The following is a 72,089-nucleotide window of genomic DNA, read 5'->3' on the forward strand; positions in this document are numbered from 1 at the left end:
CAACTATAAAATGTAATACAATATTAAGTATCTGGCTATGTCCCAAAAGAACTTTAAAGTATTTTTGAACGGTTTGGGAATTCACTAACCCATAATGGGTTACTAAGGAAATTTACAATTTTTTTTTTTTTTTTTTTTTGGTGGGGACATAAAAATAGTTGAACTTAAAACGCACACTAAAAACAAAACAAAAACAACAACAAAAGCTTGCAGCATTTACAGATAACTTGGGGTTGTGGGGTTTCTCTTTGGAACACCAAGACTGAGTGTTTGGCAATATTGAGTGATCATTTTAGGATTCTCAGTTTACCGGTGCTTGACTGGAATTGTATTGCCTGTAACACAAAGAATAGAGTTAGAAGTAGTTGTGGCAGAGAGACCTCACAGCTGGATGGAAAGGCCACAGGCTAGTCAACGACCTCTCAGGTTACCTCCAAGGAGCTGATCATCACCTCCCCCGGTACCCAGCTCCTATGGGGGCACAGTAGGAAACACCAATGTGGCTGAGCTCAAGTCCTCCAGCTTGCCAACCCTCTCCAGTAGAATAAGCCAGTGGAGACACTGACACATAAGATGGTGTCCATACAAGGATCCTTGCTGTGTCTGGAGGCACTGTCAGGGGGCTGAGGTTGGAAGGGGACAATTTTGTGCAATGCCTAGAATAAATGGACCAGATGCCCAGGCCAAATGATTAAAGAAGTTTATGCCATTATCCAGACAATTTAGTCTGGATCATCTTGTGCCCTGATGCTTTGGTCATATCTTAACTTGGGTTCCCCCTAGAAAGCAGAACTTGAGGCCCAGGTTTCTGTGCTATCATCCTGTTAGGGGGCACAACGCCAGGGAGCAGGAGGGAGGTGACAGGAGAGTGAGGTAGGGAGAGGCGGGATGAGGATGATTTATCCTACTGGCTGCTACTACATCCTACTGATTGCTTGATCTTGCAGGACTGTCCCTCTGAAAACCATCTAAAGTGCATAATTGTACAGTCCCATCAGAGAGGAGAAAGGAGAGAGACTTTATCTGCCAGCTCCCATCTTTTATGGGTCAAATGTTTTCCCCACTGATCACTCCCAGTTGCATTTGGGTGGGTGCATGGTGGGCTTTTGAGACATCCTGCATCTCTGTGGCAACAGGGAATCCCCAGGGCTCGAGGTGGGGCAGGTCAGGTGGAGCCTGTGTGATGTCAGTCAGAGCTCACGCAGAGCTGGATGCTATGGTGGCATCGGGAACAAGGAGACTCTGAGGGGATCTTAAGTGGCACATAAGAGGGTCTCGATTCAGGTCAGATAGGGGTACTCTGTAGGCAGTCAGATTCACCAGAACATTTCCATGTGCCCCTGCTGAGAGGACCTCAATTGAATTTCGAAGTGTTTTCCTGGCTTGTGTCTGAAGCATAAGCTCTCCTCTCCCCAGGGAGATTCTGGGCTGGGGACCATGGATAAGTACACTCTGCTCCCCTAAAAATTATAAAGTAGACAGTAAGTCTTGGTGATGCTTAGCAAGTGGTGATGCTTAGCAAGTGGCTATGCCTAGAATTGTGCCTTAAGAGGCACATGCCCCTTAAGAGCCTCCCAGTGTCCCGGAGGGAAAAAGGTGGATTCTGACTTTTAAAGACAATCTTCAAGAGAAAGATGGAAGGCCCTGCTAGATATCGCTTCGGGTCCCCCAGTGACAGAGACAAATGGCCATGACACATTTATGTAGGCTCACTCCCTCTTTCTCGGTGAGAAAGAAGCTTCATTTGGAAGATTTGCTCATCTGTCTAATAAATCAGCGAGGAAAGTTTCCCCGATATTTACTTGGGACTTTCTTTCCTGTCTTCATTTCATTCCATCCCTCCAGTTGTTCACCCTCGTACCAGGCTACATAAATCTCTTCTCTCCCTCCTGCCCCTTTGTCACCCATTAGCCTGCTCCCCCTCTGTCATTGTTTCCCCAGACCGTAGATGTAACTCTTCTAATCTTCCCTGATAAATCAGGCTCTCGGAATCACTCCTTGTTGCTCCCGCAATCTCCGTGGAGCTGGGATAGAGGGTTCGGAGTGCCTGGTGCGGACATTTCTTTTATAATGGGCCCTGAAAGGTTGTCAGCTGCAGATAATTAGGATCTCACTTCCCGCCATCGAGCTGCATATATCTTCCGTGCAAAGAGCCCCCATCACCTTCAAAAGAATGAACACATGCAGAGCAGATATATGAGGGGTCTGGGTGACCGGAGGATGGGGCCAGCTCTTCTGAAGGCCAAAACGACTTCATGTTTCCTGTGAGAGAGAAGCACTTTCTCTCAGGAGCAGAACCTGACCTTCGTCACACGATTTTATGGTCAAGATCTCATGCCGTGAGTCTGGGTTGTGCAACAGAGAGTAGTGAGAAGAATATCTTTTAAAGTAAATTATTTTATAATAACACTCTGCCTTTAGACTCTGCCCTATTCTCTCTCCCTGTTGAGCTAAAACTTACTCTTGCGATGGAAACTCAGGCATATTTTGTCTGTGGTCTTTATGCTCTAACTCTGATAACTGGCCCAAATCACTGTTAGACATACATACCCTTCAGTGTTCTTTAACGGTTGCTGAGAAATATCAGGGATGTAGCTTCAGGAGAACTGAGTGGGCTGTCAAATGGATGTGACATCAGAACACAGTACTGGCCCCAAATGCAGCCCGGCACTGAGGAAATTCTTCTCGAGCAAAGGATCCTTGCGACCTCAGGGCCTACCACGTTTGGGGGTGGGGGTAATGTTCAGGGGGAAGGGAGAAATCAAGTGGGATGGGTCTGAGACTCTCCCCACACTTCTATCAGAGCAGATTTATTTTTAATCACGCTCTGTATTCATATTCCATGTAAGATGTTATATTTTAAAAGAGGGGATAATAAGTTTGAAAACTTTGGATTCCATCACCTTGTACATGACTGAAGAAGCTCAGAGGTATGAAAGTCACATGGCTTGTTGGTGCTGAGCCAAAGTTAGGATACAGGACCCCAAATCCCTGTTTATTTCATCTTTTTTCTACCACTGTGTTGCATCACAATCTTCATAATAATGTTCTTGAGTCTTGTATTGGGATCATTAGGAAGTAGGCCTGTATACTCCCAGGGACTAATGTTGATGATAAAGTGCCGTCTGTGGGCTGAGATGCTCCCACTGACCTGTGCACTTAGAATGATTTTTCTGGTGGTGGGGACAGATGTGCCCTGAGTCACCGTCACAGTCATCATCATCTGAGAGATGATTAGTGAGTCTCAGGGGTGTGATCTTTGACCATGGACCTCAGCAAAGGGAACTGATGTCTTGAGGGAGAGAGCATAGCATGAAAGCATGGCTTGGCCTTGGCCCCATCAGAGTCACTGCTGGGGCTAAGCATGGATTTCAGAGCTAGATTGGATCCCGGCCATGTCCCCCCCCCCTCAGCCCACCCCCCAGCCCAACCCACTCCTTTTAGAGCTGAGGATATCGAGGCCTGGAAAGGTCAAGTGGTTTTCTCACACAGAAGAAGAAGGATTTCTGGGCTGGTGGGCAGCAGGCATTGATTTTTGTTTCTTGGCTGGATAGAGCTCAGTTTGTCCACTTTCCTTCTTCCCTTTCCATCAGGACCAGTCCAAGACAGTGCTGTGGGTAGAAGTGTCTGCTCTACAGACTAGAACTCCCCATGGGCCAGCTGTTACAAGATCTAGATAGGAGAGAAAAGGGGGCATGCAGGAAGTTATCAGGTCTGCTTGCTTCTCGCCCCAATCAGTGTCCTTCCCCTGGGTCTTATCTCAAATAAAGATGGTGGTTTGGACTCATTATGCGAACTCATTTTTCTTATTTCATTTAATTCAAGAACTTGGGTGAAGAAGACGGGTGTTACTTAATTTGTGCCCTTGCACCCCAAGGCTCAACATTCTACTTAAGCTTATATTACCAGCCATCCGTTGACTGGCACCTTTGTGGATCTAAACTAACTTCCCTGTGGAGTATGGAGCCAGCTGGAATTGTTCTTAATAAGAAGACCAGTGGTTGGCATCCTTCGTTGAAATGGGTGAAGACCAAAGTCATAGTGGGTTTTGACTGAGATTCCTTCTCTGAGCAGGGTTTTTAAAAAAACACCTCTTAAGAATAAAATGAAACAAATGGGAGACCTTGTTCCCACCAGGACTTAAAATACCAACATATGTATCAAAGAATCTATTCAATTTGATAAGTCAGTTCAAAGTGACCAGGAAATAACAACAAGAAGCCAGGCCTGGAAACCAGCACTTGGTGTTTGGAGAATGTTAAATACCGTCTGTACATGGGTTGTACTCCAAAATCCTCAAGTTCTGCAATATTTCTCCTCCCCTTCTGTTTTTTCTTTCTTGTCAGACGTTTATTTGTTTTTAGAGGTTCAGAGTGCTTTCTCTGATTAGGTCAAGGTGTCACATGAAAAAACAAAAACGGAGTCCACCTACCAAGAAAGCATCTTGGCCACAGAGAGGATGGACAAGGCAGGGCAGCTCTGGAGGGCAGGAGGAGAGGGGTCAATTTATTAGGTCAAAGGTATCTCTGTGAAAGCCACGCTGCTGCGGAAAGAAAGCCACTTCTTATTCTTGAGAAAGGCAATGATTTAAAAGAAGTTTCCTCTTCTGGAAGGATACTAATATTACCTAACTCACTGGGTTGATGTCAGGGTAACATGAGGTAATTATGGTTAACACTTCATGAATAGGAAAATGTGGTAAAAATATAACATAGGATGAAGAGAGGCTGTTCAAAGCCCTGAAAACACCACAGCATCCTGAAAAAGTGGATAATGGATATTGGCATGTTGTATGATATTCTGTGAACTGATTTGCCAGAGGTCTCTGGATCTGCTTTCCTCTTTATAACTCCATAGAAAATACAGAGCAGGGATACAGCTCCCTCTGAGGGTGGACCCCAAATCTGAGTGGCTCTGGGATCTAAAAAAATAAACTCACTAAGATCCAACAATGTATCTGTGATTCACTGCATAGCACCCAGCCTTCCACCATCCTCAGAGGAGCACCTCCCAAGGCCCCTTGAAGATGGGAAGGGCTCCCCATAAGTGTGAATGGCTGGAAGGGGGCCAGCACCCTCAGCTCTGAGGTTTCTGCCCAGCCACAGAAAAAACTTAGAGAAGCAGCTGAGTGATGGTGGAATGGATGAAGAGGATCTCACTTGACTTGGTACCCACATCAGATCAGAGCAGGGGAGACTTTAGTTTTCTGCCTAGAGACTAGCTTGGTGTTGCTTAAAATTGAATTAAAATATTATTAACATTTAATAAAGATAGGCCATCTCCCAGAATTCAGATGTTCGCTCAACAAATATTTATTGAGCACCTAGTATGTATTGATCTCTAGATGGGAGTTGGGAAAACACAGCTGTGAAGGAGGACAGGAGCCCCCATGGGCAGCATTTCCTAGCAGGATGACAAGAAGGCAGGCACCGTCTCAAACCAGGGTATAATTTGCCTCTCCCACAATCCCTGCAGGGTGCTGTTCTGTGCTTCTCCTTAAGTAGCAGAGTCTGGATGGCTTGATTCTAACATCTAAGGCAGGTAAGATATTTTACTTTTTTCCCCGTCGTCCCATGTGTTCTTTATGCTCTTTTTTTTTTTTAAATCAAAGAAAATCGTTTACTTTCCGGTGCCATTTTAACTTGTTACTGGCGAGCCTCTGGCCTGGGTGTTTTCCATTAGCATGAAAATTCAGGAGGCTACAGAAGGAAATACCTACAACTGAGCAGTGAGAGAGCCACTTCATTCCCTCGCCAGACAATGTGTCTTGCATTTCTCTAGTGTAAATAAAATGATGATTCAAAGAATGTTCCCCATTAATGAGTATCTGATTTGGAATAAAATAAAATCCATGCTGGGAAGTTGATGAGCTTGATTTTGCTGAATTGCTTCTATCAGGCAACTCATATTTATGGGTCCTTTCCCTTTGACAATTGTCACCAATCATCTACAGTTCTTTCCTCTGAGTGGAAAGGGAGAGGGCTTGCAGGTTGATTTTAGTTCCCTGTAACTGGAGGTGACATCTGAAAGCTCAAAGCTATTGAAAAGGTAGGTGATTATTAAAATGTAATGCGTTTCTGTTTTCCTGATTATGACCTCCTGGTCTTGCAGTTTGCTGCCAAGCACGTGCCAAAAGCTGGAACACAGGTGGTGATGCATCTTCCCAGCTCAGGGAGGGTTTTAGACCATTTTAACCACCTATTTGTTCACATTTCCTTGTTGTTTTCCACAGTAGACACGCTGAAATATTAAGATACAGGGAGAGAGAGGTGGAAGGTTATCTATGGTCCCTTTAATGAAGAAGGAGGAAGGAATGAGGAAGAGAAAGAAAGAGAGAAAGGGAGGGAGGAACGGAGGGAGAGAGAAAATAGCACATAATTAATCAGAAATAACACTTAAAAACAATTGCTGTGGAAAGGCATTTCCCAGAAAAGCAAGAGAGTCCATTCTGAGCACATACTCCACTTGCATTAAGCACACATTAAAATTAGTGGCAATTTGCTTCTGCACATTCTCTGTTGGTTCCTAGTTAGGCTGCAGCTTGCCACCCCAGTGTGCTTGTTCAGATGGAAATGACCGCATGTATTATGGAGAGTAGGAATCACGGTCAAGTGAGAAAACAGTTTCACTAGAGATCAGTGATGGGTGCCCTACACAGAGGACTGGGACCCACCATCACCAGGACACCGAACACGGTGCCTTCTCAAAGAGCTGATGGAAACGACAGTTCATTTTCCTGTCTAGGCTGATGGAATTAGGCAAGTGGGGGCAGTTTAAAGAGCAGAAGCTCTGTAGCTTTTTCGCTGTGTGCAGTTTCTTTGTCTGTGGAAGCTTCTGTTTTCCCATCTATAAGGTGAGACTCATACCTATGTCAAAGGAATAAATAAGATAGGTAAGTTAGACAAGTTCCTAAGCATGTCCAGTAATTCCTGGCACACTGTGCATGCCAGGTGTAGAAAAGTGGTACTATTAGTTATGCGGTTCACTGCAAGGGATAGTTTTAAAACTCTGCCCTTTGGTATTTCATCAACAGACAATTCAGAAATTTAAATTAGGGCAGACTCCAAGAGGGAACATATTCTGCTACGCGTAGGCTGTGCCTAGAGGGGCAAAACAAAAGAATTCATATCCCAAGCCTCCTGCCTTTACGGCTGTTTTTTATTCTTATTCTTACGGGCCATTCATTTGATGATTGATTTATGTTCATAAATCCCAGACCCAACACCCCTTCCTAAACGCCCTGCAAAGCAGTATCGAATTAAAAGCTACCAAGTCGTTCTCCCTTCTTCTGAATTGGGCAAGGTGTACACAGAGCTGGACCTTTCATTTAAATCCAGATGGAGACTAGGACTAGATGACTACAGACTTAAAGAACCCACATTGATTCCCTCTGGTTTCAGATCAGATGTCCTCAGATACCAAGGACATGATCTGGTCCCTTAGGAGGCTCTTCTGCAGATCTGGGCGGGGATGGTAGGGTCCTCTCTAGTCTCACGTGCGTCCCTCTGGATGGCTCAGCCCTCCCCTGCTATACACTGACTGCCACAGGCTGGGTGGGAAATCCCAGGCAAAGAGCATCAGCACAGGCTCCAGGAGGAAACTAGCATGCAACAAAAGCCACCCCCTCCATGAAACTGGATCCATCTCTGCCCCCATGGGGCTAAGTGGCAGTTGAATGTGCTTATAAATGACATAAATCACTTGCAGGACCTCAAGAAACAATTAACTCAGATTGAAAGTAGCTGCTAAGGTTTCACCTCCTTGTGTGTTTATGTCCCTTCACTTCAGCTTTTAGTTTTGAAAAAGGGAGGGTTAAAATTGTTTTGAGGGCCAAATTGCAAGGAAGGGCTAGTCTTTAGCTGTGGCATCTGTTTCACATTCCATGCAATTTGAAGACTCACAGGTTTGCCTTCTTAAAATAATTATATAATTATTAAAAAACAAAACAAAACAGAAGCTAACTGATTCTTCTCAGACATCAACCTGGCAGTGTAGAGTGGGTCAAATGGTTTCAATGCAGAGAAGGGAACAGATAGATGATGGACAATAGATAGAAGATGGATAGATAGATAGGTAAATAGATGGATGAAAGCCTCAAAAGAATCTTCTGGAAGGAAACCAGGCTAGCAACAAAGAAGACTTCCCATGTCTCTTTAGATCCACCCACAGTCCTGCGTCCCCTTCCCTTTACATTGGATGAGGCATTAATCACTCAGCCATTGTGAAGCACAGGAGGAGCTTGGGAAAATGTTGAGAGCTAGAGAGCGTCTCATTTCATAAAGAACTATGCCAAAAGCCATTAACTTCCTTTTTTTTTTTGAAAGAGTAATTTGTTTTTTATTATAAAAACAATATAAATTCAAGAAAATTTGGAAGATACAAGAAATATTTTAAAACATTAAAATCATCTCTAGCTCTACTCCCTGATATTTTGATGCATTTCTTTCCAACCAGAAGGGCATACACAACTGTGGCAGGAAGTGGGTCAGAACTTTCGGAGGACTCGGTGAGGCTCAGGATCTGGAGGCCTTGCTTCCTGGTCCGCCGGCTGAGACTTCTCCAGGCTGGAGCCCCAGGGCCTCTCTGCTTTGTCCATTTCTTCATCCAGAGGAGGACACTTAGACCACGTTCCTCCCAGAGTCCCACTCCTTACATTCTGAAAGTCTTTATAAGCAGATGCAATTGCTCCAGAGGTAGGGGAAGGTAAATCTAATATCTAATCTGTTTTGTTTCTTTGTTTTCCTCTTTTGGAACCCTGCAGGATCCTCTCTTTTTACACACTTTACTCTCTATTTGGCATCCCTTAAAAGGTCCTCTCTTACAATGAGAGGAATGCTTTGGTAGAAAAAGCACAGAACTGGAGAATGGGGGTCTTGGTTTCCCCTTGCCCTGTACTTAGCTGTGTGATCTTGGGTAACTTTCTTCATCTCTCCATGGGGTTGGGGGTAGAAGCTAGGTCAATGGTTCTTATATGGGGACAGGAGGACAGAAGCATGTCATAGTCACCTAGGGAGCTTTTTCAAATTACCAAGAAAACAAGATCTGTAAATGTTCACTTGAGTCAAGCCCTTTGTGATTCACTGGGAGTGGGGACGGGACGGAGTGGAGGTGGGGGGAGGCAGCAGCAAGTAGGGACGTGGCCACGGGGGCTGGGAGACCACAAACTTCAGGGGAGGATGCTCTTACTTCTGTTTCTGTTGAACAACCATGTCACCCAGACAACCCCCAGCACCAGCCATCTGAGAGATTCCTGGGGGGAGAAGACTGCTGCTGTGAATTGAGGAGATGGGAAGAAGCCAGCTCAGATCCCACTTTCTGTTGCTGTGCAATGTCTTGCCTAGAGACACTGACCACAAGGGAAGGAACGAGTCTTTTCCTCTGTCCTCTGGCTTTTGTATCCATCAAGACAAACTATTTTTTGACTCCAGTTTTGAACTTTCTAGACAGAAAGGAAAGGGTATCTCTGGAATTATCTTAATATTGTGCTTTTTACCCTGTGCTCTTTAAGTTTTTTAAGTTATCTATCTCCTTTCCCTATTCGATGGGGTTGTCAGGAGCTAATTTGTAGGGATCCTCCATACCAAGCCAGATGAAAGCCTGTGTGATGTTACTGAATGGATAGCATTTGTGATGCACGAAAGCCAGGAACCACATGCACCTTTGCCCACATTATTTTGAGTCCCTTATAAAAGTCTCCCACCAACACAAGTTTAACAATTAGTTTTCATTTAAATGGAAATGTCTTCTACACTCATGCGACTTAACCTTGTTACTTCCACTAAAATAAGTCTGCATTGAATAACTTTACCGTTTAGGAGGTCGGTGACCAGAGGGGGAAAAACTTTCAGAACCAATCACAATTCATTGGGTCAGATATAGGAAAGAATGACTGGAGAAATAGTGCTTAGGGGAGCTCGTCGTTCATAGGCCATTTATGCTTTTACTTCTCTGAGCAAGAAGAATTCTTGTTCTTTGCTTGGCCTCAGCAGTAAGGAATTGGGTACCTAGTGGCTGCTTAGTGGTGTTTATATCCTGAAGCTTTGTATTTAAATAAGAGATCTTTGATGCACTTACTCACTGACACAACATGTGATTGGAAACCCCCAAACCAGCAATTGGCAGCAACAATGCTACAGGTGTGGACATCAAATTGTGATGGGAGCCTCTGAGTGACTTCAGGCTCACCCTGAGCCAGGGTACTAAGGCAACATGAAAGGCCCAGTGAGCGAATGAATGAAACGAATGCTCTGATTTTGGATTTAATGGTGAAAAGACTTAAAAAACAGTATTAGCAAAACCTTCATCATGTTATAGCACCAGTAGTCCAAAAAAAGGGATGGGGGGTATGTCTCAGTCTGCTCAAGCTGCTGTAACAAAGTACCATAGACTGGGTAGCTTAAACAACAGAAATTTATTTCTCACAATTCTGGAGGTTGGGAAGTCCAAGATCAAGGTGCTGGATATTCAGTGTCTAGTGAAGGTCCACTTCCTGGCTTATAGACAGACACCATCTCACCATGTAGTCACATGGCCTTTCCTCAGTGCTTGCTTATGGGGAGAGAGATCTCTCTCTTTCTCTTCCTATAGGACACTAATACCATCATGAGGGTCCCACCCTCATGACATAACCTAAATCTAATTACCTACCAAGGGCACCACCTCCAAATACCATCACACTGGGGGCTAGGACTTCATAATGAATTTTGAGTAGACATAAACATTCAGCCCATAACAGGGTGTAATGAATCAAAGGAGTGTTAACAGAGCATTGGGGTTCAAATCCCACATTTCCCACTCCCACATCATCTAACTTCCTTGAGACTTTTCTGTGCATCTGTAATACCGACCTTAAGTATTGTCCTGAAGGTGAAGTGACATGACCAGTGTTCCACACTTGGCATCAGGGTTAGTCAATAAATGCTCCATCAAATGACTAACATTACCTCTGTTCCTATTCCTAATCCCATGCTCCTGTCATTTCTCATTCCCAGAGAAAGGTAAGTACTAATCGTGATAGATTTATTTCAAAGAACATCAAGAGCTTCAAGGTTTTCCTAGAGTGAGAGTTTCCATCTTGTGTTTTCATGTACAAAATGCAACCACTCCACAGACTACTAAAAGCCAAATGATAGTAAGTTCCAGATGCTGTCCTTGCCAGTAGGAGAACACTACCTGGAATGTCAAGTGAGTATTGACTTTTGAGTCTGTGCTAGTGCATTATAGGAAGCCCGAATCCCTCGTTCTTACCACTTTAGGGGTGAGAGTTCAGTGTAGGCCCCAAGTGGAAGATAGCATCGGAGCCTGGTTGCTTACTACTCAGAATGTCATTTACAAAGGAGAGCTGTGTGAAAAAGGAATAAAGAAGCCCTTTTTGTTCTTGCAGGAATCAGTGTCTCACAAATGTCTCTGTAATGATGTTTTTATGAGTTAACCTCTATGGTAGGTTTTTGCTTTTGTTTTGTTTTGTTTCATTTTGTTTTGGTGGTTTTGTCCTGAAAGAAATCTTGCCTTTTTAATTATCATCACCATATACTGGATGGTTGAGGGTCTCTTGATCATAAGTAAACTTTACCTTAGTTCCATCTGTCTTTAACTGGAATTGACACAATGTTTGATCTTATAGACTTAGGAGAAATGACTAAGAAATCTACTTCAGTATCCACAAAAAATTTTCAAGCTGTACTAGGGAAAACCTTTTTTACTGTGGTAGAGTTCCTTCACAAAATGGCTTAAGGAACTCCTAGTTCTATCACATTGAAACTAGAAAAGACTTTCACTAACAATACATTTGCATTTTTGTCATTGTGCTGAGGGAATTTGTAGATAGGAACCTCACCTGAGTTGTCATCACCATACTTCATCACCTCAAGAAGATGGCCAATTTGAGGGGAAAAAAGAAAACGTGTTTCGACAGTTAATTCTCGAAGTAGAGAAAAACTGACCAAAATTTTTGCCTAGTTTCCTGTCACCCAGCGTGCACTTTCAGGGTCCATGAAAGGAAAGAGTTTTGTTGAATTAACACTGAGGGCGTATATTATGTCTTCCCTTGACTAGCTCTCACCAGATAAGACGAGGAGTTACACAACCAGGAAAAACATTTCCAGGATATTGTTTTGACTTTGTGTGTGTGTGTGTGTATGTGTGTGTGTGTGCATTTTTAAAAAACCACTGATTTGTCAGAGCAAATTGGGCTCTGCCACTTGGAACAAGTGACTGGGTCTGAGCCATTCCAGGTTAGGAGAGCAGGTTGGGTGGTGAGGTGTGTTCCCATTGATCACTGATAAATATATTTCTCCCAAAGTGATGGGGTACCACACAGCCATTAGCCCACTCCTCTAGGGCCAACTGGCATGCAGCTATATCTCCTGCTGAGTCTCTGGGGTCACAAAGAAGGGGAAAAAGGAATTCTGATCTGACCTCCACAAATGCTGAAATGCCATCACTTGCTATTTTGACACCAATTTGCCAAGTTGTTCTTGACCTTTAAGTGCATCAAAGTCACCTGGGTGACATGTTAAAAAGGCGACTCCTTTGCTTCCCCACAAGAGCTTTTGATTTAGCAAGCCTGGGGGTAAGGCCTAGAAATTAGCAATTTTAATAGGAGTGTTTTGATGTGTGAGGTACATGGACCATACTGCTGGAAACATCAGCCTAGCACAGAGGTTCTGAAACTTGAGTGTGCGTCAGAAGCACGCGGCGGATTTGTTACAACACTGATTACTAGGCCCAGCCCCCAGAGTTTCTAATTCAGTAAGTTTGCCTTGAAGCCCAAGAATTTGCATTTTTAACAAGTTTTCAGATGCTGCTGCTGTTGCTGCTACTGGGGACCAAATTTTGAAAATCAGTGGCCTATGAAAACACAGAAAGAATACCTTTTTAAAAAACTATTGGCTAACAAGATAGGTTTACTCTTTAAGGAAAGAAAAAAAATCAATGGACAATTATTGAGTATCTATAGGACAAGGTGCCTGGCAGAGTGAAATGATATTTATTTTATCTTGGTAATTTTTTCTTTTCTTTTATTTATTTATTTATTTATTTATTCTTATTTTTGGCTGTGTTGCGTCTTCGTTTCTGTGCGAAGGCTTTCTCTAGTTGCGGCGAGCGGGGGCCACTCCTCATCACGGTGCGTGGGCCTCTCACTATCGCGGCCTCTCTTGTTGCGAAGCACAAGCTCCAGACACGCAGGCTTAGTAGTTGTGGCTCACGGGCCCAGTTGCTCCGCGGCATGTGGGATCTTCCCAGACCAGGGGTCGAACCCGTGTCCCCTGCATTGACAGGCGGATTCTCAACCACTGCACCACCAGGGAAGCCCCGGTAATTTTTTCTTTTATTTATGTTTTTTACAGATGAGAAATCCAAAGGTTGGGGCAGTTATTACCTTGTTAAAGGTCACATAGCTAGCTAAAATATTAAAAAAAATTTTTTTCCCTTAGAGTTTCTGTAGTTATACATGCAGCAATTCAGAGTAGCCTTTGCCCAGTGAGAAGGCTGCTTTTTGCTACTACCCAACTCAGCCCAGACTTACCCAGCCCTGTCCTGTGGAAGGAAGTGGCACTCATGCTACCTATTTCCTGTAAACACGGAACATCACTTCTGGAAAGATGGCTGGATTTCATTGCTTACGTTTACCATTTCAGGGGCCAAGAAGCTCCCTGAGGATAGAGCCACCATACAGTTAGCAAATCAATCATAAAGCATTGATTTCATAGTTTATTCATTTATGAATTCATTAGTTTGCTTAAATATTTACTGAGAATGCCTGTATGTGCTCAGTATTGTGCAAAGCACTGATATAGTAGGAAGTTCTAGAGTGCAGCCAGTGAATCAGAATTTGTGTGCTTCCCTCTCTGCTTGATAAGCATCGTCCTCCTAGATAAGTCCCTTCAGTTCTCTGGTCTCAGGTTCTCCCTGTTGGCAAATTTAGGGAGGGAGACTAGGTGATCTCCGAGGTTCCTTTACTTCGGAACACTCCTGAATGTAAAATTTAACCCTCACGGTGTGCCTGACCCTCGAGCTGTGGGATGTATGTGTTTAGGGGAACATGGTGGGTGTGGAAGGAAGTAGACATAGAAGGAAGAGTCCCAATCAAAGTGTGCGCACATGATATCACTGGAGAAAAATTACAATCTGGTATCTTACCCCAGGGGAAGTTAGGTAGTATGTCTTCCTGTGGGAGAGGTAGTCAAGGATGGTGGGATATGAACTAAGGAGTGAGGAATGGAGAGGGTTGGATTAGTAGAAAGAAAATGGGAGCAGATTCAGCAAGTGTATAACCTCAGAAGCATGAACTTTCCCGATTTCACCCCCTCCCCCATAGCCCAGAGTCCTGTTTTCTGTGCTGGTCACATCATCAGACACCTCTGCGGCTGGGTGAAGAATCTGTTTGTGGGTAGTTGCCAGGTCTAGCAAAGAAAAGTATGGAGTGCCCAGTGAACTTTGAATTTTAGATCAACAATACAATTGTTTAAAGAATAAGTATGTCCCAAATACTGCATGGAACATATTCATACTTAAAAATTATGCATTGTTCATCTGAAATTCACATTTTAACTGGATATCCTGTATTTTATCTGGCAGCTCTCTGCTATGGGGAATCTCTCAGAATCTGGCATGCCCATGAACAGTGAGGGGAAAGGAGCCTCTCAGCACTCTAGCTGTTCCTCACTCCTTGCCCAGTGGCTCCCTCAGAACACCTGAATAAAGTTATCTCTGGCCAGAGAGCAGAAAGAACCCAGCTTCCCTTCCTTCCGCTGCCCACACTCTCAGCAGGTGAGAGTTGAAAGCAGAGCAGCCTTTGGAATCCTCTTCTCTCACGCGCCTGCTTCTCACCAGGATTAGCATTTAGTGTTCTGGAAGCATTAGATTCCTTTTCTGCTTCCTTCCCCACAGCCTTGGAGGCTCCTGGACACCTATGAAAATTGTTCTGCTTGCTTTCTCTTGTCTCACTCTCATTCCCATCATTCTGTAGCTCGACAGAAAGAGGGAGAGCCACTGGAGGAGTAACTTGCTGACACCAGTGGTAGGAGCTGTTATTGTTCTGGTTAATTGCTTTCTTTTCTTTAAGAAAAAGAGTCCCTGGCTTTCCTGTCTCTCTAACCCTGCTCATCAGGTCATCAGGTTAGGGTGAGTTTTGTCTTTATTTCTCCATCTCCCTACTTATTTTGTCCTCATCTCCGGGTCCTTGAGTCCCCTGCCTGTTAGGTGGGCTGTCCCCAAGGACACCTGCAGTCTGAGGCTGATTGAGCAGCCTGATTCCTGTCCTTATCCCAGTACCCTCTTCTGCATGAGGCAGGTTAAAGGATTCCTTCCTTCGGGACACAAGGTAATATCTGAGCTTTCTTCCTTGAGTGATCACGAACCTCTCATGGGCAGACAAGCTCCACTTATTCATCTGTTCCTCCAACATCTCTTCAGCGCCTGCTTTGTGCCTTAGCAAATGTCTTCAGAATGCATCTCTGTCTGTGATTGCTCAGGAGGTATACTATGCAAGCCTATAATCTCCTGTCCTAGTTTAGGGTATGATGGGGTATTTTGTTTGTTTGTTTGTTTGTTACTGCAATCAGATAGGGCAGCCTGGAAGAGGCCAGGACTGAACTTTGATCTGCCTACTGGAATAGATCAAGTGCTAGGAACTCCAGGCTTGTGGGTAATATATGGCATCAGAAGAAGAAGGCAACAGCAGGTCATGATTGATACGGCAAGGTGTCAAGTGGAGAAGGCCCCATAATCCAGGGAAGTCTTTTAGCAACTAGGGCCCCAGCTATAGACTCAGGTCAAGAGCAAGACTTCACTGAAAGGAAGAAGAGAGCCCAGCAGGAGTGGGCAGGGCCTAAGGGCCTGGGGAACAACTTCAGGCAGAGGCCCAGTCACGTGATGTAGGGCACAGAGGGGCCTGGGTCTCAGAAATAAGAAAAATATCCTGCCTTGGCAACACAGGGACACAAGTTGGGAACCACAGTGGAAGCAAGTGATTTGAGGTCATCAGAGTCCTGAGTTAGAACTGCTTAAATTCAACTTTTCCAGGATCAGAGTTGTTCCTTTGGGTCCCATGAAGCTGAGGCTGCAGTCATGGGTTCAGTGGCCTAAGGAGGGGCCAGATAGGATAGGCGGGAGCTGGGCAGGGTCTGTCATTACTATCAGCCCCTCATGGGTTTCCATGAGCACAGAAATTTAATGAGTGTTTCAGGTATTAAAAATGATTTCCATTGGGTAAAAGTCTAATCAGACTGGATTCCTGAATAATCTACAAGGCAGCAAATTTAAAACTTCATTCAGATTGGAGAAACAGGCAGATGGTTCCTGTTTACAGAGGCTCTGGCTTCCTCTGTAAACAGGGACTTTAGCCTGGTCCCCGGGTCAAGGAAGGAAACTAGGAAATGACCCTAGAGGAGGTCACTGAAGCCTGGTGCAAGCTGAGTTACGATACCGACAGGTGCTTGCCAACCTGTAGTGGGACCTGTTCTCCCCAGAACGCGATGGTCTTTGCACAGTCGAGGGCTGGTTGGAGAAACCGACTGCGGGCACAGGCCATGCAGTGGAGGATGGGGAGATGTTCCAGTCGCAGGCCTGTGGGCCACACAGGCGAGGCCAAGAAGCATCGAAGCAAACCGCCAGCAGGTGCTTCTCCTGCCCGAGCTCCCGGAGACAGCATGTGGAGAAACCAGCTGTGTCTCTAGTGACAAGTTCTCAAGCTCTCTGGAGCATGGAGTCATCCACGCAGAAAGATCAGACCATGGTTGAGTGCAGGTAAAGCGAAATGCCGGGTACCCAGCAATAGCTCGAAGGGCCAGATGAAGGACTTGAAGGAAGGATCTGCGGTTTCGCCAGAGAGAGGAGGAGGCCAGTGTGCCGGAGGAAGCGTCACAGCTCCAGAGGCTGTCGATAGCAAGGGTGCTTGTCATCGTCTTTATGGAGAGAGCAAATGTTTGTGGCAGCAACTAGCCTCCCTGGGCTTTGCTCTGCCTGCTCTGTCCCAGAAAAGTCACACAGCCAGCCTTGGGTCGGAAGAGGATCTCAGCTCTGACACAGTCTCAGGACCTGGATCGATATTTTTTTAACGTCCCCAAATAGATATTTACAAGTGAGGCTTCCCTTTGGGGCTGTTATTACAACTTATCTGGCTTATAAAGGTTCTAAGAAATGTATCTTAAGCGTTTCATATGTTTATCTATATCCTAGGCCAAACAGCTGCACCAGGTAAACACCCCGGCCTGGCCCAGCCCAGGCTGATGGCTGGGTTCTGCAGCTTTGGGATTGGGAGCTAACAGACTTCCTAGTGTGAAATTTGGAATTCCCGGTCACTGTTCTTCATCTTCTCACGCTGGACTCTCTCAGTGGAAAGAGACCAGAAAGAGCCAGTGCAGTGTCCAGAGAGCTTAGCCTAGGAGACGACACTGTGCTGGTAATCCTGAACACTTGTCTAAGACCCTTGCCTCTTCAAATATATAACAACATCTAATAGCTCTGCTCTATTCTCAACAATTCCATGGAGAACGTCAAGTCGTTGTTATTAGCTCAGTTGTTTGCGTGAGGAAACTGCAGCCCAGAGTGGGCCGACACAGGTCTGTGCTCTTCTCAGCACACCATGAAGGCTCCTACAAGTGAGGGCCTGTTCCAGACTCCAGGTGGGTTGCTTGTTCAAGTTGTTCTTCACATTCTCCCCCAACCCCCGCAGTCATTTAGAATATGCGAGCAGGGTCATTGGCCTCGTGTTCTAGATAGAAGCCCCCAGTGCTGCTTCTCCCCAAGGATTTCATTTCCTGAGCTGCTTCTCCACTCTTTTTCATTCCATTCATAGCTTTATTCCTGGGCAAGAACCTTAAATTTTATTTAAGCTCTTACTCTGTGTAAGACACTATTGTTAACTAATTCTAGCAAACTTATTCCTCATAATAACCCTATGAAGAGAAAACTAGCTTCATCTCCATTTTACAAATGTAAACCAAGGCCAGGGACAGTAGGCAGATGCCTAAGATCCCACAACCAGGAAGCGGCAGAGACGGGATTCAGTTTAAATTGGCAGGCTTGAGAGTCTGTTGTCTTCATTGCTATGTCACCTGTTTTAATCTAGACCAGTGATTCTGAAACCATAGTGTGCATCTGGGTCTCTGGATTCCTCTCAGATTTGAATTCAGTAGATTTGGGGTAGGGGGCCTGAGAATTTCCATTTCTGACAAATAATGCTGCTGCTGCTGCTGCTGCTGCTGGGGAACCCACACTTTGAGAACCCCTGATCTAGGGGTGCCCAGTACAGCTGCCTGAGAATCAACTGGGCGAGTTTTTGAAAAATGATGACTCGAGGGCTCCATTCTTAGATATTTTGACTTAATAGGTTTTGGAGGAGGGACTAGGAACCTATAACTTTACAAAGCTCCACTGGAGATTCCCTTTTTTTTAAAAAAATTTTTATTGTTTTATTCTTTTTTATTGAATGAAAGAGTCTTCAAATTCTATAGTGCTTTACAATTTTCAAAAGATTTGCACACCTGATTTCATATAATCCCATAATAACCCTTTTTTCCCCCTCTACCCCTATATTGCCCCTCCTGCCTTTCCTTTCCCCTCTGGTAACCACTAGTTTGTTCTCTATATCTGTGACTCTGCTTCTTTTTTTATTTTATTCACTAGTTTGTTGTATTTTTTAGATTCCACATATAAGTGATATCATACAGTATTTGTCTTTCTTTGTGTGACTTACTTCATTTAGCATAATGCCCTCCAAGTCCATCTGTGTTGCTGCAAATGGCAAAATTTTCATTCTTTTTTATGGCTGAGTAGTATTCCATTGTATGTATTTACCATATCGTCTTTTTTTTTTTTTAATAAATTTATTTATTTATTTTTGGCTGTGTTGGGTCTTCGTTTCTGTGCGCAGGCTTTCTCTAGTTGCGGCAAGCGGGGGCTACTCTTCATCGTGGTGCGCGGGCTTCTCATCGTCGTGGCTTCTCTTGTTGTAGAGCACAGGCTCTAGACGCACAGGCTCAGTAGTTCTGGCTCACGGGCTTAGTTGCTCCATGTCATGTGGGATCTTCCCCGACCAGGGCTCGAATCCGTGTCCTCTGCATTGGCAGGCAGATTCTTAACCACTGCACCACCAGGGAAGCCCACGATATCTTCTTTATCCATTTATCTGTTGATGGTCTCTTGGATTGCTTCCATACCTTGGCAATTGTAAATAATGCTGCTATGAACATTGGGGTGCATGTATTTTTTCAAATTAGTGGTTTGGGGTGTTTTTTTTTGATATTTACCCAGGAGTGGAATTACTGGGTCATATGGTAGTTCTATTTTTAGGTTTTTGAGAAACCTCCATATTGTTTTCCACAGTGGCTACACCAATTTATATTCCCACCAACAGTGTACCAGGGTTCCCTTTTCTCCATATCCTCACCAACATTTGTTATTTGTGTTCTTTTTGATGATAGCCACTCTGACAGTGTGAGGTGATATCTCATTGTGGTTTTGATTTGCATTTGCCTGATGATTAGACATGTTAAGCATCTTTTCATGTGCCTGTTGGCCATCTGCATTTCCTCTTTGGAAAAATGTCTATTCAGTAGTCTGCCCATTTTTTAATTGGGTTGTTTGTTCTTTTGATGTTGAGTTGTATGAGCTGTTTATATATTTTGGATATTAACCCCTTATTGGTCATATCATTTGCAAATATCTTTGAAGAAAGAAAAAAAAATACCTACAAGAACAAATTCAAAACAATTAACAGAATGGCAATAAGAACATACATATTGATCATTACCTTAAGTGTAAATAGACTAAATGCTCCAACCAACAGACATAGAGTGGTTGAATGGGTATAGAAACAAGACGCGTATATATGCTGACTGAAAGAGACTCACTTCAGATCTAGAGACACACACAGAGTAAAAGTAAGGGGATGGAAAAAGGTATTCCATGCAAATGGAAATCAAAAGAAAGCCAGAGTAGCAATAATTATAGCAGACAAAATAGACTTTAAAAAAAAGACTGTTATAAGAGACAAAGAAGGACACTACATAATGATCAAGGGATCAATCCAAGAAGAAAATATAACAATTATAAATATATATGCACCCAACGTAGGAGCACCTCAATACATAAGGCAACTGCTAACAGCTATAAAACAGGAAATCGACAGTAACACAATACTCAGGATTGTTGACTAGCTCAAATGAGGAAACCAATATGAAAGTGTTTTGCAAAGATAATAGTTATAATTAGAAGCAGTTTATTGTGGTTGTTAAGCAGTTTGTTGAGGTCTTTGTGGTTGGACCAGCCTGATTTTCGTTCATTTCATTCTAGAAGGTAAAACTAATACTTTACAGGAGATCAGAGTTTAAATGAGGAAATTGAGGCCCAGAGAGCTGAAATAGCTTGTGGAAGTTCACATATGCAGCAGTGGTAGGAGAGAACTAGAAGCCAGGTTTCCTGACTCTCTATATTCACCCATATTCAGACAATTTCTAAAACAGGCCTTGTAGGTCATTACCATGTTGTTGATTCAATATATGATTAATTACATTAATGGTCCATAACAGTCCTTGCTTGCTGAATCCTCATAACCTCAAGCAACCAGTACTTCATAGATCCTTGTATTTTGAAAGTACCTTTAAAGTTTCCAGAGTCACTTCTCTAGGAGAAACCTCATCCCAGGCCCTTCCAGATCATGCAGTCTGCATCTACTCCTCTGGAGAGTGAAGATACAGGAAGGACTGTCTCATTGGTCTATACAGGGCAAGAATGATGTTAGAGGAGGAACCTCCTCTCCTCCCCAAGTCACAGGTGTGGTGCCAACCATTAGGTTAGTTCCACTTGCCTATGCCTATGTAACACAATAGTGTTACAAGTATAATTATTAATTATCTTTGGAAACTCCTAATTAATCTCGGAAAAACAAATCAAAGATCTTCCGCCTCTACCTTATTTGATCAAAAGTAGCTACCAGCCCTATCTTTTATTTAAAAATCCTTATAGCAGACATTTTAGGTTGGCTCACTCCAACTTTCTTTTAGCTTTCCTTAGTTTTTCTTAGTTTTTTCTCTACTGTGCAGGTTGGAAAGCTAATGACTACATTTGCCAGACTCCCTTGCAGCTAGGATAGAGACAAATAGCCTTGATTCCACCAATTAGAGGCATCCTATTTGTGACTTGGAGAAATAAGAGGTTGTTTCTATGCAAAGAGAAATTGGATCTTCTGGGTATGCAGATAGCAGATAGCAAAGTGCAGATAGCAGTAGCAAAGCTCTTGGATTCAAATCTCAAGGTTAGTCAATGCCTGGAGATATAGGCAGTGGTGTTTCACTATAACAGTTTTGGGATATAGTTGGATCTTATTACTGTTTGGTTCTGACTATATAGTAAACAAGCTTGGGCTCCTGACTATCCAGGAGATTCTCTATGACCTTCTTAATATCCTCTAATATCCTTTTCTACTTAAATCGGCTAGGATCGATTCTCTCGATTGAGACTGAGAATCATAATTTATATAATCCTAACTATAATAATAACAATAATAATAATGATAACTAACATAATGTAAAGTGTATCTATGTAACACTATTATATATGCAAAAATAGTAATATTATTGTAATGCATCTAGCCTATTATGTACCAGAAACTCTTCTAGGTACTTTATGTGTATTAATTTATCCAATGCTCACCCCCATCCCTAGGAGTTTAGTACATTATCCCCATTCTGTGGATGAGGAAACACAAATATAGAGGGGATAAGATGCCTAAGGTCACAGAGCAAACAAGGGAGAGAAGTTCAGATTTAAACCATGGCAGTCTGGCTCTGCAGCCCATGACCTGACTTCTTGGGGCTCCATTGCCTGCCAGTCTTATGAAATAGGTATTATTATTATTATTTTGCAGGTGCAAAGGTGAGGTACATTCTGAGTTCACTGACAGCAGTCAAACAGCTGGTAAGTGACTGGCCATACGTGGACCTAGGATCTCCAGACTCCACATCCTGGGGTCTTCTGCCTACACCCCACTGCTGGTCAGAGTTTCCCTCTATTGCTTCTTTCTCCATTCATTTATTCAGGCTGTCCATTATTCATGCATCTCTCCATTCATCCAGCTGTATCATTCCTGTGCAAGTACTTTGGTCTTTTCTATTTCTGAAAGAATATGGAGCTTGTGGTCCCAGGGCCTCTTCCTATAATGTGCTGAAACCCACACCTCATTTCCTTTGGGGTCCTATAGTGGTGTAGCATGGCCCATAAAAAACACCATCTCTGCTCATATCTCATGATTTTTGCAAATTAATGATCTAAGTAAAATGGACCATTGCCTTTAAAAGTGTGCAATAAAAAATGATAATAAATGCTAGGCTGAAGATCATAATGGAAAAACAATTGTTTGGGGTATTTTGCTATGGTACAGTTCCCCAGCCTGAGTGCTTTAAGTGGAACTGGCTGGGTTTTTTTGGGTTCCATGTTCAATGCCTCAAGTCTTCACACATGGCTGGGTGCAGAATAAGAACTGCCTGTGAAGTCAGAAGAAACTTAAATCTGAGGCTTGCCAATAGGCGTATCAATTAGACAGTGACCCAGAAATTCTTGGAAGAGTGATTTTGAGCTCCCTTCTATCTCCTCGAGGGCTCCTTCCCTGCCTTCCTGCCTTCCATAACTTCTTGGTTGAAAACTGGAAGAGCTGGGATTTTTGCCCAGGAAGGCTTAGGAAAACAAAAGTTAACTGCTGTAGCTTTGAGAAATAAATTGCTCTGTGAGGCAAAGGAAAAATCAAAGATCTGGGGAGAAAAATGAAGCCACAGTTTCAATTATAACTGTTACCAGGTTTAGGTCCAACTTTGGGCCAAAGTGTCATCCAGACAGATGTTCTTGCAATTTGGTTTCCATAATAAATGTTGTACTTGTGAAAATATTTTAATGACATCTCGGCACTTTACTAGGCCTCAAATTCTCAAAGATTTTCCAGGTCAGGCAAGGACCATTTGCACCATCTCACCCAGTGACCTCTTTCATTTTGCTGGGGCTTATGGAGAACATTAAACTTGCAGATGCAATTATTACATAATAAAGTATTGATTTCCTAAGAAACCCTATAACATTTTCTTCTTAATAATTAGCATTTACAAGGAATACATCCAAGAACTTTTGTAGAGGATTAACCACCTATTGCCACTTGAATGAGATACTTAGTACTTCAGTTAAAAAATACAGAGCATTAGAAAATAGCTTCAGTTCTCAGAACTGCAGATCAGCTGCACATCACTTATACAGGTTCCCACCGTGTCCTAGTTAAGATTTTAAAGTAATTTTGATATGTGATATAAGCCATTCTGAAAATGACATTTTTAGGCAAATTGAATTATCTTCTCACAGCTGATACAGACTTTAGTTTTGCTTGGCAGTAGGATAACTAACTTGCTGAATTATCTCCTATGGACAGTTTTCATCTGTTAAAGCATCAGAAATAAGAACAATGCACAATTATAAAATGAAGTTCCCCCTAAAGTCAAAGAAATTTTCAAGTACAATTTAAAGTTAGTTTCTAACGACTGAGGTTATTTAATACTCCAAATGATCAAAGGCCATGATGACTGGATATATTCATGGGAGGAAAGAGAAGATTTATAAATAAGTCATCTGAACATAATGTTTTTCCACGTGTTTCTGGTTTGCTCCTGTTGAAATTAGGGAAGTGCATTCACGTCCTTCATAGGTTCTGTTGAAATTGTCTCCTGAATGTGTTGAAGTTAGCTTTGAGGGTACTTTAGACACCAGGGCTGCTGGACCTTGAGAAATAGTGTGCTAACGTCAATACAACACCAGGCAACCTGGACTCCATTTCCAGTTACACCAATGATGAGCTCTGCCACTTAAAAATATTACCTGTCTTTAGCTATATGCTTCAACTCTGATGTCTGGAAGCAACTTGGCGTTGGCCTTGAAATCAGGGAGACAGTGGTACCACTTATTCCTTCTGTATCTCCCAGAGGAGAGTAAGGCATTCATCCATTCAAACAAAAGATTTTGTCGAGTTCCTCCTATGCCTTCAGCCTTGAGTTGAATGGGGTGTTAGGACAAGGTTGGAAGGGAGGCATAGCTCTTATCCTCAGGTCACTGACAATAACAACATGTCAAATACATGTGCACAGATGACTGAGCATATTTAACTGTACAGGTAGAGCTTTTGCTCATGCTTTTCCCTTTACCTGAATGTATTGTCCTTATTTCTTCAACGAGCTAACTTGAATCATCTTTTAAGATATAGCTCAAATCCTCTTTCTTCCAGGAAGCTTTCTCCAAACCCAATCATAGTTTCACTATTTTCAAGATTATGTTAAAGTTATCTTTCCACGGGTCTGGCTCAGTTATTAGAATCTAATGCCCTCCAAACAAGGATTGGTTGTGTTTCTTTCCACATCCCAGGGCTTAGCCTCTATCTTTTAATGGTATTGGATAAACACCTGGCAGGGAGTTAATGCCCATCTTCTCTGTCCATCTCTAGCACACAATTTTCCTAATGATAAGGTGCATATAACTATCTCGAATTATAGTTACTTGGTTATATGTCATCTCGTCTAATAGACTGAAGAGTTCTTAGTGCTTTGCAGCAAAAAGACACATATTTGAACCCTTCCCTACCACTTACTGCCCAGGAGACTTGGACATTTTATTGGACTAACAGTATTTACTTCATAGAATTGTTATGAAGTTTAAAGGGCATGGAAAGTGCCTAACAGTGTTTGACACACCATGTATACTCAATAAATGTTTTTCTCTATGCCCATGTTCTCATTGTTGGAAGGAAACATATCTTGAATTATGTACTTTGCACATAGTAGATATTAAAAAAAACAGTGGGTGAAAATATATGAAGCCAAATTAATTATATAGACAATTAATAGGATAGAAATTTAGAGAAAGGCAGTCATTGTGGGAACTACAGTGCTCAGCAGATGCTTCATGCATGAAGGGAGAGCTGAGTGAACACTGAAGGCTACATGGGATTTCCAATGATCACAAGTTAAGAAAGATAACTACCACTCATTGAGCACTTATTTTGTGCCAGGCGCTATGCAAACCATTCTATATGTCTCGTTTAATCTTCACAATAACCCTATCAAATAAGTATTATGATCATTACTACCATTTTACAGAGGTGACATGGCAAATATTTGTTTTGAATTTCAAAGTGCTATTTGCACCTATGGTCTCTGCTAGCCTATACGGTCCATCTGTGCAGATTAGAAAAAGGTCCTCTCTATCAGTCAGTGTTCCAACCAGAAAGAGAAGATGGAGGCAAAAGGATTTAATTGAACAGAATTGAATAAAAGGACCATTTACAGAGGAGTGGCCAGGGAGAAGGGAACCCACAAGGGTTGATGAGGCACCCAGAGACTAGCACCAGTGAAGGCCTTTATTACCCACAGGCCTAAAAGAACAAGGGAGGGAATAGCATGGCTAGACCCCAGTGAGAGCTAGAGCTGTATGGGAGAGGCCGCCCAGCAGGACCACAAACACTGTCCACGGGGGGACGGGGAGGGAGCATGTGCAAGGGAGGGTGTCTCATCTCCTACTGGTGATTCCAGCTGGCCAAACCCCACTGGCAGCCAGAAGGTGAGAAAGTCTCAGATGCATTGTGTAGGGGCCACCATCTGGGACACAGAACAGGGCAGAGAAGATCAATGAATGGGTCTGGTGGGGGAGGAGGAAGTGGAGATTAATCAGCACATAACTCCCTGACCTGACAAATTAGGAAACATTTCCTCTGGGCAGATGCAGCTCCAAGGATAAGTGGCTTAGCCACGGTATCCCACTGAGGAACACATACCCAGTACTGCGTCCTATGATGTAGTGAGTGGAGACCAGCCTGGATTTCAGTCCCCACTCACCTCCTAGGCCAGGTGCCTTGGTATCAGAGTAATCTGTATGCAGCAGGCCTGTCTACAGCAATCTTGACTTGGCATGTCTGACTATTAATACAGGAAGCACATAACCCCAAATATAGTTGTGGTAGGAAGCTGATAAAATGGGTCCCCAAGGAAGCCTCAAAATAACTGAGCTGTCACTAATAGGTTGAAATACACCTTGATGTCTTGCCTCCGTCAGCTGAAGCTCATTTCCCCTGACAGGACCCTACTGCCTTAGACTTCTCTGGACCCTGTGTAGCTTCTCAGTTGATGGTCAAGCCTCCTGAGTGCTCCCTGGAACAGGATCCCCTCCTCTTTCCACAGATCAGCTCATAGCTCCAAGGACCTGCACTGCATCTGAGCATCAGGGAGGAGTCTCCATCTATCCTTGCTGGTCTTGTACCCAAATCACACAGAATTGCCCATAATCTTGGAATGAATTAATGTATCTTTCTTCTGATGTTATAGGACCATTGGTTCAAGGGGTTTGAAGAGGGAGGAGCCAAGTTCATACCTACAAAATGATCATTTCTGATAGCCTTAAGTCTTCACTAATCTGCACAAACAAGACAGCCTGGCTTTTCTGGGAGTAACTGCATACTTGCATGTGTTCCCAGGCTCGCAAGCTCTGTGAAAGGTAGGAGTGTCCCCATCTGTTCTCTTTTTCCTCATTGCTTCTGAAAACTCTGCCCTTGGCTGGGCCCCTTGGTATGCAGAACCGTCTGGCTGAATCTCATTCTTTGCCAAAACATATGTTAAATTGGGTAGTTTCACTGTGGGTTAATTGCAAGAATATAGTTTTCTTGAACATTATAATTATACTTATTTAATTATTTATTCAATCCATCATGAACGAGTTCTTGCCATGTCCCAAGTACTGAGGATAATGAAATAAAATCAAGGTCTCCACCCTCAGAAACATACCAAAAATATACCTGGATCCCAGATTTTGAGCTGAGAAGAACTTAGAGTTCTACTAAGTTAGGCCCTTACATTTTGGCAGCTAAGCTATCTCCACTTTACAAAGCACCCGTGGGAGGGTCGGAGAGTTAACAGTTTACCTTGTCCGAGGCCCCATAGCTGGTTAATGGTAGCAAGGAGGCTAAAATACCACTCTTTCTCTCTCGTCAAGACATCTTGGTTAGCAGGGATGTGCTGAGAAATTCCCATTACCTGGCCAGGAGTTATTAGAGCCTGTCTCACCTTATTCACAAGTGGAACCACAAACTGGCCATTCTTGTTAGATGTTGCATTCACCTGTAATGCTACTAGACTTAACAGGAAAATCAGAAAATCTCAGCTTGGTAGTGACTTCATTTTCAAAGCCAGCCCTAAGACCTACAGGAAAGGTTTCTGGCTTAAGACACAATCCACAAACATCACTCTTTGGGTTAGAGAGGAAATGGTTTTGGCTTACCTGGTAGACCAGGTGCCCCTGGGCTGTTCCTGACTTGGTTTGCTTCTTGGCCAAGGGGATGAACTTCAACACCTCTGGCCTAGAATAAGGTCCTAGGGCTAAAAGATACAGCCCTTGCTGAGAGACGACCAAGAGGGCCTGGCCTCCCCACCCAATAGCCACACGCTTAGACCCCAGCGCCCCTTAAACAAGAACAGTATTTTGATCCACGACTCTGTAGTTATACTGAGTTGCATAGCAGTGCAATTAATGCTGCTTAATGTAAACTGAAAACAGAATTTCTGCAGCTGCCAACTTCCTCGAGCTCAGCCAGTGCTATATGCTGACTTCATTTATAAGCATTATTTTCTTTTTCATTATGTTGATTGCAGAAAGAAAATCAGTCCAAGAAAGAGAAACAGACATCTAACTTCAACTGGCAACACACAGAATGCAAAATTTAGATTGCAGGTATTGATTTCCATCTAGCATAACACCAATTGCTCCATAAAGTTGAAGCCCTTCTGACATCTCAGTCAATGGTCAATTTGAATGCATCAGGCCCATGAGCTCTGCTGGACCCCAGCTAGGAATCTTGTCTGGGTATCACATTGCCTATTTTTTCAGTTCATTCCCTTCTCTCACCCCAGATTCTCTGCTAAATGTTTGAGAAAAGCTTCATGAAAATAAATGAACTTTTGGTTTTCTAGTCATGCAGTCACTGCCATGGTTTCATTAGCAAGGGTCTGGCTGCCGCTGTAGGCATTTTCCTACATTCCATCTACTAATCTTGGATGTGTGAGATCCGTGAGTCAGCAACATCTGAATGGAGCATGGTCTGTTGGGCCACATGACAGGCATTGCTGTCTGCAAAAATCTTCAGAGTCCAAAAAAAAGACATTCAATGCTTGAGAAATAAGGGTTTCCCCAAACCTCGCTTTATAATAATAGAGAAGATAGAAGTTTTTACATAAGGTTATGGTAAGGGTGAATTTGATTTTTGCTCTGAGCCAAACTGCTAACTAGTATGTGTGGTTTAGTGTTGGGAAGGGAATTGCAAAGCTGCAGTAGAACACGTGGTAACTGAATTCAGTACTGTCTCAGAAAATAGATGAGAGCTGACTGGACACCATGTTAAGCTATGAAACACCCCTTCCAGTCAAAATTCCAGATCCAGCTCCTAGGTCTTTTGAACAGTTCTTAGTATATCAGTTTCACAGAAGCAGCTCACTTTCTGCAGTGATGACACAGACCTAGGGAAGATGATAAAAACTCATCATCAATCTGACTTCATCCTTCGTATATTGGCATTACTCTCTGTACCATTTGAAGCCAGTGGGAGCTTCCCCAGCCAAGCAGATCCACTGGGGTGGGAGAGTGCATTGGAAATCAGGCCATCCCTGATTTAAACACCACCAATGACTAAACTCTTGGTTGATGCACATTTTCCAAAAGTGCTGGAAATCTCTGAAGAGTGCAGCTAGAGAATACTGCTCTTCAACAATTGAATCTTCCACATCTTGCTTCAACTTTCAGGACATATGAAAATGATAATGTCTATTGTTCAATAGAGAGAAATATGGGAAAATTCCAAAGCAGGCTCCAGAAAATAACAAAAAAAAAATGGCCTCCGCCTTATCCCCCAGCCCCCTGTACCCCAATGGTGTGTCATTAGAGTTGTACAACTTATAGTCTCAGTAATCAATCACATTCCAACCCTCATCGCCTGGGTCCTCACACCCATGCAGGGCAGAGCCAAAACAGGCTTGCAGAGCAGCTATGACATCAGGAGATTTGTGCAGGGGAGTCATGGATTTTCTCAGTAGTTGTTTCCACATCAAAGGAGGAACTCCCCTGTCCTCATGAATGTGTGTTCTACCAAAGGATTTTACTATACTTATGCAACACCTAAACTGAGGTCCTGCCCCAGGCAGAATAGATACACTTCCTTTTCTGTGCTCTCCCATCTTCTTGTATATAGTTTTGCTTTTCTTTCCCCACCTGCCCCCCACAGTACATTCTTGTTGAATTTTGTCTGATCTATACCCTCGCACCTCCAAAAACCTTCCCCTCTGTGCTTTCTCCCTAGCCTTCTTCCCTCGGAGAAAATGCACTTTTTCTTAGTTCTGTTTTCTTGTTTCTTGCTCTTTTCAATTCATCTTATTAACTGATTTAAACTAAAGTATTAATGGCTGAAAATGAAAACTAAAGGTGTAATCCAGCCAGACAACGTAAGTGTAAGAGAGTGACAATTTTTATTATTTTAGCTACTGGCATAATCACTCAGAGAGGAAACTCATTGTTTGGGGAAAATAATTTATCAAGCTATTTGGGGTAGAAGGTGAGACGCTGAGGGCAACAGTTTCAAAGGGAGCCCAAATTTTAAAAAAAGGTCCTTGAAGTGCTCTGCATGAGAGACTTGTGTTTTATTCCTGAGAGAAAAGGGAGAGATGAGAATAGATGGGTAGAGAAGTGTGGTGGAGGGAAGAGGATGCTACAAGAACCTGAGTTCTTTGTGAGATAAAGAGCTGGTGAGATTTCTACATGGGAAGGGGGCAAAGCACATTTGAAGAATGAGAGTGTCTAATATTTCATTTAAAATCATGATCATGCTCATTATGGCAGTGAAAACTCTTTTTCTCCAAACCTTCATTTACATCCACTAGACACACAAATATATTTTGTGAGTATATTTGTGTATCTGTGTGTAAAGAAAAAAAAAAGAGTTTCACAGTTTCGTCCATGAGGTACATGCAAAAGCAAGAACTCACAGACTGAAGTGACCCTGAGAATAAAAATCTGGTTTCCCTATTCCTAGGAATTCACAGAAATCTTTAGGAGGATTTGCCCTTCCAAAGTATGCAGTTGTGGGTTTTACCTAATATGATCTAGATCTAAAGGAGTAGGCAGAGCAGCTGCTGTAATATTTGTAGCCCAGTGAAGTGAAAGGACAGGTAGTAGAATTTGTTGATGGGGAAAGGAGGAAGGGAAATGAAGCTTCCCCAGAGGGTGAAACAAGCCTGGGAGGCTTGTTAGGACCACTCCCCTTGGGATAGGAAGGAGGGAAGAGATTTTGGACTCCTGTGGCCTTAAGTGGAAGCTGGGAAGATTCCATGTGATATGACATGGGACAATCCCTCTTCATTGTGCCCGGATCTGTGAAGATAACTGACTTTATGCAGTGTAGATTGGAGAGGAGCCTTCTGCCTTGATGGGTGGAATTTTTGAGCAACAAGTACTAGAGCCAGTGTGGGGCTAATAGTATGGGACACGTGACATTTTTTTGGCAAGAGCAGCAACATGGTGGACCAGGTCAGTTAGATATGGCTGCAGTCATCAGGCGAAGGCACAAAAACAAGGAGTGACAGCATGTGTGACGTTTTTCCAGGTCTCCCCTCCACGCCCATGTCAGCAGTGGATAGGATCTGGAAGGAGCTGGATTTTTCTGCCATTGACAAGCAGGGTAAGCAGATAACTAATGTGTTCCAGAAAAACATGTCTCCAGGTATAACCTGGGTGGGGGTGGGGGTGGGGGGGAATCTGTTATTATCAGCATATTCTAATGCAAAAGGAAATTTTAGAAACAAGGTAGTCTTTCCCACTATACTCATTAATGAGATAATTTCCTCATGCCGGGTATATGGATAGATACTGAATATTCTTTATTTCTAGGCTTTACAACAACCCAAAGAGGTAGATGTTATATATTTTACAGATGAGAAAACAGAGGTTTCAAAAGATTAAAGACTATTTATTTCCAAGTTCAAATGCTAGGATGCTCAAGGGAGGAGAGATGCAGTTTTAATTGGTCTCACTGCAGAGTTGATTGTCTTCTGTGGCAGGAGTCAACCAACTACAGTGGTGGCCCACAGTCTATTTATGCCCCATTAGCTAAGAGTGGATTTTATTGTACATTTTGAAAGGGGTATTTTAAAGAAAGAAGTAATATACACGACAGAGAGCATATGTGTCCCACAAGCCTAAAATAATTACTATCTGGACCTTTGCAGAAAAGATTTGCCAATCCCTGTTCTGTGGCATAAACCCACTACTCTTCCTCTGTACCAGGGCAGCCCTGACTATGACTGTCGATAAGCATAGGTACCACCTCTGCCTCATGACGTGGAAATGCAGGTATTTCAGGTACTTGGTGTTGCTTAAAAATCCTTGTTGGACCATCAAGATGGCTCTCAGCTAGAGCCTTAAAACATCAAAACACAGTTTGTATAAAACACTGAGGAAATGATAGGATTACAAAAGCAGAGGCTTCCTCTAGAGTATGAACTTATGACCTGGAGACTGTGGATTACTAAGGGGTCTAGGGATAAGCTTAGAGGTGTAGGACCCCCTGAAATTGTGCACAATTCTCAAACAGGTGATGACTTCTAAAAAGTTATGAAATCTGCTTTTAGAGCTCATGGAGGTGTGGAAATAGAGACTATTGAAACTGGAAAGGACATTGAGATTAATCCCATAGGCCTAGAGCTATGTTCTTTTCTCTTTGTAGTATATCCTCTTTCCCTAAATGGTTCCCTCTATCCACATTCATGGCTGGCTTTATGATCTAGACACATATTCCAGTGATCTAGAGTCTATAGTCAATGCCCTTCTTCCAAACTCTACTGGAATGTCTCAGCTCCACAAGTGCCAAGAGGAAACTTGTACTCTTTCACTCACACCAGATTTTTTTTAGTGTTCCCAGCTATACACACTAGAGAGCAAGGCATCACCCTTGCTTTCTCACTCTCCACCATCACTCTTCCCCACCTCCACTTCATCACCAAATCCTTCCTAAATGTCTCCTAGATCTGCCCACTTTCCCTCTGACTCTCTCCATCAGCCTATACCCAGCTACCACCATCTTTAGTTATCTACTTGGGCTGCCACTTCCACCACCAACCCCTCTCCGGATCATTCTCCTGTTACTTCCAGACTGTCACAGGTTGGGTTTCCTAAAAAGCTGACATGGGATGGAGCCTAGGATGCAAGAAGTTGATTAGGCAGTGTTTCTTGTGGAAAGGAAAGGAGTGAGCTTGGACGGAGGGAGAAGTTGGTGCTGCAGTGAAGTTTCAGCTGAAGCCTCAGCCAACACTGTGGGCACTTCTGAAGATGGGATGACCCTTCAGAGCTGCCCCAAGCTGAGAGCAACAGGCCTCATCTTTATACCCCTGCACTGATCAGGCTGGAAGGGGTTGGTAGTGAAAAGGACATAACCTTGGTCACCGTGGCTCTGCGGTTCAGGCAACTTCCAAAGGAATTTGACAGCTGAGGGCTGCTTGGCAGGACTTTCAGCAGCTGGGGTAATAGATTCTTCATTTTTGAAGGGGAATTTGTGTGGCACAGTGAATGTTTCAATTCTGAAATCCTTTTGTCTAAAACTCCTCAATGACCTTCCAGTGGCTCTTAGGAAACATCCAAACTGTGTAACATGGTCTTCAAAGCTGTGCGTGGCCTGACCCCTACTTGACCTTTCCAGCTTCATCTCCATCCTACTCGACTTTGCTCTCTGGGCTCCAGTCACGCTGGCCTGGTTTCAGTCCCTCATATTTATTTTGCTTCCTCCCACCACTGGGCCTTTGCACATGCTATTCACTATCCTGCAATTGTACCCTCCACCTCCACTTTACCTAGTTAAGCCTTTAGATCTCACCTCAACGCCTCTTCCTGACCTCCCTGATGAGGCTGGTCCCCCATTGTAGACTCTCACAGCACCTGTTCCTCTGTGCAGTAGCACTTGGATCAGTTGCAGTTTTTGCAGTTGTCTGTGTGCTTGTTTCACAGTCGACCATATCTCCCTTTAGAGGGGTCACTCCATGAGGACAAGGCTGTGCCCACTTTTTGCTCAGCATTCAATTCCTAGGGCCTTTTACAGTTCCCGACCCACAGTGAGTGCTCAGAGAATATTGGTTGAATGAAAAGTGCATGAATGCCCTTATTTTGTGGGTCGGTTCACCAAAAACTGAAGAGATCATATGGACTTGTTCAGAGTTAAATAGCTGCTTGGTGTTAGAGAAGAACATTTAAAGTTATATGTGTATTGCATATTATTTGGAGATTGTGTGGCCTATTCAGACTTTAGCTATTTAGCTATTTAGCTATTCAGCTAAAAGTTGATTTCTGCTCCTCCCTTCGGCTCTCCTCTTGAACTGGACCATTGCTTTTCCTCTTCCTAGTGTTTGTTTCCCCACATTAGTTGTGGTCTTCACTTACATAGTCAAAGATAATAATAAAAAACCTCAAATGGATTGATGGATTAAATCCAGTCAGACAAGACTTTAAAAATAATTTAAAACCCTACATGGCATGAAATACTCAGTTGACAAATGCCTTTGCTTTTCACCCAGTTGTTTTCACATGATGAAGCTGTGATCTTTACTCCATCCAGATGTCCCCCCCACCCCAAGTCCAGACTTCATAGTAGAGAGAGTGAGAGAAACAGGCAGAAGAAAGGAGATTGGCCTACATGGTATGTTTCTGGGCTCAAGTTTAGAGAACAATGATTTGGAATCCTGGGTCATAATTCACCAATCAGGCTACATATGCAAATGAGAACATCCTGACTTGTTCAAAAGAGTTCTGTAAATAATATTATTCATCTCTTAGAAGCAAGCCATATTTTTACTGGACTTTTTACTTCAGACCTGCATTAGTAATGAGAATATATATTTTTAAAACTCTGTTATTTATTTCCCTTCTGCTTAATATTTCAATCAAACATACATTTACCATATTAATCACAGAACATGATGGTTTTAAAACCTCAGAAATCATTTTAATTGAATACCTCATGTCTTTTTAATCTAAAGTTAATAAAACCTTTTTTTAAAAAATCATTGTATCCAATTTTAATTTCTTGCTGTAAGACATTCACCCCTCCCTTCCCTGAATTTTTTTTTAGCGTTAATCTCATAAAAAATTCATATTTTACTTTGAGATCAAAGTTAGATTCCTTTTATGCTAGTGATACTAACCTGTTATTTATTTAATATCAGTGCAATAACCAATAAAATAGATAATTGTGTCCAATGATAAAAATTTATGATGTATCAACTCAAAGTATATTTTGAAATAAGAAACTCTCAGCTGATGCCAGTCATCTTCAGACAGGAAAGTTCTGTTACAAGACCTTTATGTACTTGCATCAGTGGGTGTTCTAGCCGGGGGTGGGGGGGATAGGGGATTGGACATGGCACCAAACGGCATTTCTTTCATTAATTTGTCTAGAAACAGTACAGGTGCAACAATTATGGATTTGGGTACTCAAACAATGGAATTCATTGTTCCACAAATCTGCGGTGTTCCCAGTTCTTCCCATTTACTTTTAGAGTTGTGTATTGTTCCTGGTCTAGAGATAATAGGTAATGAATGGCTCTTCAGCTATGCCTTTTATCAGAATTCCCTGGCTCTATGTTCATGTTGTAAAGAGAAGCGAAAGGTGAGTTGAACAAATTTCATCTCAGAAACCTTGGGCATCCATTCCCTTGGGGCTTCACACATTGGGGTTTGATTAGCTGGGTGAGAATTTCTCTTTTAAATTTTGTAGCCAGCGCTGCTTTAACAGAAGGCTTCACTTATAGCTCTTCTTACACAAACAGGCGATTTGCCTGATGAACCATGTGCAAGGTCAATGAACCCATTCCTTTGGGAGAATAATATCCAAATATCACTTAGCTAGGGTGACCATATAACTCATCTACCAAACTGTGACCCTTTTCAGTATTAAAGAGGAAGCATTACTGAGTCAGAGCAGTAAGTGTAGACCTCAAGCATCCATGGAAAAACAGCATATCTAGTTGCTTTGTCTATTGTGTATCTGGAGCACCGACCTCCTTCTTCCCCCAGAGGAATTTTCCATGAACACTTCTCTGCAAAAAGGGTTAATTCATCTTCTATGCCTCATGAACTTGGTCGGACACAAGATTCTTAAAATCACTCGAATCTATCAGATCATTTTGATTACAGTGGAAAGTTCTGAAACTCCAGGAAATGACCTGATATAAAGTAGATATTAGGTCCACCTTTAAGTCCCTCTGGCACAGCCCTATTCGTGACCTCACAGTCCTGGAGACCCACAGCTCCAGAGCCCTGATGACAAGTCAGTGTGACCAACTCTCCACATGGCTGCATGACAGCAGCTCACTGAGGGCTTGGATCATCCATCTTTTACTAGTTTACAATCCTGATGATGCCCATTTTAGGTTGTTTTCTGTTTGTCTGACCCTCTGGAATCTGCCTCCAAGGATGCAAGGACTCCAAGGTAGCACATCACAGAAAAGTGTCAAATTGTTTAATATTTTGATCCTTTCTCCCTGAGAGAGTAACTATGAGCCAACTTGAGGAAGAACTCAGCCAGTGGAGTGTGGGCCTTCCCCATCACATTGTAGGCCATTCTGTTTTTGAAGAGACAAATGTGTGGCAGACAGACTGCTCATGGCTGCCTTTCCTAGAGTTACACAATCTTGGTCTCAGACCCAGAGGTCAAATCATACAGTCTTGAATTTTTTTGAGGGAGACTTTGTTTAGGAATTTTTCTTCCTGAGAGAATCCTTTGTTTGGAAGTGACCAGAAAGGATGAGTTATTGAACGACTCTTTGGTCATGGTCTGATGGGCAGAGAAAAAACAGTGCTCCTATTACCCACAGACCTTCACGAAGACAAGTGCAATCAGTTGCAGATAATTAAGCTGTTCATAATCCAAATACTGGAGACAAATTTCCTCAGTCTCAAGCCGTGGGCTGGAGAGAATGTGCTTTCCAAACTAAGCTATGGAAAGAAGGGAGGAGATAAGGAAAACTCTTGGCCAATATTTTACATGATTCTCAACCCAAGGAAACCCCAGGCCATCAAAGGGCTTTCTTCTTATGGTGCAGATCTATCCTGAGAGAAATAGCAGAAACTTCACAATATTGAACAGGAGATAATTAAATCATTATTTCCCTGCACTAATTCTGAGTGATGAGTGCCAGGGGTGAGTTTAAAGTGTAACACGGGGTGATATGGTGCAATGCAGTGGGTGATCTTTTTCAGCTGATACTTCAAGCAACAAATAACTCTTTCCATGAAAAGAGACTTAAAATGTTCTTCCCAATACCTCATAGCAGAGAAGACACTGAATAAGGTAGAAAGAAGGCAGGTTAAAAAAAGCTGGGGTTTGAGAGACACAGGGCTAAAGGATCATGCCGCCATTTTATTGACAAGTAGTCAAGCTGTCACTAATCATTTGCAGAGTATGTTGAAAGAATTTTTCATAGGTGTAAATTGGTAAAGTTTTAGTTCTTAAAAAGTGGCAAATGCACATAGAAAGACCATTATGTTTTCTGTGACTAATAAGAGACTTGTAGTAAAAAAACAGCCATCTTAATGCTGAAGGTTTAAAACAATAAGATCTGGGACAGGGAGAAAAGGCTAAAAGATGGTTCCTCTAGTCACGTTTGTTAAAGGTTATCACTAGTTCCTTAATGAACAGGAAGTAGAGATTGTAAATCAGGATCCTTTTTAGTTCATTCCATATAAATATTTATGTATTGTTTGTATCATAATTATTTAATTATTCTCAGATGATTTTATTTTTATCTTCACTGAGGTCCGTGTTAAACTATCAATCCATATATTTCTGTTTTTCTGCACATACCAGATGGAGAAATACAGTCTGATTCTGGTGCTCAGAATATACAAACCTGGATAACTAGTAGTCCTTAGAGAATTGTGAGTGGTATATATTCCGAAGGCATCAGATCCCTGAAATGAAAGGTAATATGCTATCTCCTTTATTCCCAACTATACTCTCCACCCACAAACATTTAAAAATCTGACTCAGGACAGTCATTAGGAAGTTTCTTTATCCCCCCACATTTAAGGGTAGTCAGAATACTAAAAAGACTTGGCAATGTTTACATTAATATAGAGTTTACCTTCAAATTCTTCACATATTCGTTGTTAACCTCATCCTTCTGAGAAGGTCATAAAAGGCATCACAATTCCTATTTGGTAGGAAACTAAGGCTGTGGTGGCATAATGCCTTGTCCAACATCTCATGTCTAGTCAGTAGCAGACCCAAGACCAGAGCTCAGGTCTCTTGACTCTCAGACTTCTCTGCCCATCATGTCACACCACCTACACTGGGGCAAAGGCAAAGCTTCCCCTCTCATTTCTCCCACTGGAAGAAAGAGGCATGCAAAGCTATCATTAGTGTTAGGGAAAGTAGGCGAATTGAATGGCATTTACTGGTAGGCAAGTTAGCTGAGCTTATGAGAAGACCATGAGTCACATGGCATGTTGCTTAGTGAGATTGCAGAGCATTCTAGAAAAAAAAAAAAAAAAAAAGCCAAATTGGCACAAAAAGTTTACTCAGAGGACTAGCAGAGGATAATGGATAATTTCAGATAAACACCAGCAATGAGTGGTGACAGTGAGGAGGAGTAATGTGGGGCAGCACAAAAAAGACTGGAATAGGCTTGAGAAAATCTTGATTTTATTGTGACTACATCACTTATGAGGTCCAAGATCTTGAGCAGAGCATTTAATCTCTCTGTACCTCAGTTTCCTTATATGTTAACCTGCTTATCCTCCTCACAGGGTTCTGTCAGAATCAAATGAGATACTGAACATGATTTTCACAATTCTGAAGTGCTAGATAAAGGTAAGAAATTATAGAGCATTATACATAGTAGTTACTTAACAAACATTTGTTGAACTAAAAAGGCTATTTCAACTGGAATTGATTATCACTATGCATGGTGATTCCTAAGATTGTGTGCCAATAATTATTGCTTTAATGGAAATGGCTAAGTGAATTAACCTGCTGCCAGAATTATGGATCCAATAACATTTTAGAAAATTGTTATTATTCTTCAGCCCTGAAATATCTGGGTATGGAATGCAGTAACAAACATGCAAATTTTGGCCAACAGCCTGGGTGTTTTTGCTACTTGATAAAATTGGAATGCTTGAATACAGTTTTCCATTTGAAAGGCACATTACAAAAATCTACCAAGACAAGTTAAGTATGTGTCTCTGGCAGAGAAATTAAACAAATGTAGAGAGTGAGAAACATCAATGCAATGCTAGCTATTTTAGTGCTCTATTATCACGCACAGAGATTCTTAATGCAGTACAAAAATTTCATGATTATAAATTCCAGTTATATGGCCTGCCTTGTAGGCTCTCGGGGTCGGTGTTGCTAAGAACAGATTAACCTGAATTTTTAAAAAGTTACTAACCAGTCATAATAAACCTCTATTTCATATGTGTATGTATGTACATATATGCATATATATGTATATTACATACATATATGTTAATAAGAAGCAACTACTATAATAAAGAACAATATTGCTCTTCATGTAATCCTGTAATTTCACCAATAGTTAACTGTCCAGAGAACATCTTGTCTGTAAATGGCTTTCTGTGGGTCTTGAATTGCTTTGCTTTTAACCTCTGTGCAGTCCTTTTCTACTTTGCTCTATTGCTTTGTGAAGAAAAAACGAGGTGTCACCAGCCGTTGTTGCCTACTTAAACTAATATTAGGGCCAAATCTCTGGTTTCTTGAAAACTTTCTTGCGTGCATAATCCTCTAGGTATCTCTGCCCATAAAACATACCAAATACTTTTAAGGACAAGTTGACCCTGGCCTAGGGCACTTGTGTGTTTGAGGAGATTGTTTAGTTTCTCCAGGGGCATGGCCAGTGTGTTTTATAATCTAGAAGTGCCTCTCCATCACCCAGCCTGGGTTGGGTTGTTGCAGCCTATCTGGAGGCAAGGCTTTCCGACTGTGAATGGCTCCTGGGTTAAATGGATTCGGCCATTTGGGATGCACTCAACAGTAGTGCTTCCTCTCTCTAAGCCATGGGAGATTCCTTTATCCTGGGCAGTAGCTTTCAAATGCCAGTTAGCACACAAAATGAGAACAATAAAGGCAATTTTGTGAATTTTAAAAATTGGAATAAAATATATGTAACATGAATTTCACCATTTTAACAATTTTAAATGTATAGTTCAATAACATTAAGTACATTCAAATTGTTGTGCAACCATCACCACCATCCATTTCCAGAACTTTTTCATCTTCTCCAACTGAAAGTCCATACCCATTAAATAATAACTCCCCAACCCCAGACCCTGGAATCCATCATTCTACTTTCTGTCTGTATGAACTTGACTACTCTAGGCATCTCATGTAAATAGAATGAAATAGTACTTGTCCTTTTGTGACTGGCTTATTTCACTTAGCACAGTATCCACCAGGTTCATCCATGTTGTAGCATGTGTCAGAATTTTCTTCCTCTTTGAGGCCAAACAATATACCATTATACGGACATACCACATTTTGTTTGTCCATTCCATCAGCAGACATTTGGATTACTTCCGCTTTTTGGTACCATTCGTGAATTATGCTGCTATAAACATGGGTGTGGCAACTTAGTGAGTCTTTCTAAAGTTAAATGTGTTTAAAGATCTGTCCTTCCAATTCTTTCCTCAGTGTTCATCTGTCTTTTTGATGAAATGATGGTGATAACAGTTTCTTTTTCCTTACTTGGTAAAGTGTTGACAACTCTAAGCCAATCTTCTTTAAAAGTTTTTTAATTAAATCTAAAAAATTTAAGTCTGGAAAACATAGAAATTCTTCTCAAATGTGATAGAGCATCAGAATCACCTGGAAAGTTCTGGAAACTATAGTTCTCAGGAGCCTGCACTAAACTGATTGAAACCCAGCCTACAGAGATATTATTTGAAAGCTTCCAAAAATTATTCTAATTTATGACTACTTTGAGGAATTCCTTATGGCTTTCCAGAACTATGTGTCAAGCCAGATATATCATTTTGGTCAGTGGCTACCCCTCCTCCACCACCAAACCTATCATGGGGTGAAATCTACCAAATATTAAGCATGTCCAGGACAAGGAGATTCTGAGCTAGGACTGAGGCTATGTAAAGATTAAATTCCATGGTGCAGTTTTTATTTCCAAATCCAAGTTGAAGTTTGTGTGGTTCCCCCACAGCTGCTTGCACCTGTTCTATTGGGAAAGGAAAGAATCAGTTTCCATGACTTCTCTCCTTCTTCGCAACTCCTCAGAGTTCTTGAACTTGGCCACATCATGCTTCCAAAACTACATTCGACCCAAAGTGTACAATATCCAGCCTCCTTGATTTTGCTCTTTTCTGAAACTAGCCCGGTTTGAGAGGGGTTTGCTTTCATTTACATATTTATTGATTTTCTTTTTCACAACTAAATATCTACAGAATCTACTACATGTCCAGAGGGTCAATAAATCACATAGAGAAGCATGTCAAAAATGATGAAGAAAGTTGTGTACCACAAGAATCTTTTGAGTGCCCTCCATGGGGTGAACACACAATCCATGAGGTGAACACACCATCCACGGGGTGAACACATCCACACTGACTGTTCACCTTCACTGCCTCCTAAATACTAAACATCAGTTGGTGGCATGTGATTAGTGAGAAAGCTCTGAGTTGTGATGTTTTGAGAAAAGCAGCACATTCCTCATTATCCACAAATCCATGGGTATGAGAGAGAGTGTGAGCTCGAGTATTAGCATTTCCACATCCATCTCCCATCCTCTCTGCAACCTCCAGCAAGGCAGTTTGCCTTATTAGTAACGTGTTTGGGATTAACAGCTTTGCTATTGTGTTAGCGTCTCTGTCATTACCCAGGGAGGGAAACTGGCAAGTGCTAAACCAGTTACTAACAGACCTAAAACAGCGCCTGGGATGGAATTCTAACACAGCAACCCACCTCAGAGCCAAAACTTCACCAGCTACAAGCAAGGTGTGTGCACCTTTAATAAAATGAGTTTTATAATTAAGGTAGGGAAATTTTTAAATGTGCTAAAACTCTCATATTGAATTAAAAAGAAACTCCATTCAGATATTTACCAAGTACTGGAATCCCATTTCCATCTGTTCTGGGTTCTTTTCAACACCTCTTCCCTTAGCAGTGCCAAAAGGAGAAAAATTCTAGGTTTGCAGCGTGAATTGTAGGAGAGCCAGCCTGGAGTGCTGTATTGGGAGGGGCTAGACCTTGAAAATGGCTGGAATTATTAAAAGTGTCTGGCAGGCACAAAGAGGACCTATGGGCTCAAGGGGTTGTAAGGCTGACACGCAGCGAGCTGGCTTTCTGCAACCATGATGCTGGCAGAAATCTCTGGCCGGCACAGGGCCCAGTGGAGGAAGCCCAAGAGTAGAAGCTGGGCCAGGTGTGTTTGCACCTCAAGGCCTTTCTGATGGATACCACCATTCTGGGGTCAGCCCCATCCCTGGGTCACTTTCTCCTAAACCACTTTAGACTGAAATTGCAAGCAAGAGACACAGGTGCTAGAGAGAAACTCTCCCATTATTCTGGGCATATACCCAGATTCCCCGTCTTGGTTATCACATGGCTCTGCTCTGGAGTTGCAAAGAATAGAATAATAAGCATTTCCCACTGATAGCCTTCCTCACCCCTCAGTGGTAACCAGTTCTGTGTCACAGAAGTGGAAACTGAGAGTCTAAAAAAAAAAAAGTTCCCTGAACCATTCTGAGGCTAAACTCAAGAATCAAGCAAAGAATTTGCCCTTCATTACTAATTGAAGGTTCCAGTTTCAAATTAGTCTGCCTTCAGCCAAGGTTCTCAGGCCCCTCCCAGCCATCGATGGAATGAATACCAACTGCATGTTGTGACTTCTCATGGTGACGTGGACCTCCCTGCCCCCAGTTTCTTTTCACCACTTTCTCCATGGAGCAACATACCCTCCTATTGTTAGAATGAGGTTTACCTCCAACATCCCCAAGTTCAACACCATAAGGGAACCCCATGACTAGCCTCAAACACCTGTGCCAGTGAAACTGTAATGATGCTGGAGCCATGGTGGTCAGAATGGCGAGAAAAAAGCTGTTCCAGAAGAAGAGAGAAGGGCCAGGCTGGGGACTTGGGAAGCGAACTTTATTCACATCATAATTTTGCCAGAGGCAGGTCCTATTTCTAGTTTCTAGAGCTGGTGACAAACCTTTGTGAACCAGCAATTTCAACACACGGTCTGACAGGATTTTCCTGATTTGTGAGCTTTCTAATCTAAAAAGTCTTGCAAAGCAATAATAACCCAACCCCACCAAGTGACAGATTCAACAGATCACTTTGGTGAAAGGAATAAAAATGTATGAAACGAGGGCTGAACTACAAAGTCTAGGACATTCCATTGCACTTTGGAACCCAGAAGGTATGTCCAGGTATGGGAGGCTTCAGAGTCTATTCAGTTCACAGCCAGACTTGAAGCCAACTTGCCTCCTGGATATACTAGCTCTCGCTCTTTCCACTCTCCCCATCTCTTTTCTGGCAGTGCTTTCCCTTGGGGAAGGGCAAGAGATGGGTAGATGTGGGTCAAATTCACCATAGCCCCTTTGGTTCTTGACACAATGCTCTCCCAGAAGTAATTGCATTCACACTCCCAGCTTTAATTGGCCTCGTTAGTAGGTCCATCTCTGAGCCCCAGAAAGTCATGCTTTACCTATCCTCCCTGCAGTGTAACTATGTGAGAAAATATACATTGATGTCTGTCTAGAAAAGAGGGCTGATTAGAACTGTGAGGTAGACCCAAGGGAACCTGGTACCTGCAGACAGAGATCCTGCAATCAGGAGGCTGTCTGGGCCTTCCCTGGCTGTGTTGCCAAGAGCCTCAGCAGGACTGAAGACTGCTAGTGGGTGTCAGCTGGTCTAAATACCTCTGTGATTCTGAATTATTAGGCGTTGCCCTGGAGGAAGCATCAGCCTTATAAAGGGCCAGAAAGTAAATATTTTAGGTTCTGTGGGCCCTACGGTCTCTACTGTGACTACTCAACTCTGCCACTATGGGGCAGAAGCACCATAGCATCCGTAAATGAACAGGCATGATCGTGTTACAAGAAAACTTTATTTACAAAAACAGACAGTGGAATGGATTTGGTCCCTGAGCTATAGTTTGTTGACCTCTGCCTTTGAAGTTGTTGTCATATAATCTTTGGTTAATTGAGTTCTACAGAAGCATATATGTGCTGTTACTTTCACATTATATATGTATTTGCATTGTGTATTTGTCTATTGGACTCCTTGGTACACATTTAATTCCTCGAGAAGTCTGTAAAATAAACTATCACACACACACACACACACACACACACACTCTCTCTCTCTCTCTTATTTTTTCCTCACAGTCTCTGCTCTTTCCTAGTCTTTGCCAGCTGCTAGGAGACCTTGGGAGCAGGGTCCATCATCCCACGCACAACGTGTATTCATTCATGCCCCTATTAAAAAGGTACCTACTCCAAGAGCTTTCAAAATTTTTAAACTATGACCCATCATAAGAAATACATAAATGTATTTTATATCATGGCCCTGTATGTACATATGATATACACATATCGAGAGAGAGAGAGAGAGAGAGAGATTACAAAACAATATGGATCCTTACTATGTGTGTTGTAGTCTTTTCTTTTTATTATATTCTGTTCTGTTTCATTGATTTAATGGTGACTGTAACCACTCCATTTATGTCCTAACCCACTGCTAGGTGGATTCCTTCAGTTTGAAAACAGTGACCTGCCCTTAGAGTCACACACCCAGCCCCTCCTCAGCACTCACCTACCACGCTCGAGAAGAGAAACCACTTCAGCAAGTCCCTCTGGGGCCAGGAGCCCTAGACAAGTAATGGTCTCAGCCTCCCTAGCTTCACCTTTATAATCCTTGAATATAGATCTCATCAAAATAAAGTCCACCTAGTCTGCCTGCTCAGAATTCAGTTTCAGAGGGAAGACAGCTTCAGCAGATCAGAAACATTACTAAATCACAGGAGGCATGAGTGGAGAAACAGCTAAGTTGAAGCAGCCTGCTCCTTCCTCCCCACACACTGTCCCTCTTCTCCTCCCTCCTCCTCTCTCCCTCCTTCCCCCACCCCCGCTGCTCCCCGCCTCTCTCCCCTCCCAAACTGTACCCAAGGTGTGAAATGCGTTTGGTGAGTAACGGTGTGTATGTTTTCCTGCGTGTGCCCTAGAATCCCCTCAGGTAGATGTGGGCACACTTGAACACTGGCCTTGGCGGGCTCACACACACAGCCGCATCCCAGACACCTCAGACCACAGGGTCTGAGGGCATGTGAGGGTCTCCGCACCCGCGGGGGAGGGAGGGCCTGGCTCTGGTCCCACCAGGGCTTCCACATTCCCACTCCTCTAGGGCTGGAGGCAAGAATGATAAGCGCAAAGGACTGAGAGTTCCACTCAGAGCCTTGAACCCTCCAGGAAGCTGCTCATCCTTCCAGAGGGTTGTATTTCTCCATCTTCCCAGAAAATCATCATCTCACTTCCCTAGCCTCCAGGAGCAGGCCTCCCTGGGCAGCCCTTCATCTTCCACCCGGGAAAAGAAAATGTTTTGACTCTGGGAGGAAGAGGGTAGAGAAGGGAGGGACTCCCCTTGGGCTCCCGGTGACGTCCAGGCCTGGAGGAAGGAAGCCCGTGGGCAGGATGGGTGTCCGTGGAGCACAGCCACAGACACACAGGTTATACTAAAAAATTATTCACTGTTTCTCTGGAATCCAAATTCCACTGAGTGTCCTTTATTTTAAGATTTTGCTAAATCTGACATCCCTATTCTGATGTGCGCAAGGAGAATGGTGGAGGTGGGGCGGGTTTACACCTTGCAGAACAAAGCTGCCGTGTTCCTTTGGGGGCTGGGATGGCATGAACACTGGAGCCATTTCTAAAGGGCTTTGAAGAAATTTCTTGGCAGCATCAACAACATTGCTCTTGCATCTTGCTTGGAAAGACAATCAGAGCCAAGGAATAAATATCATTTGTTTCCCCATCAGATACACTTTCCTGAGTAACCAGTGCTCTGGGGCTAAAGGTGGAAACTGGGACCATTCCAGGCAAGCCTGGCTGTATGAGCATTCTAACCACCAAACTCAGTGTGTCATGGCCTACTATCTTCTGAGCTATCAACTCGTTTAAGACACGAATCTCTGAATAATTCTTTGTTGGACTGAATTGAAAAGCACTTAAGTCCCTCCCCTTCCCCACCATGTCTTGTTCTGGGTTTGTGGGTAGACAGACGTTAATCTGCCCAGATGCAACTGGGTTATAAGCCCATCTTCCTTCAGCCAGGAGGAAGTTTGATGGCTTCTGTATCCGGAAACCGATTTCTGAAGCAAACAAATGCCTCTGAAGAACTGATCATTTTAAATGCATTTTAAAGCAGCACAGCTCTCCATAAGAGCTAAATTGTGTCAACTAACTGGTGGTTCTGAGGACAGAAATACACACCCAAACACCAATAGGCAGGTGCATTAAGCCAAACAACTTGTCTTCTGAAGGGTCAAATGAGGAGCCAGCTTAAGTCAGTGAAATAATGCTTCTTGTTGGACCCCCTCCTTTGGCCCTGATCCCCAGTCATTTCATTGAATGTATCTGATTCTTACCCCCCAAACTGCTTGTTTTGTCTCTATAAACTTAGTGTATTTAGGACCCAGTCTCCATACAGCTCTCCTCTCTGGTAGGGATTTTGAGGAGAAAGTCATCATTGTCCTTTAGTTTTCATCACACTCCATCTCCCTCTGCAGTGGGGACCCCTCCCATGCTGTGGGGCTGACCAGGCTCTTAACACGATGAGATCCCAATAGAGTATTGCCTGCTTCCCTTGTACACACATGGCCTCTTTTCAGTACTCAGACCACATTTCCTTAAGGTTCTCTAAAACCTAGAGGGCCTTGTCATCAGGTACCCAATGGAGTGGGAGAATTTGCCTTTTCTTAATGTTGGTTTGTTAAGATTAACATCCTTTAAGTTCAGTTGGACCACGTTATTGAGCCCATTTCATCTTGGAGGAGTAAGTTGTAAGGAGGGTAAAGTTGCTAAATTTCAAGGTGAAACCCTGAGGGAGGCTGAAGAGAGAGACACCAGGAATGCTGATAAAGGCTGTAATTTAAAAGATATATTCTTACTCCCAGATTTATTCAGGTGTTTTAGCCTTTAAAGATGTTAGAGTCCATGGTGGAAAATTGTGTGCTTTGAAGAAGCCTGAATTTTATAATAATTCCATCATTTTTTCCCCTGGTATAATTCAACTTTTTAAGTAATGTCAGAAGGCACCAGTCATATCATACATTCAGGGTGGTATTAGCAGCTCTTCGTGGCTGAAAAACAAGCCTTTTTTTAGCTAGCCAGAGTTCATTCTATTGAAAATGAGTCTACACTCATCTCCTTGAAGGTTTCCATGGTGATCTTAAAAATCAGAATTAGAAATGCCAGAGTTTAACTAACTAACGTATAAGAGGGAAGGGAGGGGAGAGGGAAAGCCAGACTCAGTGATGGCCAGAGGGGGCATAGAACACCCCTGGGCCAGCTTGGGCCTGAGGACAATCTCACACCTCCTACACAGTCAGAGCCAATACGGGTGGGGGTGGGGATTATTGTTATTGTTGTTGTTTGATCTTGTTTTCTTAATGAATTCATTGCTAACATCGACGGAGGGTATCTTTTTACATAAAAATCCACATCTTTGACTTGTTTCTTTTGAAAATGCAAAAGGTCCATTAACCCCATTCCACACGGCGACAATATTTTGGCACTGAGTAGAGGCTGCTTCTTTTAAATAGAGAATTTAAATAACTCCTTTTGCTGTACACTGCCTGAAGCTATTTGTTGTCCGCAGTATCAGGCTTGCCTGAATCCCTTCCACTCTGTATTATTTCTTAATGTCAAATCCAAATACCAGCTGCCAGTTATCACCATGCTTGAGCTGGTGGTTTTCTTATACTCAGAAGCTTTAGTCATTTCTGTTCCCTGCCTGGTATCTGTGAGCATTTAAGGTTTCCATCCTTAGTGCAGGGTGATTAGATTTTTTCCCAAATATCTGGCTCAGGTATGCCTGAAATTCTGCCACAGTTACTCGTCTCGTTTGGTTAGCTAGTTCCTCATGTGATCCTCCATTAAAATCACCAGGAACACGTCTGAGAAGGGGAATGTAGTATTACTTCCCTAACATTTCATTAGTAAGGATTTAATCAGATCACTCTGCCTACTTGTATCCAAAAAGAAGTATCTCTCCCATGAGGAATGGGATTGGATGGCAGTGTACCAGGCAGGATTTCCAGAACAGCCCAGGGAGTGATCCTGCATCTGTTTTTAAGGAACGTGTCTCCACATAAATGCTGCAGGCGACAGACCTGGAGCACAGGGTGGAATCAGTACCACTTGTAGCCCGGGAGGTGTAAAAGTGCTAGCTTTGGGGGACCCCAAAGAAAAACAGACCTTGCAATATTCAGAACAGATGAGAGGTAGGCACAGAGAATGGACCCATAGAGATCCAAACATCAGCTTTTTCCTGATTCAAGGTGGATTACAGAATGTGGCTTTGGTGGAGGCTAAATGGGCTTTCTAACACTCTGCTGAATTGAATCTGACCTCCTCTCCTAAATTACAGGTCTCACCTCCAGGGGCACACCCCTTACTCATGGCCCTGAAGAGATAGATGCATCCTTCTGCAGACGGGTGAGTCCAGAGAAAGGAAAAGAGGGCCCTGAGCCATGTATGCCCACTTTTTCTTCCCAACTCACAGTCAATTTACCACTCCATTGGGAGTGGGGTCAGGGGTGGTCAGTAATGAGGAGTGAGAGGAAAACTCACAGGGTGAGTCTTTCTGGAATCCCACTCATGGATTTACTAGACTGGGGAATAAGTGTTCCCTCCAACAATAATCTGCAGGCTGACTCGTGCTGGGCCTACAGAAATACAGTCTTTTCCATCTGAACAGATGGAAGCATTTCCTCTTGGCAAGTGGAAGCCCAGGGCTCTGGCCCAAATAGGGTTCTAGAAGAGGGAGAGCAGGCACGTGGCGCCAAGGGATTAAGAAATTCCAGATAGACAGGGCCGGCTAGGGGAAAAAATTGAACATCCAGTATCTCAATGGGAACAGTAAGAAGGATCCAGAGGGTTCTGGAGAACAAGGAGGAGCAGGAGCCTTTCACTTGAGTTACTTGAAAAAACTTCTTGTTGGGAAACTGCAGTATCTCCTCTGAGGCGCCGTAAAGAGGATTTGGACAATATTTGTTTCTATTACCCCCGTAATTGGCATAGTACTCTATTTTATACCTAATAGGCACTCACTAAAATGTTCAGTAGATTGAATTAAAGAGAATCGTCTGAAGATTACCACAGTTAGGAGAGGTGTACCAAAAAATAATAATCCACTGGCTTAACCCGCTAAGGAATGTTTGCATTTTAAAAGAGGACTTTGTTATATCAAATTAATCTGCAAGTGATGGAATATACAGAACATGTTTGGACCAGAAGCTCTTGGGGGAGGCTCTAATTTCTCCACAACATGCAGACTCCTCCCCAAAAGTCCAAGGGTAGCAATTTAGTACTGCAATTAGTCAAGTCCCTGCCACAGTCTGAATTTTATGGTTTCTTCTAGGGAGTACTAGTCTTTCTCTTATTTTTGCCATTGGTCTGAATATAAACATCTCTAGTTCTCATTAGCAGTTAGAAATACATATTTATGACAGTGGTTTCCACCTGAAGGATTTATTAGAAAATTTAATGTTTGCTATAGTGATAGAGACAAAAAGTAGAGCCCATTGCCACCCAAAAGTCCAAATCGCCTTACATAAATTATGGAATCCATAATAACTACTTTATATGGCAATTGTAAAGCCAATGGAATGTGATGCAGTAAGGATGGATTTCGTATTTATTTTGCTTTTTGTATCAAGTAGGTGGAGAGTTGCTGATGTCAGGAAAGTCCCTAATTGAGAATCACAGCGCAGGGGTTCTGATAAATGACAACTGTCTCACCAGGACCAATGACCACACGGGTTCCCACTTCATGACCAGGGTCACTGGGGAGACATTTCTCATTGGATCAGCTTATCATAAATATTAGATTTCAGCCTTTGAGCATATATTGCTGGTTTTCAGTTACTTGTAGCTTTAGAACATCTGCTTTTTCATGGCAAAAAAAAAAAGTAATGAAGACGAGGAAAGAAGAAAAGAAAGAAATCTCTTAAGGAGGTGTTTAAAAGCTGAGCTGATAGATTTGGCAATTCTCATTTGTGGCAGGAATAACAGGCATCATGGGGCAGTGTGACTTTGATATTAAAGAATATACGCTTTAATATTATTAAATACATCATAGCAGATTTTATAGCAAACTTCATAATAAAGTTCGATGTTTCAGTACCAAAAAGGCACACACATTGCTTTAATGGTGTCTACATGTTGTGGGTTGTAACGGCCTGTTATGACATCATCTGTTAGGCATTTACTATGAATGCTTGGGGAGGGGGGTTCAAACAAGCTCCTTCTAATAAGATGCCACGGAGTGTAACTATATCTAATGACAATTGGTCAATTATGAATAAAGCATTTTCAAAGAGAACCGTTGCGTTAAGCTCTATTAAAGCATTAATGGGGCTTAGCAAGAAGTCTCCATTTCTTGCCTGCTGTTCTCTCATCTGAAAAGCTGCGCTCCTATGTGACTCTGCCCAGCTCCCAGGCTCTGCTCAGTTCAGCAGGCAACTGGGGATCATTTGGGCTGCAGACAAGCTTTTCTTAACAACAGAACCAGCTTTGGGGTCGATGCTTGAGGCCTAGTGCAATTCAGATGGGCTGTAAGTTTTTAAGCTCCTTCCTGCCTGATCCACTGTGTTTGTCTCTGCTTTTGCATTCCATGGGAAACATCTGATAGAAATGGAATCCACTGATCTGACTTTCTGAAAAGAAAAATTACTTGGCTGGTGACAGACAAGTTGGCTGCCTTCAGGAAAAGTATTTTCTCTAATTCTGGAGATGGCGTGGGGTCTCAAACCTGCAGCCACTGGGTATAAGCCAACCCACAGATTTGTTCTGTTCGACAGGTGCTGTGCTAAAAAGACATGAATTTGAGTGCCTTTAGGTGGGGCATGCCCTCTCTGGTTTAAAGCGATCGTCACAGTTTCCTATTGCTATAGATCTAGCACATCCCATATTACCTGCCACCCGCCAGGCCTTTAAAAAATTGAGAATCGTGAGCCCTGGTGGCACACAGTTTATGGTTCTTTTCTGCTCCCTGCACCCTCAGTTTGACTTGATGTCTCTCACTGACACCTCCCACAGCTGGGCCTTGTTCTTCACAAAGAGTTTCTGGTGAAACCAGAGTCATGAAGACTGGATTAAGAGCAAAGTCCAAGGAATCCCAGAATCTAAGACTTCTCAAGAAAACTTAAAGATTTGGGATACTCCAACCCCAGATAAGCAACCTGAGACACAGAGAGGGGAAATGCCTTGGTAAGGTCAGCCCCAGATGGGAGAGAGCAGAGACTGAAAGTCGGTCTTTTCACTTCCCATCTTGATGTGCTGCACCCACCACTCGACACAGCTGGCCTGAATGACGTCTCCTTTACAGGGTCCTTCCCCACATTCCCAGAAAGTGTGTCTTTTCCAAAGTCACCATCCACACACACAGGATGGCACCAGCTGTGCAGCCACACCCCTCCTACACTGTACTAGTGTGTCTGTGAGATGAAAGTCAAGGCCCATGTGTTCACAAAAGCCTCCTAAGTCTCAAAGAGAAGTGCTTCTCCACCGATGCCAGAGAACTTGGGACGGGAGACAGATGATGGTTTAAAACAAATCCTGGGAGTCAATTTTGCAGACAGCTCAGGTCATTTGAGTCCCAGGCCCTTCTTTGTGTAGAGCACAGTGAAACTTTCCTTCAGAGCTGGCCTTGGGAGTAAGCAGAGTGGTGTGCACTCTTTAAGGTACTTTGAGTCACCGCAGGACGGCTTCCTTCAGCCAGAGATCACCTTGTAGCTAAACCCTCCCATCTTGATCAAGAAGTATCTGAAATTCAACCATTAATTCATTCATATGAACTAAATATTGCCCCCCTTTAAGCACTGTGCTTTGTGAAAAGATTCCTGGAAGAGGAGGGCTTCTGGATTGGCTGGTTTGATGAGCTTTCCTCATGACTGGAAGGGACTGGGGGCAGGGAGGACCCTGAGCATTAGTGAGAGTTGGGAAAGCAGGTGAAGGAAGTGTTGGGGGAGAGACATTGGCTAATAGCAGTGGCAGTGAAGGAATCACCGAAGGAGATCTCCTAAAGAAACTGGTGGCATCATCTAACCCCAGGAGCATCTGTGGGCAAGACTGATGATCAGGGCCACTGAACCTTCCCTATCAGCAGTTGGCTGTGGCCTCTAGCTCAATACCTTTGAAATTCTCTGCCCCCAACTCCTGCAAAGGTCTTTAGCACATACTTCTAGCAAGCTGGAAGAAAGTACTAGCTCAGTGGCTGGCACATGGACTCAGTAAGTATTTGTAAAAGAAATGAATCAAATGTTTGTAGTGTGTACCTGTGCAGCCATCTCTAGCAATAAAGCATTCTAGCCTGGTCACTAGAGCACTTGACCAAAGCTTTGGTGCCTGTGAAACAGGTTCTTAGTCCCGGAGATATGGTGTGGGATGGACCTGAAATCAAAAGATCATCAGATTCCTCGTCTGTCAAATAGCAACAAAAATAATCCACAGCCTACCTATATCAGAGAGATGCTATTTGATTGTGAAATGAGAGGTTGTGTGTAAGAGCTGACAACTTAGAAGTATTATCCACATAGAAAAAACGTATTATTTTTTCTTTTCTTGTCTGCACTTTGTGGGATTATAGGTGGTTAAAGACTTTTTTCTTCTCACTTTGGGTAGAACAGGGGTTAGTTCTTAGCTCGTGCATTTGAACATCCCTGGTACATATCACTCAGAAGTCAGATGGGATTCCCAAGAGTAATTGAAAGGGAGAGCAGGTTATTCAGCAGAGTTGGAGTAATGTCATAGGTGGAGGTTGGAGTGAGAGGCAATTTTTTAGTTAACTGGGGAACTTGGAGAGGTCACAGAGGGCTGGGTTGCAGCTTCCATTAGTTATACAGGGTAGTGAGAGCCCATGATAAAAATACATGGTGGAAGTGAAACCTGTGGAAGCTGACTGCCGTGGTTGTTTTCTGAGAGTGGAAACAAGGCCTAGAAAGACTAGGAGGTTTCTTGTTGTTATAGGTTGAGCCTGGAGTGGAATAGACCCAAACCAAGTTGCAGGGAAGATGGCAAGGCACAGACCCAAGAAAGGTGTGTGTGCGTGCATGCATGTGTGTGTGTGTGTGTGTGTGTGTGTGTGTGTGTGTATTGAGGGGGTGGGGACAAACCATCAACTAATCCTTTGGCTACAATAGAAGAGAGATGAGGACTGCTTAAAGATTTGAGGGTCTGCAAAGGTGAAAAGATTATTTGAAGCAAAAATCGAGAAAGTTTGAGAAGGAGAGAGTAAGCTGAAAACATCTTTGGATAATTTAGAATAAAATGAGCGTATCTTGTTTTATTTTTCTTTTTACTTAGTTCATTTGCTGTGGTGGAATATTATATACATTCAATGGAATTTTGTATTAGGAAAGTGTTGAATGCATCAAAATTTCCACATGGGCCAATGCCTCATACATTAGGGCATTTATGGAGTGAGGGTCAGAAATATGTACCCAAAATTGCCTGTTTCTTAGTTCACAGTTTTATCTTCTCCATCATTTCTGTTATGGAGCCAATGTTCTCTCAGATTTGGAATGCTTTCCTCACTTTTGTATTTATTTATATATATAAAACACAAATTAATGAAACTCTTTCCAGACACATAATTCCAGGAATTTCTTATGCCATTGTTATTAGTCTTTTGATAAAATTTTCTAATTAAGTCAGTGTGACACTCAGTTTACTTCAGAATATCCTCACATGTTCGTTTTGTGTGCAGTTTACCTTAAAAGCAACACAAAGAAATCAGTTTCACCTGCCATTAGAGGCATTTAGGTTAGACTGGGAGAAGAACTCCCAATCTGCAGGAACCTGGCTGAACTGCCATGCAGGAAATTTAAAATCTCCCATCTCTAGAGAATACTAGAAAAAAGCAAAATAATCAGTCACGTACAGGGTTGCCCCTTTGAAAATAATCACATCCAGGAAAATCCTCTGTGCTTGACATATTTTCATGATCTTTAATTCTGTATTGCTACACTGCCCCATGACTTGGCTCAGAGAGCATAAGCGTTTTCACAGAGTAATGTGGAAGACTTTGGGGTATCTGTCCAATCCCCAGCCCCCAATCTGTGAAAACTGATTCCTTACCAGCACTGAGACAGGCCCTATAATTCATGTTGTGCCATGTGGTCCTGCTGAGGTCCGTCCATCACCACCTTGCCCAGGGCTGATTGGAGTGGGATGCCAACCCAATCCAAGAGATGCTAGCCACATTCTCTCTTCTGGGGAATGGCACTGGGGCTCAGGGAGCAGAACAGCCATGGTTAAGAGCACAGGCTCTGGAGTCAGGCTGCCTGGATTTGAAACTCATATCTACTACTCATTTGCTATGTAAATTTGGACAAATCACTTAATTTTTCTGCCTCAATTTTGTTATCTGTAAAGTGGGGATAAACCTTATAGGTTGACTATGAGGATTAAATGAGTTAATTCAACATGCAAATTACTTAGATAGAGTCTGGAACATGGTAACACTCTCTAAGGGATAGCTAATTCATGATCTTGGCTGGTCACTTGAGGCAAGTGACTTTGGAATGGGAGACGTCACTGTGGAATGGTCCTCTTCAGCCTTGGACCTGAATAAGGAGAGAAATCAAGTTTGGGATAAGATGAGAGAAGCAGAATGGAGTGAGAAGGTAAAGCAGGAAACCAGAAAGGCAGACAGCTGGACAGATGGAGAAGGTGCCTTGGCTCTTCATGGCTTTCTGGCTCCTGTTCTGGCCTCTCCTATGACTGAGCTCCATTTGGCCTGTTGAGTTCCATGAGACACTCCTGTATCCTTATAAGAAATGTTGCTTTTTTGTTTTACATGTGTTCAAGTGAGCTTCCATTACTTGGAACTAAGGATCTTTGGCTTGGAGAGTTAGGTATATCCTCAGTTCCCCTTGAACACACGTTTCCGAGAAACCAGAACAGAAGTTAAACTTTGAGAGAAAGGTATTGCATGTTCTGTTTCTCTTAGGGTCATTCCTCTTTCTCAGAGTAAGAGATTGCCACCGTTTTGACTTATTTTATTCTTTTCAAAGAACACTCATGTTCTCCATTCACAACTTCTAAACAGAGGGACTTTTTCAACAACCAAAACTCACTTTTCTTCTATATAAAAATGACTTTAGAGTTGAGTGAGCCAAATTTCTCATCTTCTAACTGTTGCATTTGGCAGTCCAAAAAATAGCGTCCTCTTCCTCTATCTTGGATGGTAGGAGAGCCCAGGCAGCAGTGGGATGCAAAGCTCACACATTATTTGGTATTTTCCACTGCCAAATCCAAGTCCTCAGACTCAACCCGCTAAATCCTTTGACTTCAGTCATGAAAAATGACACACATTACCATACCTCATAACACATCTTCTAAAACCTTTCCAAATAACCAGCCGGCAGGGCAGCATTGCCAGCCTCACCACAGACACCATCATTTTTTCCCCTCCCTGTCTGGCTCTTGAGTTTTTGGAACAGAGATGAAACTTAACTTCCCAAGCAAAGACGGTTTACTAGGCAACTTAGGGCAAGTAATTAACTCACACACCATAAGGTGCCACAGAGCTGTTTGCAGATCTCTTCCAAGTTTAGATTTTTTTTTTTCCCCAGAAACTCACTCTTTTCTCTAAGAACCCACAATCACTTACCACTGAATGAAGGAGCTACACATATTATGAAAGTAAAATACTTAAAGCCTTTTCAGGGATGGTCAGACAACCTCATAAATCATGTTCTCCCCACGGGTGAGTTTGGGATGGGAAGGTCATGTGTTGACACATTTAGAAGCCATTGGGGTGCTGTGGTTTCACAGCTAGGAGGGAAACTTGAGCTTGTTGAAGTTGGAGCTTACTTGTATTTTTATTTATTGAATTAATGAAATCTTGGCAAAAAACTGTGCTTTACTTTAGGCAAATGTGAAATTTTTTTTTCTTTGCCCCCCGCCTACCTCATCTCCCTCCCTGCCCCTCCCAAATACATTTTTATAAATGCTTCAAACACTAGAAAAGCTTCCTGGGCAGCCAAACTGAACCTTAATAAAATCAAGATGAACCAATCAATATGGGGAGATGTGGCTTCCATTAAAATTGACATTTGGGTGTTAGAAGAAGAAAGGAACAGCATGAAAGTAAATATTTTGAAGGTGTTTACAAGGCTGCTGCATCCTAAGTGTTTGAACATTTATCAATCCATACGTAGCCTGCAAAAACCATAGATCACCAGAATCTAGCCAGCTCAGCTCCCGAGATTTCCTGTACCATTCTCGTTGAATGTGAATGTGTATGCATGTGCATGTGTGTACGTCCTAATGATTCAACAACAACAACAACAACAACAAAAATCATCATCATGACTTAGTACAGAAGTTTGCAATCCCAACTATCAGCTAGAATCACCTGGGGAGTTTTGGGAAGCCCCCAGGCATCTGTACTTCTTAAAAGCTCTCTAGTGTATCAGTTATAATCCCAGCAGGAAATCACTGACACACTCAAATTGGGTAACTTGAAAAAGGTTTAATAAAAGGACTCTTTACAGAGGTACCAGTAGGGTGGAGGGGAACCAGAAAGGATATTCCAGTACCTTGGGGCTGGGAACAATGGGGTACTGTTTCACCCCTAGTCTGAATGAGAGAAGGGTGGGAGTAGCTATCAGAACCCAAAGAGAGGGCAGCCCAGTGGAGAGGGTCACCTAACAGGGAAACAGCCAACCACTGGTAACCCCATAGGAAGTCAGCCAGGGAAGGGCTATCACAACCACATTATCCTTCCCTCTTCTGCCTCCGGCTGGCGCTCCTCATTAACTGAACCCAGCTAGGAGCCAGGAGCAAAGGGAGCCTTTTGAAGCAGCCATAAAGTTTGGCTCTCCTCCATCCAGGACAGCACAGGGCAGAAGAGAGTGGAGAGTGGATCTGGGGGGAAACGGGAGCAAATCATGCAACCAGATTTAAGATGCTCTGGTCTTCAGTGGAACGGGCATTGTGATAGAAGTCAGAAGTCTCAGGTCTAGTTCCGGCTCTGTGATTTGGGGAAACACAAGCCACTTGTCTGAGTCTGTTTTCTCAATTGAAATACAGAGCATTAGGCTAGTACTTTGCTCATATACCTCAGAGGCCTCTTGGGGTAGGAAGATGGAGAGACCAAATGATGGGTTCTAGCCTCATTCCCTCTTGCAGTCCATAGTAAGTAAGTCAATCACGTGCTAAATTTCTTTGGGGAATGCCAAATTATTTCTCTTAGACTTACCGTATGCATTTTTAAGACAGTGAGCATCTACAGACTACTGTGTACGTTCACAACCAAGGGAGAAATTGTGTGTGTGTGTGTGTGTGTGTGTGTGTATACCCTTGTATAGGAAGGTATTTTTAGAGTTGAGAAAATTGAAACTTAAAGAGTTTAACGTTAACTCGCTCATGCTAAAGAGGCAAATATATGGTGGAGTCACCAGGCAAACTTATGTCTGTGTTATTCCAAAAACGATGCCACCAAAGGACATGGAAAAAAATTTAAACCTACTTACACACAGACACACACTCTTACATATATGTATTTTAGCATGTCTCATTACCTTCCCCAGGTTTAAATCTCTTGTCCTTCTGCAGACTGTCCTTGCCAGGGTCCACTTCATCTTCTGATCTTTCAACAGAGGACGAAAGACAGACCATGTGGCAGATGAGCAAAACTACTATCATTGGATTTATGCAACATTTGAAATAGATACCCATCTCCATTCTTCCCAACCTACAAAAGAGTATTATTTTAATAATAAGTAAAGATGCAGATTTTGAGAGATTTATTCTCTTACCCCGTGACTGCCAGGTTTTTTCAATGGGAAATTGGGCTTTTGAAACCTCTTTCAGAAGTTCATGTGTTCACAGTTCAGAGAAGAGAGAGGTCAGTGAGGAAGAACAGTCACAGATGCTGTGGAACTTCAGCGGGTCTTGCAGGATGTGGCTGAGAATGTTCACAACCGTTCTGTGTAAAGTTCGGTAAGCCCAGTCTTTGTCCCACTAAAGGAATACCAAATATAACCCTAGAAATGTAGCATTTAGAGTGTATTTTCCTGTGTCTTTTAAATGGCTGGACCTCAAATACCTCATTCCGCAAATATTTATACGATAATAACTATGTGCCATGCTAGGTAATACGTGATGGGGATTAATGATGAAAAATACATTTTGTTAAAAATAGTGGTTGTTAAAACACAGTGAGGTAATTGGCATATTGTGGACTTAGTATAAAGAACAACACGAGTAGAAAACAAAGTCTTTTTTTCTTCTTGGCGTAATAAGGGACATTTTCATTAGGAGGTATGCGTGGAGCTGAGATTTGAAAGGTGAATGAGATTTTACCTGATGGACAGTGAGTCCGTTTAAAGGACATTGAAGGCAAAGGGAACTACATAGGCAAAGGCACAGAGGTATGAAATGGGGCAGGCGATTTAAGGACTAACAAGTAGTTCAAATGTCTATCATATAGGATGCAAATAGGGCAGTGGTGGGAGTAGAGCTGGCTTGGTAGATGGCAGTCAGATGATGATAGATAATCATTGGCAAGTTAAGGAGTTTATATTTCATCCTGTATTTTCCATGATTTTCATCTATTTTGCACTTATGCCCATGGATACAACCATGCAGGGTGTCTACATGACATTATGCTAAACACAGCACATCTTCCCAAAGAACCAATTTTACTCGAAATGTTAGAGGAGATTTTTTCTAATGTATTTATTCGTACACTCTGAGATTATTGTGATATATACCATCTTTTCATTAAAGCTAGGAGAGTAAAACACATTTATATGTGGTAGTTAATAAGAAAGTTTCATATTTTTATGTCATGAAGAACTCAGTAGGATTAGTGCTATAGCTGAATCATGGTAACCAGGGTAAAAAAAATGAAATATATGAATGTCTGTTTGTTTAAGGAGGTGGATTGGGATTTTTTGGTGAACAGTAAAGACTGGCAGAGCTAGTTTTTTCAATTAGGAATTAGAAATTTTTGATGAAGGAAAAAAACAGGCTTTTACAAATCTGTCCAACTTCTCTCTCTGTTTGTCTTTCATCAAATATTTTATCAACATTTAACTACTCTTAGTCCCATTTGGATGGAAATGACTGTCCCAGTAACTCAGAGGACCCCCAAATTAAGGGAGAGGACACTATAAGCAATTTTAATGGCATCCTTAATATACATTTGTAAAGTATAATTTTAAATATATTTTTCACCAGAAAGCATAAGCTTGAATCAAGGAAATATATGAGAGAAATTTGAAAAGCTAAAATCACTGAGAAATATGAAAGACTCTTCAAAACTCTGCACAAGGAATTTGACAATGAAGAAGATAATAGCAATCTGAAAAGTATAATATGCACTTATATGATTCTTTAAAATGATGATGGATTTATTATTGTGAAGATAAAAATTAGCATAAACCTTGGCATTTCTTATGATAGAAAAGTATCAATTACAATATCAGGACAAATAGCTCTTAAGGAAATCTCAAAAAGAGATACAGTATACTGATAAATGAGCAATAAATCAGGAAGATATATCAACAATGAGTATATTTGTATCTAACAATATAACTTTTGCATATATAAATGACAAGTGAGAGCACCATAGAAGAATTAGATATTTTTTCTGTGAACTAGCAGATACTCAGTTTATTTCAAGTTGGAATAAGTTAAAGGTAGGCATATAATATTCTCTATGTTTTTTAAAACAAGACTTTATTAAAACAAAACAAAAAACACATACATTTCTCTCTCTATAGAAGAATCTGATTCATTTTAGACATAGAATTGTTGGACCAGACCTGGGGACTATTTTACTTGGAAAGGAAATTTGAGGGGGGTCCAAGATGTTGGCATAGGGAGACCCTGAGCTCACCTCCACCCACAGAAACACCGAATCTACACCTACATATAGAGCAATTCCTCCTGGAGATCTGAGGGCTGACAAAAGAACTACTGCACATAGAAGGACCACGTAGAAACTGGTAGGAAAGATGGAGACACAGTACCTATGGGAATCCCACCCGAACACAGTGCCCAGAAGTAGGGAGGGATATTGCTAAGAAGCGCAAGTGCAGACTCACCCACCCTGGGACACAGCAAAAAATCAGCCGTTTAAAGGGCACCTAGACTATATGGGAAAGCAATCTGTTTACTAACTCTAGAGCTCCTGCCAAACAGAACTGCTGGGGGCCTCTTCAAGGTTGGAGGTGTCTGTGAGTGCCATTATTTGAGGCCCCCTGGGACTCCTCCTGACCCATGCCCACTCCAGCTCCAGCCATCCCATCAAGGTGGCCTAGGCCCAGGGACTGCCCCCAGCCAGTGTCCACTCCAACCCCAGGCACCCCACCATGGTGCCTTGGCACAGTACTCCCCAAGGGCTGCCTCTGGCCCAGGCCCATTCTAACTTCAACTGCCCTAAAAAGGCAGCCTTGGGTGCAGTGCTCCCCAGGGACAGCCCCTGGCTCACACCCACCCCAGCTCCAGCCAGCCTGCCAAAGCCACTAGGTGCAAACAGTCTACACAGGGGATGGTCTCACACAAGCCCACTCCTTCAAGACCAGGAGAGATAGCTGTTTCGGCCTATTCATAGAAACAAAATATAAGAGTCAAACAAAATGAGACAAAGGAAAATGTTCCAAACAAAAGAATGAAATAAAACCCCAGAAGAAAACCCTAATGAAACAGAGATAAGTGACTTACCTGATAAAAAGTTCAAAGAAACGTTCATAAGGGCACTCATAAAACTCAGGAAAAGAATGCAGGGACTCAGTGAGAACTTCAACAAAGACTTAGAAAATATAAGAAAGAACCAATCAAAACTTAAGAATACAATAACTGAAATAAAAAATACACCAAAAGGAATCAACAGCAGAGTAGATGATACAGAAGAATAGATAAGTGATCTGAAAGATAGAATAGTGAAAATCACTCAATCAGAACCGCAAAAAGAAGAGTTTTAAAAATGAGAGTTTAAGGAACTTCTGAGACAACATCAAGCACACTGACATTTGCATTCTAGGGGTCCCAGAAGAAGGAAAGAGAGAGAGAAAGGGACAGAAAGCTTCTTTGAAGAAATAATGGCTGAAAATCTCCCTAACCTGGCAAAGGAAATGGACATTCAAGTACAGGAAGGTGAGAGTCCCAAAGAAGATGAGCCCAAAGAGATCCACACTAAGACGTATTATAATTAAAATGACAAAATTTAAAGATAAAGAAAGACTCTCAAAGGCAGCAAGAGAAAAATAATTGCATACAAAGCAAATTCCATAAGACGTTTAGCTGTTTTTTCTGCAGAAACATTACAGGCCAGAAGGGAGTGGCAGGATTTATTTAACCTGCTGAAAGGAAAAAACGTACAACCTAGAATTCTGTATCTGTTACTAGGTAATGATTCAGAATTGAAAGAGAAAGAGTTTCCCAGACAAGCAAAAATTAAAGGAATTCATCACCACTAAACAAGATTTATAAGAAATGTTAAAGGGTCTTCTTTAAGTGGAAAAGAAAAGGCCACAGCTAGAAATAAGAAAATATATGAAAGGAAAAATCTCACTGATAAAGGCAAATATATAGTAAAGGCAGTGAATCAGCCACTTAAAAAGGTAGTATGAAGTTAAAAGACAAAAGTAGTATAATCATCTATAACTACAGTAAGTAGTTAAGGAGTACACTAAATAAAGAGGTGTAAAATATGACATTAAAAATATAAAACAGGGCTTCCCTGGTGGCGCAGTGGTTGGGAATCTGCCTGCCAATGCAGGGGACGCGGGTTTGAGCCCTGGTCTGGGAGGATCCCACGTGCCGCGGAGCAGCTGGGCCCGTGAGCCACAGTTGCTGAGCCTGCGCGTCTGGAGCCTGTGCTCCGCAGCAAGAGAGGCCGCGATAGTGAGGGGCCCGCGCACCGCGATGAAGGGTGGCCCCCGCTTGCTGCAACTGGAGAGGGGCCTCGCGCAGAAACGAGGACCCAACACAGCCATAAATAAATAAATAAATAAATAAATAAATAAATAAATAAAAATTTAAAAAAATATATATATAAAACATTGTGGGGGAGTAAAAATGTAGTGCTTTTAGAATGCTTAAAAATGGACTATCAGCTTAAAATAGATGGCTATATATATGGCTAAATATATATGAACCTCATGGAAACCATGAATTAAAAATCTACAGTGGATAGATAAAAAATACAGAGAAGGAATCCAAATAGTACACTAAAGGAATCCATCAAACCACAAGGGAAGAAACTAAGAGAAGAAGACAATAACAGAGAAGAACTACAAAAACAAACAGGAAATCAACAAAATTGCAGTACGTACATATCTACCAATAATTACTAAATGCTCCAACCAAGGGTAGATGAATGGATAAAAAAACAAGACCCTTCTGTAGGCTTCCTACAAAAGACTCACCTCAGATCTAAAGACACACAGAGACAGAAAGTAAAGGGATAGTAAAAGATGTTCCATGCAAATGGAAAAGAAAAGAAAGCTGGGGTAACAATACTCATATCAGGCTATAACTTAAAACAAAGATTTTAACAAACGACAAGGAAGGGCATTACATAACGATAAAGGGCACAGTCCAACAAGAGGATATACCATTTGTAAACATTTATGCACCCAACATAGGAGTACCTAAATATATAAAGCAAATATTAACAGAAATAAAAACGGAGAAGCAAACAGCAATACAATTATAGTAGGGGAGTTTAACACCCCATTTACATCAATGGATGGATCATCTAGGTGAAAAATCAATAAGGAAACACTGACTTTAAATGACACACTAGGCCAGATAACTTAATAGCTGTGTATAGAACACTCCCTCCAAAAGCAACAGAATACACATTCTTTTCAAGTGCACAAGGAACATTCTCTAGGATAGATCACATGTTAGGCCACAAAAAAAGTCTCAATAAATTTAAGAAGATTGAAATCATATCAAGCATCCTTTTCAACCACAATGGTATGAAACTAGAAATCAACTACAGGGAGAAAACACAAACATGTAGAGACTAAACAACATGCTGCTAAACAACCAATGTGTCAAAGAAGAAATAAAATAAGAAATAAAAAAATACCTTGAGACAAATGAAAATAGTAATACAACTGATGCAGCAAAAGCAGTTCTGAGAGGGAAGTTTATGGCAATACAGGCCTACCTCAAGAAAAATGAAATATTTGAAATAAACAATCTAAATGTACATTTAAAAAAACTAGAAAATGAAGAACAAGCAAAGCCCAAAGTCAGTAGAAGGAAGGAAATAATAAGGATCAGAACAGAAGTAAATGAAATAGAGACTTTAAAAAATAGAAAATATCAATGAAACCAAGAGTTGGTTCTGTGAAAAGATAAACAAAATTGACAGATCTTTAGCCAGACTCTTCAAGGAAAAAACAGAGAGAGCCCAAAAAATAAAATCAGAAGTGAAAGAGTAGAAAATACAACTGACACCAAAGAAATACAACGGATCATAAGAGAAGACAATGAACAATTATATGCCAACAAATTAGACAACCTAGAAGAAATGGATAAATTCCTAGAAACATACAATCTTCCAAGAGTAAATCTTGAAGAAATATGAATAGACTGGTTGCTAGTAAAGAGACTGAATTAGTAACTCCCAAAAAACAAAAGTCCAGGACCAGATGACTTCCCAGGTGAATTACACCAAACATTTAAAGAAGAGTTAATACCTATCCTTCTCAAATTATTTTGAAACATAGAAGAGGAGGGAACACTTCCAAACTCATTTTACAAGACCTGAGACCAAAACCAGACAAAGACACCACCAAAAAAGAAAATTACAGGCCAATGCACCTGGTGAAAATAGATGCAGAAATGCTCAACAAAATATTAGCAAACTGAATTCAAAAATACATTAAAAGGATCATATATTATGATCAAGTGGGATTCATTTCAGGGATGTAAGGATGGTTTACCGTCCATAAATTAATCAAAGTGATACACCACATTAACAAAAGGAAGACTAAAAATCACATGATCATCTCAATAGATGCAGAAAAAGCACTTGATAAAATTCATCAACCATTCATGATAAAAAAAAAGCTCTCATCAAATTTGGTATAGAGGGAATATATCTCGACATAATAAAGGCCACTTATGATAAATCCACAAGCTAACATCATTCTCAAGGAACAAGACAAGAATGCCCACTCTTTCCAGTTCTACTTAACATAGTATTAGAAGTCCTGGCCACAGGAATGAAACAAGAAAAGGAAATAAACAGCATTCAAATTGGAGGGGAAGAAGTAAAACTGTCACTATTTGCAGATGACATGATACTTTATATAGAAAACCTTAAAGTCTCCACCAAAAAAAAAAAAGATTAGGACTAATAAATGAATTCAGTAAATTTTAAGGATACAAGATTAATATACAGAAATCTGTTGCTTTTCTGTACACTGATAATGAACTATCAGAAAGTGAAAGCAAGAAAACAATCCTGTTTAAAAATCACATCAAAAAGAATAAAATACCTAAAAATAAATAAACTTAACAAGGAGGTGGAAGACCTATACTGAAAACTATAAAACTATAGTTTTATAACTATAAAACTATAAAACATTGATAGAGGAAATATATAAAACTATAAAACTGAAAACTATAAAACATTGATAAAGGAAAACTATAAAACATTGATAAAAGAAATTAAAGATGATACAAAGAAATGGAAAGATGCTCCATGTTCATGGATTGGAACAATTAATATTGTTAAAATGTTCATACTACTCAAAGCAATCTACAGATTTAATGCAATCCCTATCAAAATACTCATGACATTTTTCACAGAACTGGAATAAACAATTCTAAAATTTATATGGAACCAGAAATGGATCCGAATTGGCAAAGCAATCTTTTTTTCTTTTTTTTTTAATTTTTGAATTTTATTTTAATTTTTTATACACCAGGTTCTTATTAGTCATCAATTTTATACACATCAGTGTATATATGTCAATTCCAATCGCCCAATTCATCACACCACGATCTCCCCCACTGTGGCTTTCCCCCCTTGGTGTCCATAAGTTTGTTCTTTACATCTGTGTCTCAACTTCTGCCCTGCAAACGAGTTCATCTGTACCATTTTTCTAGGTTCCACATACATGCGTTAATATACAATATTTGTTTTTCTCTTTCTGACTTACTTCACTCTGTATGACAGTCTCTAGATCCATCCACATCTCAACAAAAGACCCAATTTCGTTCCTTTTTACGGCTGAGTAATATTCCATTGTATATATGTACCACATCTTCTTTATCCATTTGTCTGTCGATGGGCATTTAGGTTGCTTCCATGACCTGGCTATTGTAAATAGTGCTGCAGTGAACATTGGAGTGCATGTGTCTTTTTGAATTATGGTTTTCTCTGGGTATATGCCCAGTAGTGGGATTGCTGGATCATATGGTAATTCCATTTTTAGTTTTTTAAGGAACCTCCATACTGTTCTCCATAGTGGCTGTATCAATTTACATTCCCACCAACAGTGCAAGAGGGTTCCCTTTTCTCCACACCCTCTCCAGCATTCGTTGTTTGTAGATTTTCTGATGATGCCCATTCTAACTGGTGTGAGGTGATACCTCATTGTAGTTTTGATTTACATTTCTCTAATAATTAGTGATGTTGAGCAGATTTTCATGTGCTTCCTGGCCATCTGTATGTCTTCTTTGGAGAAATGTCTATTTAGGTCTTCTGCCCATTTTTGGATTGGGTTGTTTGTTTCTTTAATATTGAGCTGCATGAGCTGTTTATATATTTTAGAGATTAACCCTTTGTCTGTTGATTCGTTTGCAAATATTTTCTCCCATTCTGAGGGTTGTCATTTCGTCTTGTTTATGGTTTCTTTTGCTGTGGAAAAGCTTTGAAGTTTCATTAGGTCCCATTTGTTTATTTTTCTTTTTATTTCCATTACTCTGGGAGGTGGATCAAAAAAGATCTTGCTGTGATTTATGTCAAAGAGTGTTCTGCCTATGTTTTCCTCTAAGAGTTTGATAGTGTCTGACCTTACATTTAGGTCCTTAATCCACTTTGAGTTTATTTTTGTGTATGGTGTTAGGGAGTGTTCTAATTTCATTCTTTTACATGTAGCTGTCCTGTTTTCCCAGCACCACTTATTGAAGAGGCTGTCTTTTCTCCATTGTATATCCTTGCCTCCTTTGTCATAGATTAGTTGACCATAGGTGCGTGGGTTTATCTCTGGGCTTTCTATCTTGTTCCATTGATCTATGTTTCTGTTTTTGTGCCAGTACCATATTGTCTTGATTACTGTAGCTTTGTAGTATAGTCTGAAGTCAGGGAGTCTGATTCCTCCCGCTCCATTTTTTTCCCTCAAGCCTGCTTTGGCTATTCGGGGTCTTTTGTGTCTCCACATAAATTTTAAGAATTTTTGGTTTAGTTCTGTAAAAAATGCCATTGGTAATTTGATAGGGATTGCATTGAATCTGTAGATTGCTTTGGGTAGTATGGTCATTTTCACAATATTGATTCTTCCAATCCAAGAACATGGTATATCTCTCCATCTGTTGGTATCCTCTTTATTTGCTTTCATCAGTGCCTATAGTTTTCTGCATACAGGTCTTTTGTCTCCCTAGGTAGGTTTATTCCTAGGTATTTTATTCTTTTTGTTGCAATGGTAAATGGGAGTGTTTCACTTAATTTCTCTTTCAGATTTTTCATCATTAGTGTATAGGAATGTAAGAGATTTCTGTGCATTAATTTTGTATCCTGCAGCTTTACCAAATTCATTATTAGCTCTAGTAGTTTTCTGGTGGCATTTTTAGGATTCTCTATGTATAGTATCATGTCATCTGCAAACAGTGACAGTTTGACTTCTTCTCTTCAAATTGTATTCCTTTTATTTCTTTTTCTTCTCTGATTGCCATGGCTAGGACTTCCAAAACTATGTTGAATAATAGTGGTGAGAGTGGACATCTTTGTCTTGTTCCTGATCTTAGAGGAAATGCTTTCAGTTTTTCACCATTGAGAATGATGTTTGCTGTGGGTTTGTCATATATGACCTTTATTATGTTGAGGTAGGTTCCCTCTATGCCCACTTTCTGGAGAGTTTTTATCATAAATGGGTGTTGAATTTTTTCAAAAGCTTTTTCTGCATCTATTGAGATGATCTTATGGTTTTTATTCTTCAATTTGTTAATATGGTGTATCACATTGATTGATTTGCGTATATTGAAGAATCCTTGCATTCCTGGGATAAATCTCACTTGATCATGGTGTATGATCCTTTTAATGTGTTGTTGGATTCTGTTTGCTAGTATTTTGTTGAGGATTTTTGCATCTATATTCATCAGTGATATTGGCCTGTAGTTTTCTTTTCTTGTGACATCTTTGTCTGGTTTTGGTATCGGAGCGATGGTGGCCTCATAGAATGAGTTTGGGAGTTTTCCTTCCTCTGCAATTTTTTGGAAGAGTTTGAGAAGGGTGGGTGTTAGCTCATCTCTAAATGTTTGATAGAATTCACCTGTGAAGCCATCTGGTCTTAGACTTTTGTTTGTTGGAAGATTTTTAATCACAGTTTCAATTTCATTACTTGTGATTGGTCTGTTCATATTTTCTGTTTCTTCCTGGTTCAGTCTTGGAAGGTTATACCTTTCTAAGAATTTGTCCATTTCTTCCAGGTTGTCCATTTTATTGGCATAGAGTTGCTTGTAGTAGTTTCTTAGGATGCTTTGTATTTCTACGGTGTCTGTTGTAACTTCTCCTTTTTCATTTCTAATTTTATTGATTTGAGTCCTCTCCCTCTTTTTCTTGATGAGTCTGGCTAATGGTTTATCAATTTTGTTTATCTTCTCAAAGAACCAGCTTTTAGTTTTATTGATCTTTGCTATTGTTTTCTTTGTTTCTATTTCATTTATTTCTGCTCTGATCTTTATGATTTCTTTCCTTCTGCTAACTTTGGGTTTTGTTTGTTCTTCTTTCTCTAGTTCCTTTAGGTGTAAGGTTAGATTGTTTACTTGAGATTTTTCTTGTTTCTTGAGGTAGGCTTGTATAGCTATAAACTTCCCTCTTAGAACTGCTTTTGCTGCCTCCCATAAGTTTCGGATCATCGTGTTTTCATTGTCATTTGTCTCTAGGTATTTTTTGATTTCCTCTTTGATTTCTTCAGTGATCTCTTGGTTATTTAGTAATGTATTGTTTAGCCTCCATGTGTTTGTGTTTTTTACGTTTTTTTCTCTGTAATTCATTTCTAATCTCATAGTGTTGTGGTCAGAAAAGATGCTGGATATGATTTCAATTTTCTTAAGTTTACTGAGGCTTGATTTGTGACCCAAGATGTGATCTATCCTGGAGAATGTTCCATGCGCACTTGAGAAGAAAGTGTAATCTGCTGGTTTTGGATGGAATGTCCTATAAATATCAATTAAATCTATCTGGTGTATTGTGTCATTTAAAGCTTCTGTTTCCTTATTTATTTTCATTTTGGATGATCTGTCCACTGGTGTAAGTGAGGTGTTAAAGTCCCCCACTATTATTGTGTTACTGTTGATTTCCTGTTTTATAGCTGTTAGCAGTTGCCTTATGTATTGAGGTGCTCCTATGTTGAGTGCATATATATTTATAATTGTTATTTCTTCTTCTTGGATTGATCTATTGATCATTATGTAGTGTCCTTCCTTGTCTTTTGGCAAAACAATCTTGAGAGAAAAGAACAAAGTGAAGGTACTTTCTCCCTGGCTTCAGACTATACTACAAAGCTACAGTAATCAAAACAGTATGGTACTGGCACAAAAAAGACACATAGATCAATGGAACTAGAATAGAAGAGCCCAGAAAAGAACACCATGTATTTATGGTCAATTAACCATGATAAAGGAGGCAAGAAAATATAATGAGGAAAAGAGAGTCTGTTCAAAAAACTGTGTTGGGAAAACTGGACAGCTACATGTAAAAGAAGGAAATTGGGATATTTTCTCATAGCTTATACAAAAATGAACTCAAAATGGATTAAAGACATAAATATAGGACCTGAAACTGTAAAATTCTTAGAAGAAAGCATAGGCAGAACACTCTTTGACATAAATCGTAGCAATATATATTTTTTGGATCTGTCTCCTAAGGCTGGAAAACAAAAGCTAAAATAAACAAATGGACCTAATTAAAAATAAAAGCTTTTGCACAGCAAATGAAACCATCAACAAGATGAAAAGATAATATACTGAATGGGAGAAAATATTTGCAAATTATATATCCGATAAGGGGTTAATATTCAAAATATATAAACAGCTCATATAACTCAATATCAACAACAAACAAACAGACAACCTGATTAAAAAATGGGCAAAAGGACTTCCCTGGTGGTGCAATGGATAAGAATCCACCCACCAATGCAGGGGAGACGGGGTCTGATCCTTGGTCTGGGAAGATCCCACATGCTGCAGAGCAACTAAGCCCATGCACCACAACTACTGAGCCTGCACTCTAGAGCCTGCAAGCCACAACTACTGAGCCCGCATGCTGCAACTACTGAAGCCCGTGCACCTAGAGCCCATGCTCCGCAACAGGATAAGCCACCAAAATGAGAAGCCCACGCACTGCAACGATGAGTAGACCCTGCTCACTGCAACTAGAGAAAGCCCACGTGCAGCAACAAAGACCCAATGCAGCCAAATATAAATTAATTAATTAATTAATTAAATTTTTAAAAAGGGCAAAAACCTGAATAGACATTTTTCCAAAGAAGACACAGATGACCAACAAGCACATGTAAAGATGCTTAACATCACTAATCAGGGAAATGCAAATCAAAACAACAATGAGATATCACTTCACACCTGTCAGAATGGCTATCATTAAAAAGACCACAAAAAACAAATGTTGACAAGGATGGAGAAAAGGGAACCCTAGTACACTGTTGGTGGAAATGAAGTTTAGTTCACTGTGGAAAACCGTATGGAGGTTTCTCAAAAAACTGAAAACTGAACTACCATATGATCCAGCAATTCCACTCCTGGGTATATATCTGAAGGAAAGAAAACAAATACACTAATTTGAAAAGATACATGCACCACAATGTTCCTAGCAGCATTATTTACAATGGCCAAGATATGGAATCAACCTAAGTGTCCATCAACAGCTGAATTGATAAAAAAGATGTGATTATATATATATATATGGAATATTACTCAGCCATAAAAAGGAATGATATTTTGCCATTTGCAACAACATGGATAGACCTGAAGGGTATTATGCTTAGTGAAATAAGTCAGAGAAAGACAGATACTTCAGGCTATCACTTGTATGTGAAATCTAATAAATGAAACAAATGAATGAATATAACAAGCAGAAACAGACCTACAGATATAGAGAATAAACTAGTAGTTACCAGTGGGAAGAGAGAAGGGGGGAGGGGTAAGGGATTAAGTGGTACAAACTACTATGTATAAAATAAATAAGGTACAAGGATATATTGTATAGCACAGGGAATATAGCCAATATTTTATAATAACTTTAAATGGAATATAACATGTAAAAATATTGAATCACCATGTTGTACACCTGAAACTAATATAATATTGTAAATCAGCTATGCTCCAATCAAAATATATATAATAAATAATTAAACAAACAAAGAAAAAGAATGGCCAAAATCCAGAACACTAATAGTACAATATCCTGGTGAGGATGTGGAGCTTCATTCATTGCTGTTGGGAATGCAAAATGATACTGCCAGTTTGGAAGACAGTGGCAGCTTCTTTTAAAACTAATCATACTCTTACCATATGGTCCAGCAATCTCACTTCTCGGTGTATCCCTATAGGATTTGAAAACTATGTCTACACAAAAATCAGCACATAGATGTTAAACATTCTTTTATATGTTCCTTAGCATTTTAGATTTTCTCTCCTACGAGTTGCCTATTTAGGGTTTCTTAGGGACTTACTGTTTATCTTATCAATTTATATGATCTAATTATACATCATAAAGACTGCTAATGTTCACCAATATCTAGTTCTACTCTTTCCTGGGCATGCAGCTAAGCTGTGTTTCCCAGTTCCTTCCCCATCATCCTTGCGTCTAGGTGAGACCATGGACCTGAGTGCTGGTCAAAGGAAAGTGAGCAAAAATATGTATGTCATTTGCAAACTGATCCCATGCAGTATCTCATGCAAACTTTCATGCAATAACTGTCTATCTGCCTCTATTTCCTGTTTGGTGTAAGTCAAGGATTCTGAGGATGTAGATAATGACAGATGGAATAGCCTAGATCTCTGAGTTACTGCTTGTAAGTGAGCCATTCAGGAGACCTGCCTCCTCAGGAACATCCACAATAGACTGTACAAATGAAAAACAAACTTTTACATAAATGCATTGAGATTTTGAGATGTCACAGATGTCAACCTTACTTACAAAAACAGCACTGATTTGTCATAAGTATATTTCTCTCCCAAATATCTAATCTTGTGTAAATAAAAAATATGTAAATTTTTTCCTTCCTTTATTCATTCACTCAACAAACATTTTTTGTTTGTCTCCTATGTTCCAGGCACTATTCCAGGCACTAAGTTTATAGCAGTGGAAGACTGAGACAAAAACCTTTACCTTTATTGTGTTTATATTTTAGGGCAGAGAAACTGACATTACATAATTAAGTAAAGTTATAACTTCATATAGAATAAGTGCCATGGACAAAAATAAAGTAAGGAAATAAATAAGGAATATCAGGATAAGGGTGACAGTTTTAAATAGTATGGTCTGTGAAGGCCTCAATGAGAAGGTGTCATTTAGGCAAAGATTGAGGGAGATGAGAGAGCTGTGAAGATATCTGGAGGAAGAATGATCCAGGCCAAAGAAAAAACAAATGTTTAAAAATCCCCAAGGCAGAAGCATGCCTGGTGCGTTCAAAAAACACATTCAAGGAGCCCAGTGTAGCTTGAACAGAGTGAGTTAAATAGAGGTGATTTCAAGACCGTGTGAAAGAGGTAAGGTGTGGGTGACAGACTAGTAAGGCCTTCTGGCCATTGTGAGGATCTGAGCTTTTCATCCGAGTCAGGGGAAGCCTTTGTTAAAGGTCTGACATGACAGGCTCTGGCTGCTATGATGAGCCTGGGCTGTGGATGTCAAAGGCAAAATAGAGAGGTCAGTTAGAAACCACTGCAATCACTGAGGTGATTGATGATGGGGCTTGGACCAGCGGAATTGCCTGCAAATGGTGAGACGTGGTCAGATTGTAGATATATTTTGAAGATAATAGTCAACAGGATTTCCTGCTCAGTCAGAGGTGGGGATGAGAAAAAGAGAGGACTGAGCACCTGGAAGAATGAAATTATCATTTTCTGAGATGGGGAAGGGGTCCATGCATGAGAAGGTCAGGAGTTCCATTTGGGAGGTGACAATCTATGATGTTTATTAGACTTCCAAGTGGAGATGTCAATTAGTCAGTTGGATATATGAGTCTGGAGTTCAAGGGAGAAGTCTGGGCTGGAGACATACATTTCCAAGTAGTCAACACTATCTGATATTTAGAGCCATAATTCAGGGTGAGATCACCAAGGGAGTGAGTGGAGATAGAGAAGAAGATGAAGGACTGAGCCTCCCTTGGGTCAGAGCTAACAGTCCATATGTTAACTTTGTCCCATATTCTGAGGGTTCCACTATTCTCTTAGTCAATGGAAGCTGGTATGGTGGAATCTACCATATACTCTGGGAACCATATTGGGAACTCCCTCAGTCAACTCCTGCTCAAGAGTACTCACTAAATCAAGGGTGTTTGCAAAGGTGTGGC

At 41.5% G+C, this 72,089-nt stretch overlaps 1 long non-coding RNA gene across 1 annotated transcript; it reads left to right on the plus strand.

The window, feature by feature from the left end:
• Positions 1–36,929: 36,929 nt before the first annotated feature.
• Positions 36,930–47,754, plus strand: LOC133074765 (uncharacterized). Its single transcript, XR_009697232.1, has 3 exons — positions 36,930–37,026; positions 37,852–37,915; positions 47,720–47,754. It is a non-coding gene; the product is annotated as an uncharacterized LOC133074765 (long non-coding RNA).
• The last annotated feature ends 24,335 nt before the right edge of the window (positions 47,755–72,089 follow it).

The sequence above is a fragment of the Eubalaena glacialis genome, chromosome 14 (assembly GCF_028564815.1).
Source record: "Eubalaena glacialis isolate mEubGla1 chromosome 14, mEubGla1.1.hap2.+ XY, whole genome shotgun sequence".
Classification (NCBI taxonomy): domain Eukaryota; kingdom Metazoa; phylum Chordata; class Mammalia; order Artiodactyla; family Balaenidae; genus Eubalaena; species Eubalaena glacialis.